Source organism: Hyperolius riggenbachi, chromosome 4 (genome assembly GCF_040937935.1).
Source record: "Hyperolius riggenbachi isolate aHypRig1 chromosome 4, aHypRig1.pri, whole genome shotgun sequence".
NCBI classification, from domain to species: Eukaryota; Metazoa; Chordata; class Amphibia; order Anura; family Hyperoliidae; genus Hyperolius; species Hyperolius riggenbachi.
Genome location: NC_090649.1, coordinates 322,786,576 through 322,858,664, shown reverse-complemented (window position 1 = coordinate 322,858,664; position 72,089 = coordinate 322,786,576). Strand labels below are relative to the sequence as shown.

Sequence of the window (72,089 nt, the reverse complement as noted above, 5' to 3'; positions counted from 1 at the left end):
GGGAACACAGCAAACATGTGGAAGAAGGTACTCTGGTCAGATGAGACCAAAATAGAACTTTTTGGCCAAAATGCAAAGCGCTATGTGTGGCGGAAAACTAACACTGCATGTCACTCTGAACACACCATCCCCACTGTCAAATATGGTGGTGGCAGCATCATGTTTTGGGGGTGCTTCTCTTTAGCAGGGACAAGTAAGCTGGTCAGAGTTGATGGGAAGATGGATGGAGCCAAATACAGGGCAATCTTGGAAGAAAACCTCTTGGAGTCTGCAAAAGACTTGAGACTGGTGTGGAGGTTCACCTTCCAGCAGGACAACGACCCTAAACATAAAGCCAGGGCAACAATGGAATGGTTTAAAACAAAACATATTCATGTGTTAGAATGGCCCAGTCAAAGTCCAGATATAAATCCAATCGAGAATCTGTGGCAAGATCTGAAAACTGCTGTTCACAAACGCTGTCCATCTAGTCTGACTGAGCTGGAGCTGTTTTGCAAAGAAGAATGGGCAAGGGTTTCAGTCTCTAGTTGTGCAAAGCTGGTAGAGACATATCCTAAAAGAATGGCAGCTGTAATTGTAGCAAAAGGTGGTTCTACAAAGTGTTGACTCAGGGGGCTGAATAATTACACTCACCCCAATTTGCAGTTATTGATTTGTAAAAAATGTTTGGAATCATGTATGATTCTCATACCACTTCTCACGTGTACACCACTTTGTATTGGTCTTTCACAGGGAATTCCAATAAAATGTATATATATATATATATATATATATATATATATATATATATATATATATATTTTGCTGCTATATGTACTAGTGCTGCCCATATTTTTTTTTATATACTTTTTTAATTTTTATACTATATATATATATATATATTACTCAAAATTTAAAAAAAGTTCTTTATTTTTATTTGTACGCATGCTTGCAGATAGCTTGTAAGATCACAACTTGCAAGCGGTGCGCTAAAATGCTAACATTATAATGAAACCCTTAAGAATAATTGTATCTCTTTTGGTAAAAAAATTTTTTTTTTGCATAAATTGAATACAAAGGAGGTTAAGGAGAAATTTGGACTCCCGAATTTCCCCTCAATGGCGATATATAAATGGTCACCTATAGAAGTGCCCAAACTGACATTACTAGCAGGGTGCCCAAATTTCCAGTTTTCTATCCTCCCGTCCCTTATAGGTAGTCAGACAGCTATGTATGCGTGACTAGAAATCCCATCGCAGCCCCCCCCCCCCCCTCCTTTCCTCCCTACCAAAGCAGTGTACAGCAGTGGGGTGAAAGAACTTGCCTCTCCAGGTTTACAGCCAGCTGTGGGGGAGGAGCTTCATGGTGGCTTGGAGGCGGGGCTCAGCACTGCAATGTGGGGGCGGAGCTTGTGGCGATTTGGGGACAGGGCTCCGAGCGGCCCCCCTGCACACCCTCAGAGCGGAATATTGTGTCTTCTATAAGCTATGGACTATGGATGAATGTCAACAATCTATAATTTCAGAAATCTAATTCTATTGCATCCATTCTAACTCACCACTGCCATTTCTACTTCCAGCCGCTAGGGGGAGCTCCAGTTGCAGTTTTCTTCACTATTAGGACAGCTGCTTGTTTTCTCTTCTTGTTCCTGCAGCTTCTGCCGCTAGGTGACAGTGTAGTGAAAAATTTTGCTACCCATCATATTTTGCAACTTGCCATAGAGAACAGTGTATGACTGTGTAGGCGTGGCTCCTCTCTGTTAACACGCCTGTAATTTTTTGCAACCACAGATCCCATTGAGCTAGAAGGGGGATTGTTCCCTCCAGGGGTGTTATTAGTTGAGCAAGAGGGGGACTGTTCCCTCGGGGGGAGGGGGTTATTAGTTGAGCAAGAGGGGGGATTGTTTCCTCCAGGGGGGGTTATTAGTTGAGCAAGAGGTGGGGTTTGCTCCCTCCAGGGGAGGTTATTAGTTAAGCAAGAGGGGAGGGTTCTGTGTGAGAATAGGATTTGGTTGGGTTGCATTTTCTGATACAGATAGGTTAAAGTCAATGGTTAGGTTGCACTTTCTGATAACTATACCTATAAATAAGTGCAACCGGTTGCAAAATCTGATAAAGTTGCAAAAAATTTCACCACAACGGGCCTGAGAGCTCCGGTCTATCGGGGGATGCAGAGCGAAGAGACACACGTCTGTCTCCGCCGCTGTCGCTCGAGATGTGTGCCAGGAAGGGTGACGTCATGTTAGCTCTTGTGACGTGCCTGTGCTGGTGGCCGCACGCGTGCCGCTGAGGATGGCACATGCAACCCACGTGACCACAGCCCCTCTCTGCTATTGCTGTGCTAGAAGGTAAATACAGCTCTAATACCAGTCTGTCACCAGCAGTAGCCTCTCTGCACTCATTGCTGAAGACAGAGCTATGTGGAGGATGGAGGTGATGCATTATATGTAAACTGGGAAAGATGAGGGAGCGAGTGCTGAGACATCTATGCAAAAAATGCACAAAGGATAAAATCGGGCCGGTAAAACCGAAATTTTTTTGGGAGGGTAATTAGAGCTAAAGATCCTATTCTCACTCTGAACCATTCCTTAACTGATGGCTAACCTTAACACCCTCTCCCATAGATTACCTTAACCACCTTCCCCTTATGGCTAACCTTAACTACCCCACCCCCCTTTCCCCAATCCACTGTAAGAGGGAAAAGACGAAATTAAAAGCTAATTTTTGCAAATTTACCCCTAAAAACGATATTTGAATGAGTGCCTACGTCAGCAGTAAACTCTTTCTCCAGTAGCAGGCACCCATATTTCCTAACCTGTGTGCTGAGCTGCATATGCTGCTGTGCTGTATGTGTATCATGTAGCAATGTATTGAAATTTCCGTGTGTAAAGTTCATGTATATAGAAAGCTATATATATGTACAAGCTAAATATGGGCTATAAGGCCGTCTATCCACAGGCAGCTGAAGGCGGTAAATTCACCGCCTTACAGCTGTTCCCGTTGACCGGCCAGTCGCTTGCTAACACAGGCATTGTATAAGCGCCCCATGGAGCGGACCTTGCATGAGACGGTATTTTGACGCCTGGTCATTTTGCTGCGCATCATGTGACACCTGTGGTTTACTAAACAGTCTGCCACTGTGCTGCATGTAATTGCAGCCAAAAGGCACTTTGTGGCCGAGAACTGCCCGATAAGCGAGTATTTCAGTCACCCGTTGAAAAGAGGGCGAAGGGTCGGTTCACACGGGCTCCTGACAGTGTCTTGTTTAGCTAATGCTGAACACTTTTCTGCAACAGGGAAGAAAAGTGTTTGCTATCAGTTCCCGTCATTCCATCGACACCTTTTGAGCACCCTAGGGGGACATGGACCGAGATACCAGGATCTGTTGTGTTGTTTATACAAATTATGCGAAAAGCCATAACTGACGTTTATTAATCGCTCCCATACACTGCTTGAACAGGAAACAGCGATGCCCGTGTGAACTGGCCCTAAGACATGAAAGAGCACCTGAAGTGTACTCAACAATAAAAGTGATGTCATTTACATGTTGTAACGATAAAGAATTGGAAATGGAAGATGTATCAAGCTAAGTGCCTGAAAACCTACCGTAACCCCTCCTCTTTCCTGGTTGTTCTCCTAAAGCCTTGCTGGACCAGCCCCAGCTCTGTGGTCACCCCCAGTGCAATAGCCTAATCACGTGATTCATTCTTGAGGAGAGGAGGACTCTTGCAAGATTAGGCCGCAGCTGCCAAACAGGCTATTTCAGTCACTTAGCATGTTTTAGGCCAAGTGAGTAATATACAGTTTCAATTGCTGCTTTTTTTTTTTCTTTATTACACAGTGACGTCACTTTTATTGTTGAGCACATTTTAAGGGAACCTAAAATGAATGTAAAAAAAAGTTTTACTTACCTAAGGCTTCTACCAGCCCCCTGCAGCCGCCCTGTGCCTGCACCGTTTGATGAAATCGACACTGCAGGGGATCACTGCAGGGGATCAGAGAATTGTTCCGTGATGACACGGGCACAGGGCGACTGCAGGGGGCTGGTAGAAGCTCCAGGTAAGTGAAACTTTTTTTTTTTTAAATGTTCACTTTAGGTTCCTTTTCAGGTGCTCTTAAATGTATTTATTTATTTATTGTCTGTGGGTTAGGCAGAGCTTCTATAAAGGGAACTTCGCGCGTCCTCATTCACACACCCACCACTGGGAGCGTCCTGTGCATGCGCAATGGATCAGAACAGTAGCGCTGCACATTATGCTCACTTTGGATCCGGTACAGTGAAGTCTTCAGTCAATAAAAAGTATGCTTTACTTTTTCTGGTAAGCGTGCATTTAGTGGTAACTTTTCCATATTCCATTGGCTTTATTGGGCGTCCAAATCTCTAGGTGCCCTTTTTTTTCATGTACGCAGCAATAGAAACTGGTTTGATGTTACAGATAATGTCACTTTTTTTTACTTCTGTCATAAGTAAAGATCTGCTTTATGATCACATTGCTGATTGCTAGACCTACCATGCCAGACATTCGATTTGTTTTTAGTAAGTGGAAATGTTAGAGACCCTGAAGTAAAAAAAAGGGCCAGGGGGGCAGGGGCGTAACAATGGACCATGCAGGGGATGCAGCGCAGGGGTGCCCAGAAGCCGCAGGAGGTCCCATGGCAAAGTTTCTTTTCCCTGTCCTGAGAGACTGACAACTAAGGGCATGGAGAGAAAAAGCTTTCTGATCTCTGCACAATTGTACCTCACATCTGCTCAGCTACTGATAAGGAATCATACAAAGTTTTGTAGACAAAGATTTGTAGACAGTCCCTATTGAGTGTGAATCAGGATTGTGTGTACAGGGCCCTGCCCAAGCCTTTCCACCCCCTTCCCAAGTGATGTGTACTGTAGTGATGCTGGAGGATCTTGCAGAGCCAGTTCTGCTCCATCAGAAGAGGACTGAGTGAGTGTAATAAGCTGAGGCTGGGAGAACACTGGTCTGTCGGTTTTCTGTATGTGTTTTCTGCACACCATGGGCTTGATTCACTAAACCGTGATAACTCAAATATCTCACCTTATCAAAGATATCACACCTTATGAAAAGATATCACACCTTATCAAAGTTAACATGCTTTATCAGAGTAGCATAGCGTGCGCTACAAACTTATGCCTGCTAATTGGCAATGACACTTGTCCTGCCCTGAGCCCCTGCGCGTTCGTAGCTCTCGCTATACTACTCTGATAAGGCGTGTTAACTTTGATAAGATGTGATATCTTTGATAAGGTGTGATATCTTTCCATAAGGTGTGATATCTGAGTTATCACGGTTTAGTGAATCAAGCCCCATGTGTGTCTGTATGTGTGAAAACATGCACGTTTCATCACAGAAACGAATGTAATTGATAGAGAAAATGCATGCAGTGGCTGACTGCTGTCAGTTTTTATCTGCATGGGGAAACACACTAAAGTGTGCACTAGCCAATTTATTAACATTAGTTCTCAGTTTACCTGGGTAGGGGGGCCCAATTCAAAATTTCGCAAGGGTTCCCAGCGATTTCTAGTTACGCCCCTGCCGGGGGGGTACTTACCTAGAAAGGGGTTCAAGCTCGCTGACGAGGATGGAAGAAGCCTTTTCAGGATACAGAGTCTTCTTTCATGCATCCGTAGTGTCTGAATCACACGCCTGAAACAAGCATGCGGCAAATGCAGTGAAACTTAAGTCTTTATCTGCATGCTTCGTTCAGGTTCTGTGGCTTTAAGTAGAAGAGGCAGAGGATCAGCACGACAGTCAAGATATTTGCATTCTTTAAAAGGAAATAAAAATAGCGGCCTCCATATCCCTCTCACTTCAAGTGGCTTTTAAGGTGCAACAATAGTTCAGCCAGGCCACAGAATGGGTCCACCAGGTGGTGAAGCATGTTGCATAGTTACAGGAGGTGTGTAAGAATACAGTGCATGTGCTTACAGTGGATGGTTAAGTGTACAACACAGGTGCTTACAGTGTGTGGATGAGTATACAGAGCATGTGCTTATTTTGGTTTATTTATTGTATTTATAAAGTGCCAACATATTACGCTGTGATTGACATTAGTTAAGGTTACAGACAATATTTAGAGGTGACATACAGCAATAAGACAATACAGGAATATCTACAAACCAGATCACGCAGCACAGTATGAGTATACGGTAATGCTTAGTCAGTCACTTGAGGGGAGCATGGAGATTCGGCAAGTTGAGTTCACTCAGATTCATAGGATGGGTGTACAGTAATGGAGGTGCATGAACAGGTAGGAGACATAAGGAGGGGGACCCAGCCCAAAGGCTTACAATCTAGAGGGTGAGGTAGGGACACGAAAAGTAAGAAAATAGTTCACCTGCGAGTTTAGAGCACTAGTGAGGGGGTGGGGTAGGCGAGAGTGAAAAGGTGAGTTTTGAGGGCCTTCTTAAAGATGTTGAAGGAGGGGGAAACCCCAATGGTGGGGGGAGTTCCATAGTGTTGGAGCAGCTCTTGATAAGTCCTGGACTCCTGCATGGGATTTGGTGTTTTGCGGGGGGGGGGGGGGGGACGCGAAGTTCATTGGAGGAGCAGAGTGAAAGCTGTAGGAGAACAGAGGTGCTACACCTGCTATTGCTGAAATTCTGTCTTGTCCCCATGTTTATTGCCTGATGAAGCGGGCTGGACCTGCGAAACGCGTTGCACTGTTTTGGGGTACTAGTTAATAAATGTGATTGCTACTATTCAGACAGTCTTTCGTGTCTGCTTTATGGAGGTAAGTCCACCACTTCCTCCCAGCAAACTTTAAAGTTTTTATCTGCTTTTATCCTGCTGGCGCCTCTGTTCTCCTACTGCTATACCGTGTCTCCCCCTGGTGGAGGGGTGATCTACCCCCTTTCGCATCTACAGAGAGCGACTTCTTATCCCTGAGTGAGGACAGGTCTAATCTCCTCACCTGCCTATACAGTGGTTGCCTTTGTGGTAACCCACGTTTGTGAGTATAATTTTCTCATGATAACCTTTACTTCATTTATGCTTAACCACTTGCCGACCGCACACTCATAACGTGCGTCGGCAAAGTGGCAGCTGCAGGACCAGCGACGCAGTACTGCGTCGCCAGCTGCAGCCTAATTAATCAGGAAGCAGCCGCTCGTACGAGCGGCTGCTTCCTGTCAAATCACGGCGGGGGGCTCCGTGAATAGCCTGCGGGCCGCCGATGGCGGCTCGCAGGCTAGATGTAAACACAAGCGGAAATAATCCGCTTTGTTTACATTTGTACGGCGCTGCTGCGCAGCAGCGCCGTAAGGCAGATCGGCGATCCCCGGCCAATCAGCGGCCGGGGATCGCCGCCATGTGACAGGGGACGTCCTGTCACTGGCTGCACAGGACGGATAGCGTCCTGTGCAGCCCGGATCTCCAGGGGAGGCAGCAGGTAGGAGAGGGAGGGGGGAATTTCGCCGCGGAGGGGGGCTTTGAGGTGCCCCCCCCGCCACCCACAGCAGGCAGGAGAGATCAGACCCCCCCAGCACATCATCCCCATAGGGGGAAAAAAGGGGGGCAATCTGATCTCCCTGCCTGCACCCTGATCTGTGCTGGGGGCTGCAGAGCCCACCCAGCACAGATCAATCAAACCAGCGCTGGTCCTTAAGGGGGGGTAAAGGGTGGGTCCTCAAGTGGTTAAAATACTACACTATATTGGGCTCTCGGTTTCTCTACACTTTAGAGTGAAAGCTGGTTCACACTTGGCAATTCTTCAGCACTTTGCTGATTAGGTGGCGACAGAGGTCGGGATAAGGCGGATCTTGCAGATGTTACGGAGGCAGAAGTTGCAGGACTTTGTGATGTTTTGGATTGTGGGGGGTGAAGGAGGGTGCAGAGTCCAGTGTAACACCCAGACAGAGGGCTTGAGAGATAGGGTGAATGGTAGTGTGGTTAACAGTTGGTCGGATCAATGTACAACATGTGGTTACAGTATGTGCAGTAATTTGCAGCATGTGCACTGGCAGTAAGGGTACTGTGCAAGTGTTTGCGGGGTGGGGTGGGGGTTATTTGTGAGTATACAGTGCATGTGCATGCAGTGGGTGGATAATTGTACATCACACCTGCTTGTAAGGGGTGGGTAAGCAACATATGTGCTTACAGTGGATGGATAAGTATGTAGCATGTCTGCTTACAGCACATGGATAAGTGTGCTGGGTGTGTGCTTACATTGAATAGGTAAATGTATTGTGGTGGCTGGATAGTGTAATGGTTAAGGGCTCAGCCTCTGACACAGGAGACCTGGGTTCGAATCTCGGCTCTGCTTGTTCAGTAAGCAAGCACCTATTTCAGTAGGAGACCTTTGGCAAGTCTCCCTAACACTGCTACTGCCTATAGAGCGCGTCCTAGTGGCTGCTGCTCTGGCGCTTTGAGTCCGCCAGGAGAAAAGCGCGATATAAATGTTCTGTGTTTGTTTGTATTGTATATGTTACAGCTGTTGATCCCTATGTGATTGGGATTCCATTTGATAGTAATTGAATCCTTCCATATGTGGCAATCTACATTTTAATAGATTTTAGCATAGGTCAAACTGAAAATGTTGTGCAATACAGTGCAAGTCTATGGGATCATTGATCTCCCGCCATTCCCTGACATTTTCTAACATATCCGATTATCAGACTTTCATTTCATAAAGTGGCCAAAATGCATGGCAAGCAAATTGATCAGATTTGTGGGAGCAATGGATGTTTGGAAGAATAGATCTGTGTAATGGAATTGACGGGGAATTCATAAAAAATGAACACATCTATAGGCAGCTTTGGGAAAACAGAGATGTTGTACAGTAACATATTTAGTATATTAGTATGAAATGTCTGTTTTTGCAGGGACAGTTTTGCAAACAGAGACTATGGTGCTATTAGAAAATATCTAAAGTTACATATACACGCTAGATTAAACACAGCTAGGGCGGCTGATAAAGACAGTCTCGGGCGAGAATCTAATGTGAAAATGTGTGTGTATGTGAGCTCCCCAAATGTGGCCTTAAATGAATAATAATAACAACCTTAGATGAATAATAAAAAAAAAAAAATCATACATACCTGGGGCTTCCTCCAGCCCCATTCGGGCCTGATCCGGCCGTCGCCGCTATCCTCTGCATCCTGCATCCTTCATTATGGCTTCCGCTAACTTTGGGAGTTGGAGCTTACTGCACATGCCTGGCCGCATGCCGTTCCACACTAACACCACCAGGAGCATTCTGCATCTGCGCTGTACTACTGGCCCCAGGACAATCTACTAGGGCTAATCCTGTGACACCGGAATATTCACATTCTAATCTAAAAAATAAGTCTTTGTTTAACCCTCCTGACATGTATAAAGATAGCACTATTGGAAATTTTAAAAAGGTGTTTCTTATGGAGCTGGATAATCTGGAAATGAAAAAACCTAAAGGTATGCAGATGATTAATGAGCAGACTAAAGAACTAGTGGACAGTAAAGATTTGATCCTGAAGCCCACCAACAAAGGGGGAGGACTAATCATTCTAAGTCAAACACAATATAATGATGAGATGTTAAGAATATTGAGTGACAATGAGACATATAAGCCCCTCCCGGATAACCCCTTGGTTGAATACAAATGGTGTTTGAAGGAAATCTTATTGAAGGGGGTGAAGGAAACAATTATCTCAACAGTGGAATTCACACATTTATTGGCTAATACCCCAAGAATATTGGAATTCCACGTGAAAGACCAATACAAAGTGGTGTACACATGAGAAGTGGAGCGAAAATCATACATGATTCCAAACATTTTTTACAAATCAATAACTGCAAAGTGGGGTGTGCGTAATTATTCAGCCCCATTTGGTCTGAGTGCAGTCAATTGCCCATAGACATTGCCTGATGAGTGCTAATGACTAAATAGAGTGCACCTGTGTGTAATCTAATGTCAGTACAAATACAGCTGCTCTGTGACGGCCTCAGAGGTTGTCTAAGAGAATATTGGGAGCAACAACACCATGAAGTCCAAAGAACACACCAGACAGGTCAGGGATAAAGTTATTGAGAAATTTAAAGCAGGCTTAGACTGCAAAAAGATTTCCAAAGCCTTGAACATCCCACGGAGCACTGTTCAAGCGATCATTCATAAATGGAAAGAGTATGGCACAACTGTAAACCTACCAAGACAAGGCCATCCACCTAAACTCACAGTCCGAACAAGGAGAGCGCTGATCAGAAATGCAGTCAAGAGGCCCATGGTGACTCTGGACGAGCTGCAGAGATCTTCAGCTCAGGTGGGGGAATCTGTCGATAGGACAACTATTAGTCGTGCACTGCACAAAGTTGGCCTTTATGGAAGAGTGGCGAGAAGAAAGCCATTGTTAACAGAAAAGCATAAGAAGTCCCATTTGCAGTTTGCCACAAGCCATGTGGGGAACACAGCAAACATGTGGAAGAAGGTACTCTGGTCAGATGAGACCAAAATAGAACTTTTTGGCCAAAATGCAAAGCGCTATGTGTGGCGGAAAACTAACACTGCATGTCACTCTGAACACACCATCCCCACTGTCAAATATGGTGGTGGCAGCATCATGTTTTGGGGGTGCTTCTCTTCAGCAGGGACAGGTAAGCTGGTCAGAGTTGATGGGAAGATGGATGTAGCCAAATACAGGGCAATCTTGGAAGAAAACCTCTTGGAGTCTGCAAAAGACTTGAGACTGGTGTGGAGGTTCACCTTCCAGCAGGACAACGACCCTAAACATAAAGCCAGGGCAACAATGGAATGGTTTAAAACAAAACATATTCATGTGTTAGAATGGCCCAGTCAAAGTCCAGATATAAATCCAATCGAGAATCTGTGGCAAGATCTGAAAACTGCTGTTCACAAACGCTGTCCATCTAGTCTGACTGAGCTGGAGCTGTTTTGCAAAGAAGAATGGGCAAGGGTTTCAGTCTCTAGTTGTGCAAAGCTGGTAGAGACATATCCTAAAAGACTGGCAGCTGTAATTGTAGCAAAAGGTGGTTCTACAAAGTGTTGACTCAGGGGGCTGAATAATTACACTCACCCCAATTTGCAGTTATTGATTTGTAAAAAATGTTTGGAATCATGTATGATTTTCATTCCACTTCTCACGTGTACACCACTTTGTATTGGTCTTTCACAGGGAATTCCAATAAAATGTATATATATATTGCTGCTATATGTACTAGTGCTGCCCATATTTTTTTTTATATACTTTTTTAATTTTTATACTATATATATATATATATTACTCAAAATTTAAAAAAAGTTCTTTTTTTTTATTTGTACGCATGCTTGCAGATAGCTTGTAAGATCACAACTTGCAAGCGGTGCGCTAAAATGCTAACATTATAATGAAACCCTTAAGAATAATTGTATCTCTTTTGGTAAAAAATTTTTTTTTTTGCATAAATTGAATACAAAGGAGGTTAAGGAGAAATTTGGACTCCCGAATTTCCCCTCAATGGCGATATATAAATGGTCACCTATAGAAGTGCCCAAACTGACATTACTAGCAGGGTGCCCAAATTTCCAGTTTTCTATCCTCCCGTCCCTTATAGGTAGTCAGACAGCTATGTATGCGTGACTAGAAATCCCATCGCAGCCCCCCCCCCCCCCCTCCTTTCCTCCCTACCAAAGCAGTGTACAGCAGTGGGGTGAAAGAACTTGCCTCTCCAGGTTTACAGCCAGCTGTGGGGGAGGAGCTTCATGGTGGCTTGGAGGCGGGGCTCAGCACTGCAATGTGGGGGCGGAGCTTGTGGCAATTTGGGGACAGGGCCCCGAGCGGCCCCCCTGCACACCCTCAGAGCGGAATATTGTGTCTTCTATAAGCTATGGACTATGGATGAATGTCAACAATCTATAATTTCAGAAATCTAATTCTATTGCATCCATTCTAACTCACCACTGCCATTTCTTCTTCCAGCCGCTAGGGGGAGCTCCAGTTGCAGTTTTCTTCACTATTAGGACAGCTGCTTGTTTTCTCTTCTTGTTCCTGCAGCTTCTGCCGCTAGGTGACAGTGTAGTGAAAAATTTTGCTACCCATCATATTTTGCAACTTGCCATAGAGAACAGTGTATGACTGTGTAGGCGTGGCTCCTCTCTGTTAACACGCCTGTAATTTTTTGCAACCACAGATCCCATTGAGCTAGAAGGGGGATTGTTCCCTCCAGGGGTGTTATTAGTTGAGCAAGAGGGGGACTGTTCCCTCGGCGGGAGGGGGTTATTAGTTGAGCAAGAGGGGGGATTGTTTCCTCCAGGGGGGGTTATTAGTTGAGCAAGAGGTGGGGTTTGTTCCCTCCAGGGGAGGTTATTAGTTAAGCAAGAGGGGAGGGTTCTGTGTGAGAATAGGATTTGGTTGGGTTGCATTTTCTGATACAGATAGGTTAAAGTCAATGGTTAGGTTGCACTTTCTGATAACTATACCTATAAATAAGTGCAACCGGTTGCAAAATCTGATAAAGTTGCAAAAAATTTCACCACAACGGGCCTGAGAGCTCCGGTCTATCGGGGGATGCAGAGCGAAGAGACACACGTCTGTCTCCGCCGCTGTCGCTCGAGATGTGTGCCAGGAAGGGTGACGTCATGTTAGCTCTTGTGACGTGCCTGTGCTGGTGGCCGCACGCGTGCCGCTGAGGATGGCACATGCAACCCACGTGACCACAGCCCCTCTGCTATTGCTGTGCTAGAAGGTAAATACAGCTCTAATAAATGCATTCTGTCACGAGCAATAGCCGCTCTGCACGCCCTGTATTATTGCTGAATACAGAGCTATGTGGAGGTGATGCATGTAAACCGGGACAGATGGGGAAGTGTGTGCTGTGCCAGGGAGGTTACGGGGAAATTTAGACACCCGAATTTCCCCTCAATGGTGATATCTAACTGGACATCTATGTCAGAGCCCAAACTTCCATCGCTAGCAGGCTGCGCACATTTCCAGGTTTCTAACCTCCCATATCGGTGGCCAGAGAGACATTTATCTGTGACCAGCGAGGCGCCATGTATATGTGACTGACTGAACTCGCCTCTCAGGGTTTTCAGGCCGATGTGGGGGCGGGGCTCAGTGGCGCGATTCAGTGTCAACAATCTGTAAACTAATTTCTGCCCCCAGAAATGTAATTCTATTGCATCCATTCTAACTCACCACTGCCATTTCTAGCTCCGGCCGCTAGGGGGAGCTCTTGTTACAGTTTTCTTCACTGTTAGGACACAGCCGCTTGTTTTCTCCGGTCTATTGGGGATGCAGAGTGAAGGGACACGTCTGTCTCCGCCGCTGTCGCTCGAGATGTGTGCCAGGAAGGACGATGTCATGTCAGCTCTCGTGACGTGCCTGTGCTGGTGGTGCCGCTGAGGATGGCACATGCAACCCACGTGACCACAGCCCCTCTGCTATTGCTGTGCTAGAAGGTAAATACAGCTCTAATACCAGTCTGTCACCAGCAGTAGCCTCTCTGCACTCATTGCTGAAGACAGAGCTATGTGGAGGATGGAGGTGATGCATTATATGTAAACTGGAAAAGATGAGGGAGCGTGTGCTGAGACATCTATGCAAAAAATGCACTGAGGATAAAATTGGGACGGTAAAACCGAAATTGTTTTGGGGGGGTAATCAGAGCTAAAAATCCTATTCTCACTCTGAACCATCCCTCAACTGATGGCTGACCTTAACACCCCCTCTTCCATATATAAACTTAACCACCTTCCCCTCATGGCAAATTTCCACCTAAAAACAATATTTTAATGAGTGCCTACATCAGCAGTGAACTCTTTCTCCAATAGCGGGCGCCCTTATTTCCTAACCCATGTGCTGAGCTGTGTATGCGTATCATTTAGCAATGTATTGATATTTCCGTGTGTAAAGTTCATGTATATAGAAAGCTATATATGTGTACAAGCTAAATATGGGCTATAAGGCCATCTATCCACAGGCAGTTAAAGGCGGTAAATTCACCGCCTTACAGCTGTTCCCGTTGACCGGCCTGTCGCTTGCTAACACAGGCATTGTATAAGCGCCCCATGGAGCGGACATGACATGAGACAGTATTTTGTCGCCCGGTCATTCTGCTGCGCATCATGTGACAGTCTGCCATTGTGCTGCATGTAATTGCAGCCAAAAGGCACTTTGTGGCCGAGAGGCGGAACTGCCCGATAAGCGAGTAGTTCAGTCACCCGTTGAAAAGAGGCCGAAGGGTCGGTTCACACGGGCTCCTGACAGTGTCTTGTTTAGCTAATGCTGAACGCTTTTCTGCAACAGAGAAGAAAAGTGTTTGCTATCGGTTCCCGTCATTCCATCGATACCTTTTGAGCACCCTAGGGGGACATGGACCGAGACACCAGGATCTGTTGTGTTGTTTATACAAATGATGCGAAAAGCCATAACTGTCGTTTATTAATCGCACCCATACACTGCTTGAACAGCAAACACAGCAATGCCCATTTGAACTGTCCCTAAGACATGAAAGAGCACCTGAAGTGTACTCAACAATAAAAGTGATATCATTTACATGTAGTAACGATAAAGAATTGGAAATGGAAGATGTATCAAGCGAAGTGTATCAAGCGAAGTGCCTGAAACCCTACCGTAACCCCTCCTCTTTCCTGGTTGTTCTCCTAAAACCTTGCTGGACCAGCCCCAGCTTTGTGGTCACCCCCAGTGCAATAGCCTAATCACGTGATTCATTCTTGAGGAGAGGAGGACTCTTACACGATTAGTCCGCGGCTGCTGAGCAACAGGCTGTTTCGGTCACTTTTAGGCCAAGTAAGTAATGTGCAGTTTCAATTGCTGATTTTTATTTATTTTTTATTACACAGTGATGTCACTTTTATTGTGAGCACACTTCAGGTGTTCTTAATTTTGCTGAGCAACATGCTGTTTCAGTCACTTAGCATGTTTTACAGTTTCAATTGCTGCTTTTTTTTTTTTCTATTACTACACAACGCCACTTTTATTGTTAAGTACACTTCAAGGGAACCTAAAATGAATGTAAAAAAAAGTTTCACTCACCTAAGGCTTCTACCAGCCCCCTGCAGCCACCCTGTTCCTGCACCGTTTGACGAAATCGACACTTAGTCACTGTGGGGGTTCAGAGGATTGTTCCGTGATGACGCAAGCACAGGCGACTGCAGGGGGCTTGTAGAAGCTCCAGGTTATGTTCACTTTAGGTTACTTTTCAGGTGCTCTTAAATGTATTTTTTTTTTTTTTTTGTCTGTGGGTTAGGGAGAACTTCTTTAAAGGGAACTGCGCACGTCCTCATTCACACTCCCACCACTGGGAACGTCCTGTGCATGCGCAATGGATCAGAACAGTAGCGCTGCACATTATGCTCACTTTGTATCCGGTACAGTGAAGTCTTCAGTCATAAAAAGGTATGCTTGACTTTTTCTGGTAAGCGTGCATTTAGTGGTAACTTTTCCATATTCCGTTGGCTTTTGTGGGCGTCCAAATCTCCAGGTGACCTTTTTTTTCATGGACGCAGCAGTAGAAACTGGTTTGATGCTACAGATGTCACTTTTTTTTACTTCTGTCATAAGTAAAGATCTGCTTCAACATGATCACATTTATGATTGCTAGACCTACCATGCCAGACATTCGATTTGTTTTTAGTAAGTGAAAATATTAGAGACCCTGAAGTAAAAAAAAAAAAAGTGCCCAGGGGGCAGGGGCGTAACAATAGATCATGCAGGGGATGCAGCCACAGGGGGCCCCGTGGTGAAGTTTCTTTTCCCTGTCCTGAGAGACTGACAACTAAGGGCATGGAGAGAAAAAGCTTTCTGCTCTCTGCACAATTGTACCTCATGACTGCATCTGCTCAGCTACTAATTAGGAATCATACAAAGTTTTGTAGACAGTCCCTATTTAGTGTGAATCAGGCTCGTGTATACATGGCCCTGCCCAAGCCTTTCAACCCCCTTTCCAAGTGCTGTGTACTGTAGTGATGCTGGAGAAGCCCGCAGAGCCAGTTCTGCTCCATCAGAAGAGGACTGAGTGTAATAAGCTGAGGCTGGGAGAACACTGGTCTGTCGGTTTTCTGTATGTGTTCTCTGCACACCTTGGACTTGATTTACTAAACCGTGATAACTCAAATATCACACCTTATGACAAGATATCACACCTTATGAAAAGATTTCACACCTTATCAAAGTGAACATGTCTTATCAGGGTAGCATAGCGAGCGATACTAACTTATGCCTGCTAATTGGCAATGGCACTTGGTCCTGCCCTGAGCCCCTGCGGGTTCGTAGTGCTCGCTATACTACTCTGATAAGGCATGTTTACATTGATAAGGTGTGATATCTTTCCATAAGATATGATATCTTTCCATAAGGTGTGATATCTGAGTTATCACGGTTTAATGAATCAAGCCCCATGTGTGTCTGTATGTGTGAAAATATGCACGTTTTATCACAGAAGCTAATGTAATTGATAGAGAAAATGCATGCAGTGGCTGACTGCTGTCAGTTTTTATCTGCATGGGGAAACACATTTAAGGGACATAGCCAATTTATTAACATTGGTTCTCAGTTTACCTGTGCTGAAACCGACAGGGTGGGGGGAGGGTAGGGGGGCCCCAATTCAAAATTTCTCAGGGGTTCCCAGCAATTTCTAGTAACGCCCCTGCTAAGGGGGTACTTACCTAGAAAGGGGAAAGCATCTGGATCCTTAAGAGGCTTCCCCTGTCCTCAGCAGAGGCGATCCAGTGGTGGGACCCTGAAAGTCCTCTTGTCAGCGCTGCACACATGTGCAATAGCATCTTTCTGCTTGGGCTCCGTCAGAAATAGCTGAGCCCGATCCGGTCTACAGAGCGGATCCAGCCGGGCTATTTCCGTTCCGCCAGAGCTGTAACGTAAAGCTGCTACTGATCGGGGATTCCAGTGCTGGATCAAGCTCGCTGACGAGGATGGGAGAAGCCTTTTCAGGATACAGAGTCTTTCTCCTCCTGAGGTAAGTTTTTTTTTTCCTATCAGTTGCTTGGCATCCTGCTGATCTTTCATGCATCCGTAGTGTCTGAATCACACGCCTGAAACAAGCATGCGGCAAATGCAGTGAAACTTAAAGGGAACCTAAACTGAGAGGGATATGGATGTTTCCTTTTAAACAATACCATTTGCTTGGCAGTCCTGCTGATCTATTTGCCTGCAGTACTGGTAATTACACAGCTGAAACAAGCATGTAGCTAATCCAGTCTGACTTCAGTCAGAGCATCTGATCTGCATGCTTGTTGAGGGGTTGTGGCTAAAAGTATTAGAAACACAGGATCAGCAGGAGAGTCAGGCAACTGGTATTATTTTAAAAGGAAAAATTCATATCCTTCTCAGTTTGGGTTCCCTTTAAGTCTTTAACATCTTATCTGCATGCTTCGTTCAGGTTCTATGGCTTTAAGTAGTAGAGGCAGAGGATCAGCACGACAGTCATGATATTTGCATTCTTTAAAAGGAAATAAAAATAGCAGCCTCCATATCCCTCTCACTTCAAGTGGCTTTTAAGGTGCAACAATAGTTCAGCCAGGCCACAGAATGGGTCCACCAGGTGGTGAAGCATGTTGCATAGTTACAGGAGGTGTGTAAGAATACAGTGCATGTGCTTACAGTGGATGGTTAAGTGTACAACACAGGTGCTTACAGTGTGTGGATGAGTATACAGAGCAAGTGCTTTTATTGGTTTGTTTATTTATTTATTTATTGTATTTATAAAGTGCCAACATATTACTCAGTGATTGACATTAGTTAAGGTTACAGACAATATTTAGGGGTGACATACAACAATAAGACAATACAGGAATATCTACAAACCAGATCACGCAGCACAGTATGAGTATAAAGTAATGCTTAGTCAGTCACTGGATGGGAGCATGGAGATTAGGCAAGTTAAGTTCACTCAGATTCATAGGATGGGTGTACTGTAATGGAGGTGCATGAACAGGTAGGAGACGTAAGGAGGAGGACCCTGCCCGAAGGCTTACATTCTACAGCGAGAGGTAGGGACACAAAAGGTAGGGGACCAAATTTCAGCTGCGGGTTTAGAGCACTAGTGGGCGGGGGGGAGGGGGGTTGGCCAGAGTGAAAAGTTGATTTTTGAGGGCCTTCTTAAGGATGTTGAATGAAGGGGAAACCTAATTCAAGGAGGACCCTGCCCAAGGGCTTACATTCTACAGCGAGAGGTAGGGACACAAAAGGTAGGGGACCAGAGTTCAGCTGCGGGTTTAGAGCACTAGGGGGGGGGGGGATGTAGGCCAGAGTGAAAAGGTGATTTTTGAGGGCCTTCTTAAAGATGTTGAATGAGGGGGAAACCCTAATGGTGTGTGTGTGTGTGTGTGTGGGGGGGGGGGGGGGAGTTCCATAGTGTTGGAGCAGCTCTTGATAAGCCTGATCCAGCCGTCGCCGCTATCCTCCGCATCCTGCATCCTTCATTATGGCTTCCGCTAACTTCTGGAGTTGGTGCTTACTGCGCAAGCCTGGCCGCATGCCCTGCCGCACTAACGCCACCAGGAGCATTCTGCGTCTGAGGTGTACTACCGGCCCCGACTGGCTTAAGTTACTGGGTTATCCATATTCATATCTGGGATATCCATAACGGATCATCAGGAAGGCGAAAAAGGATGGGGAGGGAGCAATCATGACGAAGGTGGCTGAGGGAGCCCCAGGTTTGTATGGGTTTTTTTTTGTTATTATTGATGTACATTTTAAGAGCCAGCATGCTGGATCTTTAGTGCTCCTGGACAACCCCCAAATGCATTGTTCTCCCACTAGCCCCGCACCCAAAACTACTTTATCTTGCACCCTGCATATTCTCAGTTGAACATATATGCAGATTTACTGCCCTGGGGTTTCTTTCAGCCCATAGAAGTCTGTGAGTCCCTCTCTGCAGGTCCGCTTGGGCTTCACGCTCCCGCTCTCAGCTCCGTAGTGGGTTGGGGTCTTCGTCACAAGTGCGCTTCCACCGCCGGGAGCATTCTGTGCAGGCGCAGTAGCACTCTACCTGCAAAAGTGTGCTGGATGTATTCATTGCAGGCTTTCTTGTATGTGCTACCGACCAGTCTCCCTGTTTTAGTATTTACGCTTGTGTAGGACATAAAGAGTACTTGAGTCTTGACAGGCTCTGACTTGATGATGAGTATTAATTGGGGAGAAGGGGTGTCGTGCGGTTAAATACTTAACCTGTTCTAGCGTCATCCCTCCAAAGAGCAACTGCTTTGCCTCCCTTAGGAAAAAGGGCCCTTGCCATTTTCTTTTTTTCTTCAAAGTGGCTTCCGAGGCTCTGGCCACCCCCATCTGCATTGCCACTGCCTGCCCATAGCTCAGCAGCCACTGCTTAAAGGACAACTGTAGTCATAAGAATATAAAAGCTGCCATATTTATTTCTTTTTAAATAATGCCAGTAGCCTGGCAGCCCTGCTGGTCTATTTGGCTGCTGTGGTGTCTAGATCTGACAATTTTGTCAGAAGCACCTCATCTGCTGCATGCTTGTTCGGGGTTTATGGCTAAAAGTATTAGAGGCAAAGGATCAGCCGGATAGCAATGTAACTAGTATTACTTAAAAGGAAATAAATATGGAAGCCTCCATATTCTTCTCATTACAGTTGTCCTTTAATAGGTGGGGTCGTGCCGCGGCAGGGCAGGTGGAGGTTTCCAAAGAGCTTCAACAGTCTTCATCAGAAACATAGCCATGACTGTGTTGCTAAGGAGGGGATGGAGCATCACCTGTGACCTGGAGATGTCACTATAGGTAAGTATATATAGCAATAGAGTCAGCACCGTCCAGTATTCTTAAGCTCTTTTATTAGTTAAAATAGCATGATGTATGCTGGCAGCATACATCATGCTATTTTAACTAATAAAAGAGCTTAAGAATACTGGACGGTGCTGACTCTATTGCTATAGATACATTGGGGTATCCTGTGCAGAGATACTGAGGGTCACAGCACGTCATCTATCCTCTCCTGGGTGCATGCTTCAGATTGGAGAAAACTATAGGTAAGTATATTCAGTACTGTGCCTCCCCCCCCCCCCCCCAATCATGTAATAGGCAACTGTGTATCACTCTCAACAGGACACTAGAGTTTTTTCTTTGTGACTTGAGGCTAATTTATGTTAGTATCTTTATATGATGGGCATAGCACCATGTATTGTCCTTAAAAGATACCTCAGGATAAATATTTTTCAAAAAGGACGCCTAATGTGTGTGTACTGTTCTGTACTTCCTGGTCGGCGCAGTGAGTGCCCTCCGATCTGGAGATACTGCGCTGCTCCACTTGGGCGCCTTGTGACCACACAACTGCACTTAAGTCTTATGGGGTCACTGGGGAGCGTGGTCGAAGGTGCCCAAGTAGACATACTGCACATGTGCAGCATAGTATCTCTGGGTTAGAGGGCGCTGACCAGGAAGTACAGATATTTGATAATTACCCGAGAACGGAGGGAGACGCTGGGGCACAGAAGGTACGGTAAGTATGTGCACATTTCCTCCGACACACATTAGGCATTGTTTTTTGAAAAATATTTATCTATAAGGTATCCTTTAAAGCAGAGGTCCCCCCGGTGGTCCGTGGGCGGATTTCTGGGGGGCCGCGGCGGATCTGGCCTTTCTCCCTCTCCCCTAACCCCCCCCCCCAATCCCCCCCGACCCCCCCCCCCCCCCACCCGCGGCTCCTGTTACCTTATGAGCGGGCGGCCGCTTCCTTCCTTATATTCCCCATAGCCCCTCTCCGCTTTGCAGCATTTCTTATCACAGCAGCGCTTCCTGTGCGGCTGCTGTAAGAAGGGAAGGAGGCGGGGCAGCAGATCCCATGGTGATGGTGATCACCGCTACAGGAAGCCACTGCCCTGCTTCCTTCCCTTACAGCAGCCGTGCGGGAAGCGCTGCTGTAATACGAGATGCTGCAAGAGGACAGGAGCTATGGGGAATATAAGGAAGGAAGCGACCGCCCGCTCATAAGGTAACAGGAGCGGCGGCCGCAGGGGGGTTGGGGGAAGGAAGAGGGCACCTCTCCTAGCTACACTGGGGCAGCTATACTGGGGTGACTACTGGCTACACTGGGCTAACTACTAGCTTACTCTTCCTACTACCGCTTCCACGCTCTCCTATCCCAGGCTCTCACCCACGGTCTCCTCTGAGGATACCAGCACGTCTGGACCTATGATGAGTCACTTGAACATCCAGACTTCTGTGCCTCAATGCATGGGGGCCATTCCTAAACATTCTTATGACACTATCGCTTTTAGGGATACGAATGACTACAGTCATAATGTAGTTTATGAATGGGGGAGGTGGGAATCTTTTTACAGGTCCCTTAAGTCCACCCTCAAAAAGTTCACTCCCAAGAAAAATGTGAGTTTCAGCTCTCTGGATACTTCAGGGTTCTTATCAGATGTTTCTGAGGCCCCTGATTCAAGCCGCAGAGCTTTACAATCCATTTTTCCTAATGTCACTCATCAAACAGGGGACCCTCCATTGCTTCAGACATCAGACATCATTCCTCAACCCTCTTACTACAGGACACAAAGGAAACCAAACAAAACAAAGAAACGAAAACAAAAAAGAAACGTGTTAGACGAGGAGGGTACAAACATAGAAAGTCGAATAACCAGGTAGCTTCTAGTGCAGAGTCCACTACCTGTAATGTGGTGAATCTCTCCAGTTACACCCTTTCCCCAGATCAGGTCAAATTATTGTCTAGAGGCTTATCCTTTGCTCCTTCAAATCATTTTGATTTATTTCGGACAATCCTGGACCTCAATAAATTTGTGCGAAATTTAGTAGTGAGGAAACATTTTTTTGAGGATCCTTCTGAAATGACTGAATCTTGTGTGCCAATGTCCTTGTCACGGAAACAAATTGAGGATGTTCCCTCTTTCTGTGACATTAGGAATTTTTTGGCGCTCCAGGCCTTGGATGACAGGGGTATGGCTGAAGTAGATATCGATCAGGTGGTACCTATCAAGATTTCTAACCCTTCTTTTTATCCAGTCAATGCAAGGTCTCCTTAGATTGACGTTTTCCAGGACCATATAGAGAGGGAGCTTACCGATCTGTCGAGGTTGTCCAGGGCACCGTCTGACCTCTCGCCCTCCGAGCGGCAGGCTCTGATTTCTCTTCAGAGTAATACGGACATTGTTATCCGCTCGGGGGGGCAGTTGTTGTCCTGGACGCCGCAGACTATCGGTCGGAGGCCTTGAGGCAGTTGGGGGATGCTGATGTGTATCGACCCCTACTCCGAAATCCTACTTTGGACTTTCTTGGTGATCTTCGGGAGCTCTTGGAATTGGGACAAAATATGGGCGTCATTACTAAAAGTATGTCAGAATTTCTATGCCCATTACATCCTATTGTCCCTGTTTTCCATCACCTCCCGAAGATACACAAGCCGGGCGCTCCCCCGCGGGGCCGACCCATTGTGGCGGGTATTGGCTCCATAGGCGAGCGCCTGGGTGAGTGGGTCGATTCACATCTACAGCCCCTTGTTTTGAGATTGCCAGGGTACTTACAGGACACTCGCCACGTTTTGTCCAGTTTTGCAGATGTGGGAAGAACATTTTCATTGGGTGACCTTGGATGTCACCTCTTTATATTCCTCCATTCCGCAAGGACTTGCCTTGAAGGCTCTATGTTTCCATCTTGGGAAATATTCAGCCTTTGATGCCTATTTGCAATCCTACCGTGTGAGGGCTGTGGAGTACCTCCTCACGCACAACTATTTTATGTTTGATTTGGGGTTCTATCTCCAGAGATGCGGAGCTTCCATGGGGGCAACGTTTTCCCCCTCCTTGGCCAACCTATACATGGGCTGGTGGGAGGAGCTCCGCATCTTTGGAGATGAGAACCCCTTTGCCTCCCATATCGTTTGGTATGGCAGGTTTATAGACGATTTGCTTTTGGTGTGTGTGTGTGTGGGGGGGGGGGGCTCCCAGCCTTTTGGAGGATTTTTTGGCTTATGTCAATTGTAATGAACTCAATCTGAATTTTACTATGAGCCATCATAATATACATATTGACTATCTGGACCTGACCCTGACTGGAGACACTTTACTTCACTGAGTTTCCACCAGGACTTATCGTAAGCCCACAGCAGGAAATTCTATACTCTTTGCCAGTTCTTGTCATCCTAGACATACCATAAATGCCATCCCCACAGGGGAATTCACTCGGGCAGGCCGCAACTGCTCCAACCCAGTGGTATTGGAACAGGAATGCAATTTGGTTGAGGAAAGATTAAGACAAAGAGGGTACACTAGGAAACAGTTAGCTTGGGGACGACTCAGGGGCACAAGGAAACCACGGAGTGAACTTTTACAAACTAGGAGCCGGACTGGGGACCGAGACGACACGGTAACTTTTATAACTGAGTACAGCCTTGAGTTTAATAAAATCACAAACATTGTGAAGAAATATCTTCCAGTGCTGGATTCCGATTTTAAGTTCAGGGCAATTTTAAAGAAGGGGTGTCGCTTCTCCGCCAGAAGGGCACGCACCTTGGGATCTATCCTTTCGCCCAGTTGTTTTCAGTCCGCCCTTCCGTCTCGTACCCCTACCTGGCTTGCAACAGTGGGATCTTATCCCTGTGGGTTTTCTACCTGTAAATATTGCCACTGTCATAAAAAGGGATCGTCCATCCTCTCTTTTGCGACTGGTAGCACTTTCCCCATTAAACAGTATGTAAATTGCAACACGAGGTGCGTTATTTATGTTATTTCTTGCACCTCGTGCCGCTTGCAATATGTGGGGTGCACCACTCGCAACTTGAGAGCTCGCATTGCTGATCATTATTGTGGTACAAACTGGAAAACTTTTAAGAAGTTGGCAGTTTCTAAACATTTTGAAAACATCCATAAGGGTGATCTCTCTTCTTTTGCTTTTCAAGGGGTAGAACAAATAGTGAGTCCTAAGAGAGGCGGTGACACTCACAAATTACTTTTGAGGCGAGAAGCATATTGGATCCACAAGATGGACACTCGCACTCCAAGGGGTCTCAACACACGTTGGGATCTAAATCTAGTTTATGATTGCTAATTTTGCCTCCTCTATTTTTGCTCCTGTCATACAGAATTCAAGTATGTTTTTTACTCTTTTTCTTTTCTATATAGTTTGCTATTTGTTACTTGAAGCTTTAATGTTTCTTCCAGAAGTGACTTTTTATACATTATATCTTTTAATACCATTTGACTATTGTTATTAATGATAATATTTTTCTATGTATTCATACATTGTGTGTATTTGTAATGTCTCCTTTAAGGTGATGGCTGACTGAGGTATAGGGTGGAGTTTGTTGCTCTCCCACCTACTTAAAGCCCTCCCCTTGCAGGTTTACTTTTAGCTATGACTAAGGGCAGATTGTAAGCCTGACACGCGTCAGTTGAACCTTGTGGTTTTATGCATTTGTCATGTGGAATTCCTGAATAAAGAATACCAGCTTTTTTCAACCAATGGTCGGTTTGCGGATCCCTCTGTGTACATTTGTGGACTGGCTTGGCTTACCTGATCCTGCACCCACTGGTTTGTTATATAGGGGGTAGAGCGTTTTGAACTTTCAACTTTCTTCTAACTACTAGCTAGTAGTTAGCCCAGTGTAGCCAGTAGTTACCCCAGTATAGCTGCCCCAGTGTAGCTAGGAGAGGTGCCCTCTTCCTTCCCCCAACCCCCCCGTGGCCGTCGCTCCTGTTACCTTGCTATACTGGGCAAACTATACTTGCTATACTGTGGTAACTGTACTAGCTATACTGGGCTAACTGTACTAGCTATACTGGGATAACTATACTTGCTATACTGTGGTAACTGTACTTGCTATATTGGGCTAACTGTACTTGCTATATTGGGCTAACTGTACTTGCTATACTGGGCTAACTGTACTTGCTATACTGGGCTAACTGTACTTGCTATACTGGGGTAACTGTACTTGCTATACTGGGCTAACTGTACTAGCTATACTGGGCTAACAGTACTTGCTATACTGGGCTAACTGTACTAGCTATACTGGGCTAACTGTACTTGCTATACTGGGCTAAATGTACTAGCTCTACTGGGCTAACTGTACTAGCTATACTGGGCTAACTGTACTTGCTATACTGGGCTAACTGTACTTGCTATACTGTGGTAACTGTACTTGCTATACTGGGCTAACTGTACTTGCTATACTGGGATAACTGTACTTGCTATACTGGGCTAACTGTACTAGCTATACTGGGCTAACTGTACTAGCTATACTGTGCTAACTGTACTTGCTATACTGTGGCAACTGTACTTGCTATACTGGGCTAACTGTACTTGCTATACTGGGCTAACTGTACTAGCTCTACTGGGCTAACTGTACTAGCTATACTGGGCTAACTGTACTTGCTATACTGTGGTAACTGTACTTGCTATACTGGGCTAACTGTACTTGCTATACTGGGATAACTGTACTTGCTATACTGGGCTAACTGTACTAGCTATACTGGGCTAACTGTACTAGCTATACTGTGCTAACTGTACTTGCTATACTGTGGCAACTGTACTTGCTATACTGGGCTAACTGTACTTGCTATACTGGACTAACTGTACTGGCTATACTGTGGTAACTGTACTAGCTATACTAGGGTAACTCTACTAGCTATACTGGGCTAACTGTACTTGCTATACTGGGCTAACTGTACTTGCTATACTGGGCTAACTATACTTGCTATACTGTGGTAGCTGTACTTGCTATACTGGGCTAACTGTACTAGCTATACTGGGGTAACTATACTAACTATATTGGGGTAACTATACTACCTAACTAACTATACTGGGGCAACTATAGTCCTTATACAGGGGCAACTGTGTTAGCTAACTATACTGGGGGCAACTATACCTAGATACCTACTTACCTATATATTACACTCAAAATCGGGGGAAAAAGGGGGAGCAGCCGCCGCCACTAACCACGCCCCCCAAACCCCCCTCCCTCCCAGGGGGGCCCCGGAGAAAATTTTGGTCGGGATAGTGGGCCCCGGGCTCAAAAAGGTTGGGGACCTCTGCTTTAAAGGCTATCCAAGCTGAAAAGTAAAAGTTCCAGCACCTAGCAGTCTGTGTGGTCCGTTACTGCAGTTCAGCTGCCCTGCAGTGCGCCGCTAGCCCCTTTGTAAGATCACCAACTCCAGCTGTGGTCACGGTCTTCTGCACATACGAGGGCATCTCTGCGTGCCTTTCACAATCTCACGAGAATGCGAGAGGTGCTTGGATACGCCCATACATCCGCAGAAGGCCGCAACCACAGCTGGAGTTGGCAAGCTTATGGAGGGGAAAAGTTGTGCATTGGAGGGCAGCTGAACTGCAGCAACAAACCAAACAGTCTGCAAGGGGCTGGAAGAAGCCCCAAGTAAGTAAAACTTAACTTTTACTTTTCAGCTCAGATATCCTTTAAGAGCAATGTACAAAATACATTTTGTTAAAGATGGATAATGTTTACCAAATTTGATATTGTAAGAGTCTTGTGCTCATCATTTTGTAAAGACAGCTGAATAGTGATGTATGTACTGTGTTTATAGAGTGTTCAACATTACATGTAGCCTGTTTGTCTATGGATGTTTAGGGGGTGCTTTGTGGTACAATGGTACAAGCAGTGTTCTTCCCAGAGCCTATTGGCCAGGCATTCCGCCTAGGTAAAATTGGCAGAAGCCCAGCTGACTTAATTAGCCCCTGCCCGGCAAGAAGAAGAGGGGGGGCAGGGGCACAGGCAGAAGGATGTAGCCGCTTACCGCTAGGGAGCCAGTGATGCATGCAGGGCCGGATTTGTACTTTCCAGCGCCCTAGGCCAGCTGTCACCAACCACCCCCCCCCCATTCTGTCCAACTCTGACTAGTTTGAACGCCCCCCCCTCTGTTTTGCTGCTTTGCCCTGTTCACAGAGGCGGGACAAGGTCCTCCAGCACCCAAGGCTGAGACACCAAAGTGCGCCCCTCCATCCCTCCACCCCAGCCCTCACACACTGATTGCTATTAGACTAAGAGGTGCCCCAGGGCCCCCAACACCTTAATCTCTAGTTATCTGGCTTGTTGTCACTTCCATGTATCTCCTTTTCTTATTTCTTTCTGCTTCATACACAATTAGGAATGACAGCTGAATGAATTGTGCGCCCCCTCCTACACTGCGCCCTGAGGTTGGAGCCTCTCCAGCCTGTGCCTCGGCTCGGCCCTGCCCGTTCAACAAAGAAGCAGTGCATGCTCTGTCCACTCCATGTAATTTTGCGCTCCTGTCTGCATGCACAGCAGGCGATAGTGTTCTGGGCTTGCATACTTCAGAAATGATGCTCATGTGTGAGCACTCAGCAGCACTTGTCAAGTACACATACCCATAACACTCCCTCGGCTCCTGTGCACATGCATACAGGAGCGCAAAATCACAAGGAGCCCCAGTGGACAGCGCTGCTTCTTTGTGCTCTGTGCGACTAGCTGTAGTCAGAGCCACAAACGGGACAAAGCAGTGCAATGGAGAGAAGCCCATCCAAAACAGAGTCCAGGTAAGTAGAAGGTTCTGACACTACACACACTGGCATAGATGTAGTGTAATGCTAGGTACACATGATGCAATTTTCGGACAGATTTAATGTCAGGTCGATTATTTCCATCATGTCTGATCTAATTTCAATTTTTCGATCAATTTTCTGTTCACTTCTATGAAAAAACATTCAGAAAATTGATTGGAAAGCATATCGGACATGTTGGAAATAGTCGATGTGACAGTAAATCTGTCAGAAAATTGCATTGTGTTTACCCAGCATAAGCTCAGGTGTACTTTACACAGTGACAATTTAGCACTTGAGACAGATCTTAAAATCAGTCAGCAGGAAGTTTTGTAACAGAATAACACTTTTTATTGGCTAACCAAAAGAAAAACAGTGAGAGCCGTCTTCAGACTTGTGTACAAGATGTTAGGGACACAGCTATATATACAGTCAGCAGGAGATCCATTGATTGTTTTGTAAATGTAAATAAATGTAACACAGTTGTCATTCTGTTTCAAATCATCCTGTTTTCACTGACGGCTAACACATTACTTTGCAGGCAAAAAATGCCAGGAAAGAGTTAAACTGTAGGACAAAGAATGTTGTTGTCATTCTCTAATAGGAAAAAAAAAGCCATAAATTTGACAGGTCTGAGGTCTTTAACAGCATTGACCTACTAATAATAAACTAACATCAGTCAGCGAGAGGGAGAGCTGCTAATTCCTTCCCGTGAGTGAATGCGTGCTGCATGAAAAAAACTTATCGGAACTCAAGAGTTCTGCTACTTGAGCCGATATATTTTTCTTCTCACAGCAGATTGTTTGTCCCCTCTTATCATACAGGTAACAGCAGATTCTGACTGCCATAACACACACTTTGCACAAGTAAGAGAGATGCAGGGATCTCTGGAATTCAGGCAGACCAGAGCAAAGCAGGAGAGGTGATTTACTTTGACATGTGACCTCTTATCTCTCCAAGTCCTGCGCCCTGCTAATTTTTATCGCCCTAGGCCTTGGCCTCTGTGACCTTCCCAGAAATCCGGCCCTGGATGCATGGGGGGGGGGGGGGGCTATCTCTGCCCTGACTGATCTGACTCCTTGGACCCTGAGTAATGCACTGTACAGGGGATCTGGATGAGGGGACAGGGTTGCCAGGGTGACATTGTACTGGCTGTGGCATTGCCACATGTACTTAGGGGGGGGCTCTCCGTCTGAAAGCGGTGTTTGAGGATCTCGCAAATGCCATTGGGGGGGGGGGGGAGTGGGGGTCTTTGGCACACACACACACACTCTTCGGTGTGACCCTCCCTTTCCACCCAGCTTGACCTTAGGGCCTTTTTCCACTAGCTGTGATCTGCTTCAGAAAGCAGCAGTCTTGATGATCGCAATGGGCCATGTGATAACGTGTAAATTGCAGTGCTCATTTCCCAGTAGCGTACGTCATGTTTTTCCAAATCTAAACCGTCGGGTGATTGTGCTCCGTTTCCGGCAGCTAAACAGCACAATCACAGGTAGTGGAAATTGTAGCTTACGCGATCTCAGCGTGATTGCGCTTCCTAGTGGAAAGGGGCCCTTACTTCCCTACCTGGCTACTTTTTTATGCCACCCGGCTGGAAAAAAATTCTGGGGAGAACACTGCTAAAAAAGAGAATGAAGCGAGAGATAAAGAGCAAAGAAAGGTGAAGGATGAGGAAAAAATGTATGTCTCAATGGGTCACGTGACCAGCTCTGCTTCAAAATGAAAAGTACTTGTTGAATGCGATTTGTAGGAAAGCAAAAGAGAGACAACATCGAAAAGGAGGAATTATTCTACATGCATAAATACATACAATGACAGCAATAAAATAATTGTTTGTGGAGTATGTGAATAAATTGTCTTTCTATCAAGCGACAATTTCATGTCCTTTTTGGAGTGACCGGTCCACCACCGACACCCGAATGTTTTAAACTTTTTAGCGTACTTTTATCTTTTTGGCGCCTCTGTACATCTTATGATCAAAATTTTCCACCCTGGTGGAAGGGTGATACACCCCTCTTTCTTCTTCAGAGAGCGACATCTTAATCCTGAGTGGGGACAGGTCTAATCTCCCCACCTGCCTATACAGTGGTTGCCTATGCGGTAACCCTTGTTTGTGAGTATAATACATACTTGTCATTTTTCTCCTGGTTCCAGTACATACTACACTATATTGGGCTCTCGGTTTTTCTCTGTTTATAGCAATAAAATACCACACATGGCATGCCTGTAATGTGATCTGTAAAAGAGAGAGAGTGGCCTACTGGGGATGCTGGGAGTGGAAGGGGAGAGAGATAGCGGCTTTTTAATGGTCTAGAGGAGAGAGTTATGCTGGGCATACATGGCTCGATGCCCCCTTATCAATCAAGCCGCTGATGGCTTGATTGATAAAATCCGACGTGTCCGATCGCCGCGGGGATCGATTCCGCGCTTGATCCCCGCAGGCGGACAATAGCGGCGAATCAATTGGGAGATAAAAAGCGCCGGCGGGTACGAGCGGGAATCGATTCAGGTGCACAAGCGGGGACGCGGCAGGAGTCGATCCGATTAGCCGCCGGATCGACCTGTGTATGCCCAGCATTAGGCTAGTGAGGAGATGGGAGAGAAGGTCAGGGCAGATTCTAAGTTGAATAGCTCTCAGAGCACAGCTGTAAAATAATTCCCCCCCCCCCCCCCCCCCCACAGAAACCCTGTGAATCCGTAGCAAGAGGAGCCCCCAGTGTTAGGTAGTCACCTGTACATGTAACTAGATGTGGAGCCCCCATTATTGTTAGCCAAAGAGGGCCCCCAGGATAAGGTGGCAAGAGAGAGCCCCCTAGTATAAGGTGGCAAGAGAGTGTGCCACTAGTATAGGTAGCCAGAGTGCACCCCCATATATGTAGCTAGACCCCCCAGTATAGGTAGACAGAGGAACCCCCCAATGTTCAGGTAGCTAGAGAGTCCCCCAGGATAGGTAGCCAGTTAATCAGGTCATGTCAGCACAATAGCCAGACCCCAATTACGTGTCCGAAAGGGACAAGCCATGCAATCAGTAGGGGAATATATTTGTTACATTCCCCTACTTTGCCTAGCGTGGGAAGAGACGTCTCTCAGCTTCTGAGGTAGATAGGTAGCCAGAGAGCCAACGCTACATCGAAAAAGGAGTGCCTGGGAAATTTGGGCACCCAGAAAAGCAGAGAGTAGAATATTGGTAAATTTATCGATATTCTTCTATCATAGTGGAAATGACGATAGTAAAATATCAGTCATACATACCAATATTTTACTACAGCTAAACAGAACCCTATTCCCACACTGAACATTATGGATGCTTAACCTTAACCACTTCCACGTACCGGCTAACCTTAACCACCACCTCCCACACGGCTAACCTTAAACCTTCCCCAGCCACCAATCATCCCCCCAAAAATTTTCCCGGTGCTGCCAGAGGTGCCCATTCAAATATCGGCGTTAACCTTCCTTGCGTCAAGGACAAGCCTGGCTCATCCATGAAAAACTAGCTAGGATTGGTATGGATGAGTCAGGCTTTTCCAACAATTACAATTACTCACCTGCGGCATTGCTGGTATGTGGGATCCCTCGTTAGCACATCGCGGCTTCTCTGAGAGCACATTTCCGACGTCTTCTCGGCAATCCCTGTTGGCAATCTCCATTCTTTCTTGTTCATCACTTCCTGTTCCTTGGCAATCACATGTCCCCCAGCAGCCTCTGCTGTCGGGCGTATACAGCGGCATCACATTGGGCAGAAAATTCAAATTTTTTTGTATTGGATGCAATGCAATCTGTATTAGATCCAATATTTAACTATCATCTGTATGCAGATGACACCTAAATCTACCTCCACACCCCTGATATATCCACCACTACCATGGACAAGGTCTCCTCCTGCCTATCAGCCATCTCCTCCTGGATGTCCTCTAGGTTCCTGAAACTAAATCTAGACAAAACGGAATTTATGATCTTCCCACCCCAGCCATCCATGAACCTCCCAGATGTGCATGTCACTGTTAACCACACTACCATTCGCCCTACCTCTCAAGCCCGTTGTCTGGGTGTCACCCTGGACTCCTCACTTTCCTTCACTCCCCAAAACCTCACAAAGACCTGCAACTTCCACCTCCGTAACATCTGTAAGATTCGCCCTTTCCTGACCTTTGCCACCACCAAACTCCTCAACCATACCCTCATAATTTCCCGCCTTGACTACTGCAATGCCCTTCTGTCTGGTCTCCCTATGACCCGAATAGCCCCACTGCAGTCCATCATGAATGCGGCAGCCAGAATTATCCACTGCTCCCATCGCTCCACCACGGCGGATCCCCTCCTTGAATCCCTCCACTGGCTTCCTATCCAGTCTAGAATCAGATTCAATATACTTTGTCTGACCTACAAATCTGTCCACAAAACCTGTCCAACCTACATTTCTGATCTTACTCAGAGGTACACATCTAGCCGCTCGCTCCGCTCTTCCAATGAACTTCACCTGACCGCCCCCCCACATCACCCAGTCCCATGCACGCCTCCAGGACTTCTCAAGAGCTGCTCCAACACTATGGAAGTCCCTACCTCCACCCATTAGGGCAGCCCCCTCTTTCAACATTTTCAAGAAGGCCTTCAAAACTCACCTTTTCACTCTGGCCTACTACCGCTCACAAGTGCTCTAAACCCACAGCTGAACTCTGGTCCCCTACCTTTCGTGTCCCTTCCTCTCTCTAGATTGTAAGCCTTTGGGCAGGGTCCTCCTCCTTTTGTGTCCTACCTGATCATGCACCTCCATTACTGTGAACCCATGCTATGCATTTGAGTGAACCTAACTTGCCTAATCTCTATGCTCCCATCCAGTGACTGACTAAGCAGTCCAGGACGGAGCCTGGACACGCACGCTTTACCAACCTGACACGGAGGACGGAACTACCAGCGCTGCGGCGTGGAAACGTGGAGGACATCAATGCCGGTTAGCCGGACATGTGAGATGAGCCTTTGTTTTTATTGTACATGGTACGCATATGCTTTTATTAGGGGCTAGACCCATATTAAATAAGGATTTTACGCAATGAGAAGCGGATGTCTTATGTTTTCTTCTAGCCACCTGTTGTAGTGATTATATATTTGCCTGAATACAAAGCAGAGATTTGGTGAGCAGGGGATTGAGGGGGGAGTGTGACCCCCGTTCCTGCATGCGGTGTCTTTTCCCAGAGCATGGTGTGTTGTGTTGACACAGGGTGTACGAGTGTTTAAGGATTACCCGCTATGTGCCTGCTCTCTTTTTGACACAGGTTTCTAATACAGCACAGGAGTTAACTCCAGAAGCGCTGCTGTGAACGATATACTTTTGCTGTGAGGAGAACTGATTGGTTTTGCTCTTTTTGGCAGTTAGCTGCATATTGGAAGGACTTTACAAGAGGTGGTGAGTGCTGTGTCGCTTTTTGAATTTTGACTAAGCATTACCTTGTACTCATACTGTGCTGCATGATCTGGTTTTTCATGTATTCATGTATTGTCATATTGCTGTATGTTACCCCTAAATATTGTCTGTAACCTAAACTAATGTCCAGCGGTGCGTAATATGTTGGCGCTTTATAAATACAATAAATAAATATGAAAAATTCAAAGTGTAAAAAAAAGAAAATATGGGCAACACTACTGCTCATAAGAGCAAACAATAAAGAAAAAAAATAAAAAAGGTGCTTTCTTTATATTGCTTACTTGCAGTCAGCTTGCAAGGCTGCGACTTCACAGTGGTCCGTCAAAAAAGCGTACAGTATAAAGAAGCGCTTAAAAACAATTGTATATCTTTTGCTACAAAAATCCTGCATAAATTGAACAACAGGGAGGTTATGGGGAAATTCTAGCGCCGAATTTCACCTCCATGTCAATATCTAAATGGGCGCCTACAGTATGTCAGTGCCCAAACTTCCACTGCTAGCAGGGTGCGCAAATTTCCTGTTTTTTAGTCTCCCATATAGGTAGCCAGAGAGCCATGTATATGTGACTAGAGGAAGCTCCAGGAATGTATCTTTTATGGCGGAGGCCCTATTTCTGGTACACTTTAAGGTTTCCCCTCAATGACAATATCTAAATGGGTGGTATCGCAGCGCCCAAACATCCGTCGCTAGCTGGGTGCCCAAATTTCCAGTTTTATACATTTTCATATAGGTAGTATAGGTAGCTAAAGAGCCAAGCTTCTAAGGGCAACAATGGTTAATTTGCATATATTCAGCAATGATGCACTGGGAGACATCTCAAGCTCACTCCAACCTGAATTATCACAAATTCTTTCTATTTTAAGAAAGCAAACTCTTGTTTTCCTTAGTATTTTAGTAAGGGGGCTTTTAGGACCATTGTAGCTCCTCACACACTCCAATGAGTTCTGGTTCACCATGAGCTTGCTGGTTAATCTGTACCTCACTGTGCTAGAAGGTAAATACAGCTCCAGTTCCAGTCTGTCACCAGCAATAGCCTCTCTGCACGTCCTGTATTATTGCTGAAGACAGAGCTATGTGGAGGCGAGGCATTACATGTAAACTGGGAAATATGAGGGAGCATGTGCTGAGGCATCTATGCAAAAAGCGTGCCCGGTAATACCGAGAACTTGACCACCTACCCCCCATGGCTAACCTTAACTATCCCCCCCCCCCTTTCCCTCAACCCACTGTAAAAGGGAAAAAACCCCAAATAGAACCGATTTTTTGCAAATTTCTTTAAAAAACCTATATTTGAATGAGTGCCTATGTCAGCGGTGAAATCTTCCTCCGATAGCGGGCACCCATATTTCCTGAGCTGTGTATACTGCTGTGCTGTATGTGTATCGTGTAGCAATGTATGCGTAAAGTTCATGTACTGTATATAGAAAGCTATATATATATACGTACAAGCTAAGCATTGTCTATGAGGCCCCTTATCCACAGGCAGCTGAAGGCGGTGAATTCAGCACCTCACAGCTACGCCCATTTACCGGTCAGCCGCTTGCTAGCGCTCGGCACAGGCATTGTATAAGCGTCCCCATGGAGTGGACCCGACATGAGATGGTATTTTGTCGCCCGGTCATTCTGCTGTGTGTCATGTGACCAGTGGTTTACTAAACAGTCTGCCATTTTGCTGCATGTAATTGCAGCCAAAAGGCGCTTTGTGGCTGGGGGGCTTAACTGCCCAACAAGCGAGTAGTTCAGTCACGCGTGGAAAAGAGGCCGAAGGGTCGGTTCACATGGGCTCTTGCCAGCGTCTTGTTTAGCTAATGCTGAACGCTTTTCTGCAACAGAGCAGAAAAGTGTTTTCTATTAGTTCCCGTCATTCCACTGTCACCTTTTGAGCCCCCTAGGGGGACATGGAAGTACGAATGTAGCCAATTATGTCGCGTCCAAGACGAGACACCAGGATCTATCGTGTAATTTATGCGAACGATGCGAAAAGCCGTAACTGTCATATATTAATCGCCCCCATACATTGCTTGACCATCAAATGCAGCATTTAGATGCCCGTGTGAACTGGCCTAAGACATGAAAGAGCACCTGAAGTGTACTCCACAATAAAAGTGATGTCATTTACATGTAGTAACGATAAAGAATTGGAAATGGGAGATGTATCAAGCTAAGTGCCTGAAACCCTGCCGTAACCCCTCCTCTTTCCTGGTTGTTCTCCTAAAGCCTTGCTTGACCAGCCCCAGCTCTGTGGTCACCCCCACTGCAATAGCCTAATCACGTGATTTATTCTTGAGGAGAGGAGGACTCTTGCACGATAAGGCCACGGCTGCTGAGCAACAGGCTGTTTCAGGCACTTAGCATGTATTAGGCCAAGTGAGTAATATACAGTATCAATTGCTGATTTCTTTTTTTTTTTTTTTTATTACACAACGATGCCACTTTTATTGTTGAGCATACTTTAATGGAACCTAAAATGAACTTAAAAAATGTTTCACTTATCTGAGGCTTCTACCAGCCCCCTGCAGCCGCCCTGTGCCTGCACCGTTTGACAAAACCGACACTTAGTCACTGCGGTGGATCGGCGGATTGTTCCATGATAACGCTGGCACAGGGCGGCTGCAGGGGGCTGGAAGAAGCTCCAGGTAAGTGAAACTTTTTTTTTTATGTTCACTTTAGGTTTCTTTTCAGGTGCTCTTAAATGTATTTATTAATTTATTTTTGTCTGTGGGTTAGAGAGAGCTTCTTTAAAGGGAACTTTGCGCGTCCTCATTCACACTCCCACCACTGGGAGCATCCTGCACAATGGATCGGAACAGTGGCGCTGCGCGTTATGCTCAATTTGGATATGGTACAATGAAGCCTTCAGTCAATAAAAAGTATGCTTCACTTTCTCTGATAAAGCGTGCATTTAGTGGTAACTTTTCCATATTCCATTGGCTTTTTTGGGCATCCAAATCTCCAGGTCCCCTTTTATTTCAGGTATGCAGCAGTAGAAACTGGTCACACGACTGAAGTAGAAGTGGATGTATACTGTGGTACAGTACTATTTTTTATTTGACGCTACAGATAATGTCAATTTTTTTTTACTTGTGTCATAAGTAAAGATCTGCTTTAACATGATCACATTTCTGATTGCTAGATCTACCTTGCCAGACATTCGATTTGTTTTTAGTAAATGGAAATGTTAGAGACCCTGCGAAGTGAAAAAAGTGCCGGGGGGGGGGGGGGGGGGGGGGGGGGGTATATGGATACCAGTATATGATGCCCTTTGTGCTACCGGTATCTACTTAAATTGTCTGTGAAAGTTCCGTCACCTTGTGTGAGGCTGAGCATACCAGGCATTCCTATGAGCCATATGTTCACTGATTGTGTTATTCTGCACCCTGTTGTAAATCTGAATACCGTACATTTTTTTTGAAAAGTAAAACCAGATACTTTAATCCCTCTGATCAAATGACACATTGATATCCTCCAGGGCCTTTTTACATTGGGGCGGTTTTACCATACCCCACTGCAGGGCAATGAAAGCCGATGGAGACTTCCACACTGACGCAGTACAGCGTGATGCGACAGAAGTGATGTTTTCGCTGCATCACTGATGCTTGGACAGATCTACGTTACTGTGTGGTTCTGCGTTGACGTGTAGAGGACCGGAAGTCATGTAAGTCAATGGCGACGTGTGTCAATGTGAAAACCCGCAAAAGGTTTTACGCATCGCGCACGTGCACAAGCATATTTTTTGCAATCGTGATCGCATCAGCCACAGGAAGTGAGCGTCACTACCTGCTTGGCTGACTGCCAGACAGGGATTACCGCGTACCAACAAGGTAGGCCAACAAAGGCCTGTTTTTGGCAGTGCGGCCCCCACCAATCTGCAGTGTGCAGCCAGCCTCAATATTATAATTCAAAATAATTTTTATTAATATACACAACTTAACCACTTGCCAACCGCCCACTACCTATGGGCGGCAGCAAAATGGACCCCGCAAGGACCGCAATACGCCCATCGTCGGCGGCTCCTGGGGGCGTGTTTGGCCGGCGATCGTGTCACTGGTGACGCACGCTTCCGCCGGCCATAGTTACCGCCCACCTGACGCACTAACCCGCCGGCCAATTAGCAGCGCCAGCGGGTTTAAAAATACACGATCTGGCCAATTAAAGTGTATAATACACTTTGTTTACTTAACAAAGTGTATTATACAGGCTGCCTTCTCCCCTAGCGGTCTCTTTGTTCGAGCGACCACCAGAGAGGATGGAAACCCTGTAAGTACAAGCACACATACATTCACACACACAGACCCCCGATCGCCCCCCCCCACCCCTCAGCCCCCCCCCCCCCCCTGATCACCCCATCAGACCACAGTTTGCACCCAAGCACCCCCCTAAAAACCCATCAATCACTAACTGTCACTAACTGTCGACGCTATACCCTAGATTAGGTCCCTAACTGCCCCCTAAGGGCCCCTGATCACCCTCCCTTCCCTCAGATCCCCCCAGACTACCCCCATATACTGTATACATTTGTGTACCTATCTATCTTACTCACTGACCACCCACTGATCACCTGTCTATCACCCCTTGTCACCACCACCCATCAGAGCAGACCCTAAACTGTCCCTTGGGGGCGCCAGATCACCCGCCCAGACCCTCAGATCGTCCTCAGAACCCCTTCCTGATAACCTCCCCAGTGCATTGTTTACATCTATTCTCTCCTGCAATCACCCACTTATCTCCCATCGGTCACCCCCTGTGTCTGCCACCCATCAGATCAGGACTCAATCTGCCCCTTGTGGGCACCTAAACAACCCCCCACACCCTCAGATCGCCCTCAGACCCCCCCCCCCCCATCACCTTCCCAGTGCATTGGATTTGATTGTGCTGTAATTGGATTTGATTGTGCTGTAATTGGATTTGATTGTCCCGTGATCGGCTTTGATTGTCCCGTGATCAGCTTTGATTGTCCCGCGATTGGCTTTGGTTGTCCCGCGATTGGCTTTGATTGTCCCGTGATTTGAGTGCCCCGTGATTGGCCTGTGGTTGGCCTGTGATTGGCTTTGTTTTCTCGTGATTGGCTTTGATTGTCCCATAGTTTTTAGTGCCCCGCGATTGGCTGTGATTGGCCTGCGATTGTCCTGTGATTGACTTTGATTACCTTGTGATTTGGCTTTGATTTCTCGTGATTGGCTTTGGTTGTCCCGTGATTGTTTCTGATTGCCTCTGATTCCCCACTCGCCACCACCCCCCACCCATACTCCCCCCCCCCCCTTTTCCTGGTGATCTAAAAACAGTGATCAGTGAAAACTGTCACTTTTTAGTATTACTAGTGTTAGCAGTTAGTATAGTATCTGTAAGTGATCATTACTGATCGCAGTCAGATCTATATTAGGGTCACTAGGATCAACTAAAAACGCAGTGTTTTCCCGATCAGGCCTGATCATTCGCCTGCACTTGCGTTCAGCCCGCCCCACCGCGGTGACAGAATTTTTTTTCTGATCACTGCAAAAAACACCGTACAATAGCTGTGGCACTGTAAAGATCAGTTTTGATTTTTTTTTAATCAAAACTCAGTGACTATAGCTTTCTGTTCCGCAAGTACTCCCTTTTGCTAGGTAGGTGCTCTTTTACCTGGTTAGTCTCAGAGGAATACCCCCTAAATTTAGCAGTCCACCATGGCAAGAAAGGGGTATTCCGATGATGAGTTGTACAGGTACATGGCCTAGTCGGATGAGGACGATTGGGACGACTAATTCGACGAATCTTCTGGGTCAGAGTTCGTACCTGTAGAGAGCAGTGGCTCGCTGACCGATAGCGACGACGAGGTTGAGGTCCTGGCTAGAGCCAGGCGTACCACACCCCATGTCGTTGGACCGCAGGTAGCGCAAGATCTTCCTCAAGGGCAGCAGAGTGGTGCTAGTGCTGTTCTGATATTTCATGGTAAGGCAGGCGCCAGCAGCACAGCATCTCCTGAACTTAGCACCAGTGCTTCCTTATACCCTGGTGAAGTGGCGAGCGCCAGCATGGAAGTTGAAACTGGTTCGGTGGCACATGCATTAAGACCCCGGTCGCAGCCACCAAGAAGACGGGCCCGTACTACCTCTAGTTTACCAGAGGTGCTGGCAAATCCCCTGTTTCTGCCGCACCCATACTGCCCCCTTTCACCGCCCCCTTTCACCGCCCAGTCTGGAATCCAGGTGGAGACAACTCATCTAGGATCGGCCCCAGACTTTTTTCATCTGTTCATCACTGAGGATCTCTACGACTTAATTGTGTCTGAGACCAACCGTTACGCCACACAATTTATAACTGCCAATCCGAATAGCTTCCTTGCCCAGTGTTTTTGGTGGAAACCAGTCCAAGTTTCCGAACTTAACCACTTCGTCCACACGTCAGTAGATATACGTCCTCTGAGACTTCATCTAAGCCACAGGTCAGTAGATCTACGGACCTGTCCAGAAGCAGTGCTGTGCAGGATTGGGCTTGCTCCTGTGCACATTTCTGGCGCTATCTGATGCAGGACTAATTGATGAATGAAAATATAAGTTTCCTGAGCTAAGGAGATTGATTTTTACTATTAAAAATACTTTTATTTTCTCATTCATAGTGAAAAACACACTCTGTAGCATTATTTCAGAATCAAATATCTTCACCATAAATTGTGACCGGAACATGATCTAAGTTTTATGATAAGCAGTAAGAATAGCCAAACAAAATTTGTGTTTTTTATCTACAGTAGCACTTTTTATTTTTAAACTGGAATTGGTAAAACTGAGAAATACATGTTTTTTTTAATTTTTTCTTTGTTTTCCCATTAAAATTCATAGAAAACCAAATTGTTTGAGGGAAAAAATGGAATACAATGAAAGCCTAGCCATATTTCATTTCTGTGTCATAAGTAGGGATAAAGTTATTTCTGATTAAATAGGGACATAGCTAAACTCAAAACTGCTCTGGTCAATAAGTTGAAAACAAGGTCTGGATGCAAAGTGGTTCAAAATTTTTTGGGCCTTCTCCTTCACATGGGTCTAGTCAAACAGAATGTATTGGTCTACGGACCAAATACATCACGTTCCCTTGTACTCTGCTGCCATGTCCAGGACACAATTTGAGAACATCCTGCGCTTCCTGCACTTCAATGACAACACAACCTGTCATCAAAGTGACCACCCTGCTTATGACCGGCTCCACAAAATTCGGCCCCTCGTAGACCACCTGTCATCCAAATTTGCAGGTGCTTATACCCCTGAACAGAACATCGGGGTAGACGAGTCCCTCATATGTTTTACCGGGCGTCTTGGCATCAAACAGTACATCCCAAGCAAGCGCACCCGGTATGGGGTGAAACTGTATAAGCTCTGTGAAAGGGCCACAGGCTATACTTATGGTTTTAGGGTCTATGAGGGAAAAGACTCAAAATTGGAGCCGGTCGGATGCCCTGACTACCTGGGGAGCAGTGGAAAGGTTGTGTGGGACTTGGTGTCACCCTTGTTCCAGAAGGGGTATCATCTTTATGTGGACAACTATTACACAAGTGTGGCCCTCTATCAGCACTTAAAGATAGAAGGAATCCGATGCTGTGACACCGTGAGGCCTAGTCGCCGGGGCTTCCCCCAATGGCTCGTTAACACCAGACTTCAACGGGGGCAGAGGGCCGCCTTGTGTACTGACGACCTGCTCACAGTGAAATGGAAGGACAAAGGGGACATTTACTTTCTGTCCACCATTCACACAGACACAACAGTCCAAATTCAACGGGCAACTGAGGTAATTGAAAAACCCCTTGTCATCCACGACTATAATACTAACGTGGGAGGGGTGGACTTCAATGACCAGAGGTTAGCGCCCTATTTAGTTTCCCAGAAAACAAGACGCTGGTATAAAAAAGTGTCTTTTTATCTGATTCAATTGGCAGTTTACAACAGCTTTGTTCTCTACAGTAAGGCTGGGAGAACTGGATCTTTCCTTAAATTTCAGGAACAGATCGTTACGGAACTCCTGTATCCAGGAGGTGCTGTGGCCCAACCCCCAAATGCAACTAGCCGGCTGCATGTTAGGCATTACGCCTATCCGATTCAGAGTACCCCAGGTCAACGCATCCGAAGAAAACGTTGTCGTGTCTGCAGCAGTGCTGGATTAGGGCGTGACACCACTGTTCACTGTCCCACCTGTCCTGGCCAGCCTGGCCTATGCCTAGCGGAGTGTTTTGAGAGGTACCACGAGCAGGTACACTATTAGAGAGTAGGGAACTCCAGACACAGCAGTAGGCACACAAGGGTCTCTCAGTGCTATTTCACACTGGTGCGATGCGTTAGGGCAAATTGCCTAGCGAAAGTCACACTTTGCAGTGACCCCCCTACGCCGGAAGTGCTTGACTTAACGCTATTGCATGCCTACGTTACTGCGTGGCTTCTGCGCCAATTTAGTGGTATCGTCGTACTCAGTAGAAGTAGTATAATGTGCTATGGGGTGTATTTTTACACATACCCATGCTGGGTGGGAGAAATATCTCTGTAAATGGACAATTGTGTGTAAAAAAAACAAAAAATTGTCATTTACAGAGATATTACAGAGGTACCACAAATGACCCCATTTTGGAAAGAATACACGCCAAGGTATTCCATAAGGGGCATGGTGAGTTCCTAGAAAATTTTATTTTTTGTCACAAGTTAGCGGAAAATGACACTTTGTGAAAAAAAAACAATAAAAATCAATTTCCGCTAACTTGTGACAAATGAATCAAATCTTCTATGAACTCACCATGCTTCTAACGGAATACCTTGGGGTGTCTTCTTTCTAAAATGGGGTCATTTGTGGTACCTCTGTAAGAAATTGTCATTTACAGAGATATTTCTCCCACCCAGCCTCTGTATGTGTAAAAATACACCCCAAAACACATTTCAATTCAATTCAATTCACTTTATTGTCATTGTGTAACACAACGAAATTACTTTTCAAGACTCGCCTCTGATATAGGAGTGAAGCTCTGGTCAGATCATGCACCAGTATATTGTTCCCTGGATATCCTGCAGTCCACAAAAGGGGAATTTATTTGGAGACTTAATAACAATCTACTCAAAGACCCTGAGTGTCTGCAGGATATACGAGGGACCATTGCAGATTTCATGGCAAACCATGCAAACGACGAGACGTCTGAGGCAGTGAAATGGGAGGCTCTTAAGTGCACTATAAGAGGCCAATTCATTTCCCATGGTACAAGGCTAAAAAGAACTAAAAATATAAAGTTGGCTGAACTCCTATCCAAGCTTACCTTGCTAGAAGCCAAACACAAAACGGAAAACAGTAGAATTCCGTCCACTACGGTGGAGCTTTCTAAGATCCGCCACCAAATCCTCTCCCTGCTTGATGAGCAATCTCTTAGACACCGAGAGAGAATTCAATCATGCGCTATGCACAAGCAAACAAATGTGGCACTGCTCTGGCACGCTATCTACACCCCAGGACCAATACTACTTTTGTTCCCTCTATCTCCTCCCAGTCAGGAACAATAAAACACAAACCTACAGATATAGCAGAGTCTTTTCGAATTTTCTATCAATCACTATACAATCTCCCAGGCAAATTCAAAGACTTTGATCGCCCTGCTCTATCAGCAAAGATCAAATACCAGATTGCCTGCACTCTCCCCTGACACGATTACGGAACTTGAAAAAGAGTTCTCTGAGGTGGAGGTTCTTTCAGGAATCAGTTGTATGAAATCTAACAAGAGCCCAGGCCCTGATGGGTTCACTGGTGCCTTTTATAAAACATTCTCAAAAGAACTGGTGCCTCTACTTACTTCTGCCTTTAATTCTATCACACAGGACTCCCCTTTCCCAAAACAGACACTACAGGCCCACATAGTGGTCATCCCGAAACCGGGAAAAGACCCTAACTCCTGTGGGAGTTATCGCCCTATCTCGCTCATCAACCTGGATGTCAAACTCTATTCCAAAATTATAGCAGACAGACTCAAAGACTCCTTGCCCCAGATTATCCACACAGACCAGGTGGGCCTTGCGCCCCTTAGAGAGGCCAGGGACAACACCCTGAAAACAGTATCCTTGATCCACAGAGCTCAACATCACAAGATCCCTATGTGTGTGTTGTCAGTTGACGCAGAGAAGGCGTTCGACAGGATCCACTGGGAGTTTATGAGGGAATCCCTAATACAGATTGGCATTGGCCCTGGCCTGCTGCAAAAAATTATGGGCCTATACAGCTCCCCCTCGGCTCGGGTTAGAGTAAACGGGATCCTGTCGGATGCCTTCCACATCAACAATGGCACGAGGCAAGGATGCCCCCTGTCTCCCCTCCTCTATATCCTGTGCATGGAACATTTTGCCAATGCACTGAGAGCCAATCCTGATATACGAGGAATCCAGGTTGATGGATCACTCTATGCTGATGATCTTTTATTATACATAACATCTCCACACATCTCCTTTCCTAATTTCCTCAAGGAAGCCGAAACATTTGGCAACCTCAGTAACTTCAAAATTAATTTGTCCAAGACAGAGGTCTTAAATATCTCTTTACCACCTGCTTCAGTCCCCAGTCTTAAAAAGGCACTCCCCTTTAAATGGCAGGCAGATGCCTTAAAGTATTTGGGAATATTGATCCCGGCGGACCTTTCTAAGCTCTACACCCTAAACTTCCCACCACTTCTCAATAAAATTCACAAAGATCTTCAATCCTGGGATAAACTACATTTGTCTTGGATAGGAAGAGTGAACATCATAAAAATGGATATCCTCCCGCGACTTCTATATGTACTGCAGGCTATACCCATTTCTCTGCCTCACACGTTTTTAAAATTGATAAGACGTAGAATAAGTAACTTTATCTGGAACGGTAGGAAACCAAGGGTCAGACTTAAACTCCTTCATAGACCTAAGGATGAAGGTGGATTGGGCCTCCCTGATATACAGAAATACCATGTTGCTGCTCAATCCTGATCTTAGACTGGTTCCATGATAGGCAACAGAAACAGTGGGTCTCTTTAGAAAAAGGATCTCATGATCTGGACCAAAGGGCCTTACCCTGGACCCCAAAATCTAAACGTCCTCCACTCAACTCACTTCCCTATTGGTCCTCGGTATTATTAGCAAAATGGGACCTTTACTGCTCCAGACACCACCTGTCCACCATTCCCAGCCCGCTCACCCCCCTGCTTGACAACTGTGATTTTGGTATAGGTATGGCTAGGAAAACATTCTTAGGCCACGATAGATCCAAGTGGCCACAGATAAGACACTTTACTGATAACTCCTCTTTGCTCCCCCCGAATAGGTGGTCTTATAATACCCAATCACCCAAACCAGACTGGCTTACTGCCTCTCAATTGAGAAAGTTCTATGCTTCCCTTCTCCCATGATCTAAACTACATAGAGCCCTCTACCCCTTTGAACAACTATGCTGTATGCAAGACAGGCCCTCTCATATGCTAGCCCAAGTTTACTCTATTTTAAATGCATCCAATGGCTCTGAAGGCCTACAGAAATTACAGGACACCTGGCATAAAGACCTAGGTAGAGAAATCGACAATGAGGAATGGGACAAAATATTTACACTAGCCCACAAACTATCCCCGTCTGTGGATGCTCAAGAGAGAAACTTCAAAATCATATGTAGGTGGTATAAAGACCCAGCCCGGCTAGCTAAGTTCCAGCCCTCTTCTTCAAATCTTTGCTGGAGATGCGAAAAAGAAATAGGAGACTATTACCATATATGGTGGAAATGCAAACATATTCGCCCATTCTGGTCAGATGTTTTTGAACTGCACAATCTTCTATACCTAATTCCTATGCCCTGCACCCCTGAAATAGCTCTCCTGTCTGCCTTACCTGGCTCCATTTCCAAAGCTAAAAAATCCATTTTCAGATATATCCTTATTGGGGCTCGCCTATTACTCACTAGAAAATGGAAACAACAAACCTTCCCCTCTAAGGCTGAATTAATTGTGCAGATCAATCATCTCAAAAGAATGGACGAACTATTACTATCCGCCCAGGATAAAAACGATATCTTTGTAACACGCTGGGCCATCTGGGTGGAGTTTTGTGATTCTGATAAACTCACTACTTATCTACATAACAGCTAGGAGCCTGCAAGCCATAAGTGTCCCCCCTTATCTACCTACCGGCTATAGTTAACCTCAGCCACTAACCTGATATATTTACGCTTGCCAAGAAGATAAGGGTTCCCCATATCCCTCCTCCTTCCCTCCCCCCTCTTCCCCTCCCCCCTCTTCCACCTGCGCACCTACCTGCTCTCCGTATGGGAGATGCCTCCCTCGCCCCCTCCCCCTCCCTAACTACCCTGTCCCCCCCCCCCCAATCCTTCTCCTCCCCATAATGATACTGGTCCAATTAGTTTCTCCAGTTCTCTGAGATTTGTTATGGTACGACTTGCCTATACCTCAGTATTGCTTTAGGTGCCTTCTTGTTCAACTCTTCTTTAGGCTTTACAGGCTTATGGTTGTACAATTTGCATGGTATTTCCTTTACTGTTACTTGTATGTAACCACTGTACCTTTGTTGTCATTTGCAAACCTTTTATAAAATCAATAAAACTTGATTTTTGAAAAAAAAAAAAAGCTAATGTGACCCCATATTTAAATAAAAAAAAAGTCAGATACTCACCTAAGGAGAGGGAAGGCTGACTAGAAGTATCTAGTCAGATACTCACCTAAGGAGAGGGAAGGCTCGGTCCTAATGAGCCTTACCTCTCCTCTCCCGGTGCCCTCGGTGCTGCGCTGGCTCCCCCGTTCGCATCCGTCGCCATGGGGACTTTGGAAGTCTTCGGGAGCCGAGTCCCCCCGAAGACAGGCAGCGCACACGCGAGTGCGTCATAGAGGGCGCTTGCACGTGCGCAGTGTAGAGCGGCCGGTCTTCGGGAGCACTCGGGCTCCCAAAGCATTTCCGAAGCCTCCCTTCGGCGGGGGAACAGCGGTATTTGACCGAAACGGTCGAATACCACTACGGGGGAGCCAGCGCAACGACGAGGACACCACTGTTCACTGTCCCACCTGTCCTGGCCAGCCTGGCCTATGCCTAGCGGAGTCTTTTGAGAGGTATCACGAGCAGGTACACTATTAGAGAGTAGGGAACTCCAGACACAGCAGTAGGCACACAAGGGTCTCTAAGTGCTATTTCACACTGGTGCGATGCGTTAGGGCAAATTGCCTAGCGAAAGTCACACTTTGCAGTGCCCCCCTCCCCCCTACGCCGGAAGTGCTTGACTTAACGCTAGTGCGTGCCTACGTTACTGCGTGGCTTCTGCGCCAATTTAGTGGTATCGTCGTACTCAGAAGAAATAGTATAATGTGCTATGGGGTGTATTTTTACACATACCCATGCTGGGTGGGAGAAATATCTCTGTAAATGGACAAATGTGTGTAAAAAAAACAAAAAATTGTCATTTACAGAAATATTACAGAGGCACCACAAATTACCCCCTTTTGGAAAGAATACACGCCAAGGTATTCCATAAGGGGCATGGTGAGTTCATAGAAAATTTTATTTTTTGTCACATGTTAGCGGAAAACGACACTTTGTCAAAAAAACAACAACAATAAAAATCAATTTCCGCTAACTTGTGACAAGAAAATAAAATCTTCTATGAACTCACCATACTTCTAACGGAATACCTTGGGGTGTCTTCTTTCTAAAATGGGGTCATTTGTGGTACCTCTGTAATAAATTGTCATTTACAGAGATATTTCTCCCACCCAGCCTCTGTATGTGTAAAAATACACCCCAAAACACATTATACTACTTCTCCTGAGTACGTCAATACCACATGTGTGGCACTTTTTTGCAGCCTAACTGCGCTAAGGGGCCCAAAGTCCTATGAGCACCTTTAGGCTTTACAGGGGTGCTTACAATTTAGCACCCCCAAAATGCCAGGCCAGTAAACACACCCCACAAATGACCCCATTTTGGAAAGTAGACACTCCAAGGTATTCAGAGAGGGGCATGGTGAGTCTGTGGCAGATTTCATTTTTTTTTTTTTTGGTCACACGTTAGCAGAAACGAAAACATTTTTTTTCTTTCACAAAGTGTCATTTTCCACTAATGTGTGACAAAAAATAAAATCTTCTATGAACTCACCATGCCTCTCAGTGAATACTTTAGGATGTCTTCTTTCCAAAATAGTGTCATTTAGTATTTATGCTATCCTGGAATTCTAGCACCTCATGAAACATGACAGGTGCTCAAAAAAGTCAGAAATGCTTCAAAATGGGAAAATTCACTTTTTGCACCATAGTTTGTAAATGCTATAAAGGTAGCCATACACTGGTTGATTTGCCATTAGATCGACCAACTGACAGATCCCTATCTGATCGAAGCTGATCAGAGGGATCGTATGGCTGCCTTTACTGCAAACAGATTGTGAATCGATTTCAGCCTGAAACCGATCACAATCTGTTGAGCTGCTCCTGCCGCCTGTCCCCCCCCCCCCCCGTTTACATTACCTGAAGCTGGCTCCTGGTCCTCTTCTCCGCGCTGCTCCACATCCCAGCATCCCGCACCGCATCCCGGCGTACACTGTGTCACTCCAAGACCAGGAAGTTCAAATAGTGCGCCCTCTATTTAAACTTCCTGGTCACTGGAGTGACACAGGAAGTTAATGTACGCTGGGATGGAGCAGGAACAGAGCGGTGCAGCGCGGAGAAGATGCCCAAGAGTCGGCGTCAGGTAATGTATACCTGTATCAGATCGGCCGCCGCTAGCGACGTGCTCCCTACCCGCGGGCAATCGACGGTAATTTCCTGCATGGCGCGATCGATGGATCGATCCGATTTCGGGAGGAAATCGGATCGGCGGGTGCGTTTAGCGCGAACGATTGGCAGCACATTAGATCCCAGTGATCAAATCTGCTGTTGAACGGCGGCAATTCAGGCCAGTGTATGGCCAGCTTAACTTTTACCTAAACCAATAAATATACACTGAATGTTTTTTTGTTTTTTATCAAAGACATGTAGCACAAAACATTTGGACAAAAATGTATACAGAAATTTTTCTTTATTTGAAAAATGTCAGCACAGAAAATGTCAGACACAAAATGCATGCCTTTTTTGATGAATATAATAAAAACTAAAAAACCCAGCAGCAATCAAATAGTAACAAAAGAAATCTGTATTAGTGACAAGAAAAGGAGGTAAAAATCATTTAGATGGTAGGTTGTATGACCGAGCAATAAAACATTAAAGCTAATGTGACCCCATATTTAAATAAAACAAAGTCAGATACTCACCTAAGGAGAGGGAAGGCTCGGTCCTAATGAGCCTTACCTCTCCTCTCCCGGTGCCCTTGGTGCTGCGCTGGCTCCCCCGTTCGCATCCGCCACCACGGGGACTTCAGAAGTCTTCGGGAGCCGAGTCCTCCCGAAGACAGGCGGCGCACACGCGAGTGCGTCATAGAGGGCGCTCCGCGCGTGCGCAGTGTAGAGCAGCCGGTCTTCGGGAGCACTCGGGCTCCCAAAGCATTTCCGAAGCCTCCCTTCGGCGGGGGAAAAGCGGTATTTGACCGAAACGGTCAAATACCACCAAGGGGGGGGGGGGGGGGGTATGGGGCCAGCGCAACGACGAGGACCGGGAGAGAGGAGAGGGGATGCTCTATGGGACCCAGAGCCTCCCTCTCCTTAGGTGAGTATCTGACTTTTTTATTTAAATATGAGTTCCCATTAGCTTTAAAGCTGCAGTGGTCTGAATGGAAAAAAAGGCTCTGGTCCTTAAGGGGTGTAAAGACTGTAGTCCTCAAGTGGTTAAGCACTGTGCAAAAAAAAATTATTTTTTTTTAATCAGTGTCCGCATACATAGAAAACCCCTGCCAATGCAGCCCCCTTCTCTTAGTGCTGACTTAGTTGAACAAGTGTCCACAAGTATATGCAGGTGTAAAGGTGCGTACACACATGCGACTATAGTCGTTTGTAACGATCGTTCCCCGATCTTTACCAATGACGATCGTTACAAAAAACGAACCACCGACTATTAAGGCAAACGACGAACGAGCCAAATCGCTACAAAAGAAAGTTCTGTCTCGGCGGATTTTAACCAACGACGATCGTTTGCAAAAGTAGTACATCGTTGGAAACGATCGTTCGTACTAGGCTTGACATGCGCATTTCACTATTTCTCCGTGAAACTTCTCATTTTTATGCGCAGGCGCAATAGTTGCTTTTTGTGATGTAACGTTCGTTCTAACGATCAGATCGTTACACACCTTTTAAAACTATCTTTACTTAGGTCGTTCTTTCATCAATTAAAAGTTCGTTCGTCGCTCTCAACGAACGATCGTTGTCGCATGTGTGTACGTAGCATAAGAGTTCCACAACTGCAGAGATCTTCTGATGGCCACTCAGTATGTAATCCATACAACAGCATTTGTAAAATCAGAATCAACTTTATTCATAAAATACGACAGGTATCGCAAATGGAATTGTTTGTGGTGCGCATGTGGCATTGGTCATAGTAACAACATACATCAAGGTGCAAAGAACATTGTAAAGCGAACATTGAAGACACCCATTTATCAATTAAGGCACAGGTTCAGTAATGCAAGGATTTCAGGGAGGCTAAAGAGGGTGTCTGAGGGAGTACATTTGAAATCGGCACCGGTAGACTTGGGCGCAGAATACAGCCGGTATATGGCTGATCCTGCTTCTGCACAAGTCCGGGCCGATTTAATTACTATTCCCCCTCCAGGCCGCCATGGATAGTGGGGGAATGAAATAATTCGGCTTCCAGCGATTGCTGGAGGCCGAATTATTATGTTTTTAAGCAACCTCGGCTCCGTCTGCTGACGGCTCCGACGTTACTCACTGAGCGCTGCAATAGGAGTGATTCCTGTTGTAGTTTATGGAGGCACTGGCTGCGCCCAAATCTAGCAGCGCTGAAAAGCACTGCTCCAGTCTGAGGGGTTTTGGTGTGTGTGTGTGTGTGTGTGGGGGGGGCTTGAGCAACACTTGGAGGAAGAAGGTGTTCCTGTGTCTGGAGGTTCCAGGGACTATCTTGTAGCAGTGGCCTGTTGAGGAACCTACTCAGTCTGGATGTGTGGAGGAGAGAGGTACAGCGATGGCGGGAGTGACCCAATGATCCTCTCAGCAGCACTGATCACTCTGTGAAGTTTGTGCCTGTCCCTTGCAGTTGTTCGTGAGAAGCAGACGATGATGGAGGAGCAGAGGATAGATTTGATAGCGGCAGCGGCTGTCCAGCTTCATACCAAACTCTCTCGGTTGTCTCAGGAAGCACAACCTTTGCGGAGCCTTCTTCTGGGTTTGGTGGTGTTCTCGCCCCATATCAAATTGTTGATGATGGTAGTGCCTAGGAATTGGTGACATTGAATGTACCCTGCAGACCTCAGTGCTTTCAATGAAGACTTGAGTAAGGGTGGGTGTCTTCTAAAATCCAGTCAGTTTAACAGTTGTTGCCACATTAAAGGACAACTGAAGTGAGAGGGATATGGAGTCTGCCATATTTATTTCCATCTAAGTTGCCTGGCAGCCCTGCTGAACCTTTGCCTCTAATACTATTAGCCATAGCCCCTGAACAAGCATGCAGCAGATCAGGTGTTTCTGACATTAATGCCAGATCTGACAAGACTAGCTTCATGCTTGTTTCTGGTGTTCTTCAGATACTACTGCAGAGAAATAGACCAACAGGGCTGCCAGGCAACTGGTATTAATTAAAAGGAAATAAATATGGCAGCCTCCGTATACCTCTTACTTCAGTTCCCCTTTAATGGCCAATTCACACTGGGAATTGCAAAAGACTTGCAACATCGCTAGCATTTTGCAACAGGGATTTTTTTTGTGCATTATGCGTTTTTTTTTACTGGACAATTTTGCAATTGTTGAGCGATCACTTTTTTTAACATTTCAATCTCTACCTCTCTGAAAATGCAAAAAAGTGCTGCATACACTACATTTTTGTTTACTGCAAATCACGAATCAATGGAGATTGCTGCAGTGAGATCACTGGCATATAAACTAGCACTTTTCAAAGCATTAGCGATCGCCGATGATTTGTCAATAAATGCCTGCAAATCGTCCCAGTCTGAATGGGCCCTTATGCTGGGAATACACGGTTCGTTTTTGAGGTGATTAGATAGTTCGATAGATAATTTCCGACATGTCCGATCTCCCTTTCAATTCTTTTGCCGCTTGATTACTGATAGAAGTGAATGGAAAAAGATAAGAAAAACGAGCGGAAGATAAGAGAATCAACTGCAGAATCGAGCGGCAAAAACGATCGAGAGCAGAAATGCACGACAGAAACAAACTGTGTATTCCCAGCATAAGGACGGGTTTGTTGACTTTGCACAAATTGCAGATGTTATATCAATGACTCACAGATGGTGATCCTGATGGTGATGATAACATCTGTTTGTTGTCACCAGTGAAGCCAAAGGTAATAAATTATAAACTGCCCACTTGCAGCCCAGACCAACAACACTTGTGAACTGGCACAGGCATAATCACAGCCGCTCCCGTCCAACAACACTTGTGAACCGGCACAGGCCCAATCACAGCCGTTCCCGTCCAACAACACTTGTGAACAGGCACAGGTCCAATCACAGCCGCTCCCATAGAATCAGAGTCCTGTCCATGATAATTATAGCCCTGTTTGTAATCATATGGTGTACTGTGCCATTACACTCACCTAAAGAATTATTAGGAACACCATACTACCGTAATACGGTGTTTGACCCCCGTCAGAACTGTCTTAATTCAACAAGGTGCTGAAAGCATTCTTTAGAAATGTTGGCCCATATTGATAGGATAGCATCTCACAGTTGAGCAGGGCATGAAGCTCCCATTCCATCACATCACAACGATGCTCTATTGTGTTCAGATCTGGTGACTGTGGGGGCCATTTTAGTACAGTGAACTCATTGTCATGTTCAAGAAACCATTTTGAAATGATTCAAGCTATGTGACATGGTGCATTATCCTGCTGGAAGTAGCGATCAGAGGATGGGTACATGGTGGTCATGAAGGGATGGACATGGTCAGAAACAATGCTCAGGTAGCCCGTGGCATTTAAACAATGCAGAATTGGCACTAAGGGGCCTAAAGTGTGCCAAGAAAACATCCCCCACACCATTACACCACCACCAGCCTGCACAGTGGTAACAAGGCATGATGGATTCATGTTCTCATTCTGTCTACGCCAAATTCTGACTATCGAGACTCAGCAGACCAAGCAACGTTTTTCCAGTCTTCAACTGTCCCAATTTTGGTGAGCTCGTGCAAATTGTAGCCTCTTTTTCCTATTTGTAGTGGAGATGAGTGGTACCCGGTGGGGTCTTCTGCTGTTGTAGCTCATCCGCCTCAAATGCTTTGCTGCATACCTCGGTTGTAACTAGTGGTTATTTCAGTCAACGTTGCTCTTCTATCAGCTTGAATCAGTCGGCCCATTGTCCTTTGTCCTCTAGCATCAACAAGGCATTTTCGCCCACAGGACTGCTGCATACTGGATGTTTTTCCCTTTTCATACCATTATTTGTAAACCATAGGAATTGTTGTGCGTAAAAATCCCAGTAACTGAGCAGATTGTGAAATACTCAGACCGCCCCGTCTGGCACCAACAACCATTCCACACTTAAAATTGCTTTAATCACCTTTCTTTCCCATTCTGACATTCAGTTTGAAGTTCAGGAGATTGTCTTGACCAGGACCACTCTCCTAAATGCATTGAAGCAACTGCCATGTGATTGGTTGATTAGATAACTGCATTATTTGAACAGGTGTTCCTAATAATCCTTTAGGTGTGTGTATATATTCCCACAGGACATGAGCCTGGAAATGGTGGCCAAATGACTGTCACACGGTATCACTGATAATTATAATGGGGAGAACTCACCCAATCCATCGTCCATGTGTGGAGATGTGGTCTGTACAGGCTACTCTGATGGCTAAAGATGTATGTGGACTCAATACATTCAGTGAGGTAGAGCTGTGAGTGGCTGTAAATGGCAGGGGATTAGAACTGGCTACTCATTTCACAGTTTCCTGCTGGCGTCATCAGGGTGTGTTTGTCAAACGCGTGCTATTGCAAAGAGGAGGGGAACGACACGGCCATACTGTGCCTGGGCAAGTACTGCCCCCCTTGTGCAGTAAGCCAAAGCCACTCCTACATGAGCGTCTCTGTGCTACTGCGGGTACAGCACAGCCCTGCACCTGCATGTGTGGCTCCCTTCTACTGCAGGTACAGCACAGCCCTGCTCCTGCATGAGCAGCTCCGTGCTACTGTAGGTACAGCACAGCCCTGCTCCTGCATGCGTGGCTCCGTGCTACTGCGGGTACAGCATGGAACAGATTTTCAACACATTCAATAATAATGATCGAATTGGTTGGTTGATTGGCCGCAAAACTTGCCTAATGTATGAGCACCTTAAAGGGACACTTAAGTCAAACAAAAAAAAATGAGTTTTACTCACCTAGGGCTTCCAATAGCCCCTGCAGCTCTCCGGTGCCCTCGCCGTCTCCCTCCGATCCTCCTGGCCCCGCCGGCAGCCACTTCCTGTTTCGGTGACAGGAGCTGACAGGCTGGGGACGTGAGTGATTCTTCGCGTTCCCAGACACATTAGCACCCTCTATGCTGCTATATGGTATATGATATATGCTATAGCAGCATAGATGGCGCTATTGTGGCCAGGAACGCGAGGAATCACTCGCGTCCCCAGCCTGTCAGCTCCTGTCACCGAAACAGGAAGTGGCTGCCGGCGGGTCCAGGAGGATCGGAGGGAGATGGCGAGGGCACCGGACAGCTGCAGGGGGCTATTGGAAGCCCCAGGTGAGTAAAACACATTTTTTTTTTACTTAAGTGTCCCTTTAAGGCTCCAGGAGCCATATGCAATTAACTTTCTCTACTTAGTTTTCTCCAAAGTGTCAATACCATGCTTTTTAAACTACCAGAAAGTAGGTAAATACTGAAATCTTGTTATTACTTTTTCACCTACTTGTTAGTACTTTTTCAGTTGTAAAGTGCTGAAGTTATTTTAAATATAACATGAAAAATGATCTGCTAGGAGAAAAAGTGAATTGCATATGGGCCCTGGTCTCTTTTGCCTATAGGCTGTAGAGATGTACTTCCTGCTTCACCTGTTAGTGGCATAACAATAGGGGCTGCCGCGAGGGGGAGGGGAGCCCTGCATTAAAAAGGTGGCAGCAGCGGCGGCAATAACATGGGCATACCTCTGTGTTCCACTGCTGAGGTCTGATCTCTAAGTGCCACACGCTTCTTCCTGATAAACAGGAAGTAGCGTGTGGCACTTAAAAAGATCGGATCTCAGCGGTAGTAACTGTGTTACTGCTGCCACCTATTTAAAGCAGGAGGGGAGCACTGAGGGGAGAGCCCGAGGGAGGGAGGGAGTAGCCCCCCTCCCCGCCAATGTGGGGGCCAATGCTCTCCCCTCATGCTGCGACCCCTCCTGCCCTCCAAAACGGCCCTGAGCGGGCTCCCAGGTGGGCATCCAAATTTTTGCAGGGGAGCCCAGTGATTTCTAGTTAGGCCCCTACCTATTAGAGGACTGCTAGAAGTGTGTGAGGATCACGGCCCTGCAAGGTGTAAAGGTGCGCATACATCAGGCAACTTGGAAGCCAATCCACCATCTGATTCGATAATAAATGTCGAATCGGATGAAAATTGGCGCCGTCAAGAGCATGCCCATATAGCACATGGCGCATGAGTGACATCACACACGTGCCACACGCTAATCGCTGACTGTGTGTATAGTGCTAATGGAGCAGTGTGATTCTGAAGATGGGTGGGCACCGCAGTGGCGTCCCTACCATAGGGCGCAGGGGGGCGTGGCGCACCGGGTGTCAGACACCCAGGGGGGTGTCGCCACGACCCCCCACAGCAGCACAGCAGGAGGGGGAAGCAGGGCTGGAAGGAGGGGCTGTGGAGGCAGCGGTGGGGAGGGGGGACATATCACCTGGGACCCCTCCTTCTGTCTCTCTCCCCCTCCAGAAATTAGCGGCAACAAGTGCGGGGCGGCCGGAGGCGTATGGACAATTACTCACCTGATTTCCGCGTTCCAAGCGTTACAGGTCTCCGTCTTCAATGCCGCCCACTGTGCTTCCTGATTAGCGGAAGCACAGTGGGCGGCATTGGAGGCGGAGACCTGTAATGTCATGACGCTGCGCCCCACGCTTGGAACGCGGAAATCGGGTGAATAATTCTCTGTACGCCTTTGGCCGCCCCGCACTTGTCGCCGCTATCTGGAGGGGGAGAGAGACAGAAGGAGGGGTCCTAGGTGAGGGACCCCTCCACAGTCCCTCCATCTAGCCCTGCTTACCAATCCTGGGGCACCTACACTGGGGGCAACTATACATATTGGGGGCAACTATACCAGCTTACTGGGGGCAACTATACTAGCTTACTGGGGGCAACTATACTAGCTATACTGGGGCAACTATACTAGCCATATTGGGGGCAACTATACGAGCCATACTGGGGGCAACTATACTAGCTTACTGGGGGCAACTATACTAGCTTACTGGGGGCAACTATACTAGCTTACTGGGGGCAACTATACTAGCTTACTGGGGGCTACCATACATATTGGGGGCAACTATACTAGCTTACTGGAGGCAACTATACTGGGGGCAACTATACTAGCCATACTGGGGGCAACTATACTAGCTTACTGGGTGCAACTATACTAGCCATACTGGGGGCAACTATACTTGCTTACTGGGGGAAACTATACTAGCTTACTGGGGGCAACTATACTAGCTTACTGGGGGCAACTATACTAGCCATACTGGGGGCAACTACACTAGCTTACTGGGGGCAACTATACTAGCTTACTGGGGGCAACTATACTAGCCATATTGGGGGCAACTATACTAGCCATACTGGGGGCAACTATACTAGCTTACCGGGGGCAACTATACTAGCTTACTGGGGGCAATTATACTAGCCATATTGGGGGCAACTATACTAGCCATACTGGGGGCAACTATACTAGCCATACTGGGGGCAACTATACTAGCCATACTGGGGGCAACTATACTAGCTTACTGGGGGCAACTATACTAGCTATACTGGGGACAACTATACTAGCTATACTGGGGACAACTATACTTACTGGGGGCAACTATATTAGCTATACTGGGGGCAACTAAACTATACTAGCTATACTGGGGGCAACTAAACTGTACTGGGGGCAACTATACTAGCTGGGGCAACTATACTGGCTGGGGGGCAACTATACTAGCTATACTGGGGGCAGCTATCCTGGCTGGGGGCAACGATACTAGCTATACTGGCTGGGGGCAACTATACTAACTGTACTGACTGGGGGCAACTATACTAGCTATACTGTCTGGGGGCAACTATATTAGCTATACTGGCTGGGTGCAACTATACTAGCTATACTGGCTGGGGGCGACCATACTAGCTATACTGGGGCAACTATACTAACTTCATTGGGGGCAACTATACTAGCTATACTGTGGGCAACTGTACTAGCTATACTGGGGGCAACTACACTAGCTATACTTGGGCAACTATATTACCTACACTAAGGGCAACTATACTAGCTATATTGGGGGCAACTATACTAGCTATACTGGGGCAATGGCAGCGCCATTCTCTAAGCACCCCTAAAGCACCCCCCAGCGTGAACTGACTTTCGGCGTCTAATAGACGCCGTGTCAGTTCACTGACAGCAGCAGCCCACAGCTGCGGCAGAGCAGGGCTACAGTAAAATGGCGTCTGAAGCCCTGCTCTGGAGACTTTGAGTCTGCAGTGCAGGGCTTCGGGCGCCATTTTCCCATAGCCCTGCTCTAAGCGCGTGAGTTTCAGTTGCTGGCTGGCTGCAGAGGATTGTGGGAGCTGCGCCGGACGAAGGCCGGGACAGGAGGTCTGCTGCTGCTTCAGGTGAGTAAATGTTTTTTTTTTTATTTATATTAGCAGGTGTATCGACTGTTCTGGCCAGGTATGCTACATGATTGAAGTGTTTTCTGGCCAGGTCGGCCACATGATTGCAAGTATTTTCTGGTCAAATCTTCCACATAATTGCATGTATTTTCTGGTCAAATCTTTCACATGCTTGCATGTATTTTCTGGCCAGGTCTGCTACATGATTGAAGTGTTTTCTGGCCACGTCTGCCACATGATTGCATGTATTTTCTGGTCAAATCTGCCGACATGATTGCATGTATTTTGGCCAGGTCTGCTACATGATTGAAGTGTTTTCTGGCCAGGTTTGCTACGTGATTGTATGCATTTTCTGGTCAGGTCTGCTACATGATTGAAGTGATTTCTGGCCAGGTCTGCCACGATTGCATGTATTTTCTGGTCAAATCTTCCACATGATTGCATGTATTTTCTGGGAAAATCTGCCGCCATGATTGCATGTATTTTCTGGGCAAATCTACCGCCATGATTGCATTTATTTTCTGGGCAAATCTACTCCCTTTACGTGTATTTTCTTGAGAAAACCTGCACAATTATGTGAATTTTCTGGGAAAAGGCTCACCAAAACTTGGGCCCACTGTCTTTGCATTGCACTTTTAAAGGGAACCCGAGGTGAGAATAATATTGAGGTCGCCATATTTATCTCCTTTTAAGCAATGCCAGTTGCCTGGCTGCCGTGCTGGTCATCTGCCTCTAATTCTTTCAACCATAGATCCTGAACAAGCATGCAGCAGGTCAGGGGTTTCTGACAATATTGTCAGAACTGACGAGATTAGTTGCATGCTTGTTTCTGGTGTAATTCAGTTCACTACTGCAGCCAAATAGATCAGCAGGGATCCCTATTGTTTAAAAGGAAATAAATATGGCAGCCTCCATATCACTCTCATCCCGGGTTCACTTTAAATTAGTTAGCTCCGCCCTCATCTGGTCATGGCCATGCCCATTTTTCACCGCAGTGCGCTTCGTGCGCCGCAGGTTATAGCCACACCCAATTTTTTTTTTTGGGGGGGGGGGGGTGTCTTTTAATACCCAGCACCGGGTGTCAAATGTCCTAGGTACGCCACTAGGGCACCGTGTGGTGGGCGACGTAGGACATGTGCTGCCCCGCACCTCGGTAACCATGGCTGCCTCCACCGACATCAATATGGAAAGAGTGCCATGTATATACATCTGCCTATTCAACAGGCCTCACATTACCTGATAGGCCGGACACTCGCAGCAGTTATCAGATACATGTACAGCTGCCGGGCATTGCAATGTCTGTTCATATAATTAAAAAAAAAAAAAAAACATTGTGCACATATATATGGACAGTTAGTGAAAATTGGGGTTTATAAAACATCTGATCTTCATGCTTGTTCAGGGTGGGTCTATGGCTAAAAAAAATGGAGGCAGAGGATTAGCAGGATAGCCTGGCAATGTGCATTGTTTAAAAGGAAATAAATATGTCAGCCTTTATATCCCTCCAAGTTCAGGTTTATTTTGAACACAATTACCGTATATACTCAAGTATAAGCTGATCCGAGTATAAGCCGACCCCCCCCCCCCCCCCCCCCAATCACACACTTTTACCTAAAAATAGAGGGGGAAATCATTGACTCAAGTATAAGCCGTGGGTATAAACCCCCTACTGCTAATACTAAAAAAATCAGCAATATGTTTGATAGGCTAACATGAAGCAGGCTACAGAACCATACACAGATTGCTTTCTGCTCTGTATTGGGCACATCGCTGCAGATTAATGGCCGTTAGATGGCTGTGTGCCTCCTCTTGCAGTTGGTTACCTTTCAAGGATAAACAGTTACAGTTTTAATCATTTTGTAATTCTGCTCTACTGCAGAGACTGGATGGCCTTTTGATTATCTATACCGTAGAATACTATGGATTCAGGACACAGATAGTTATGAATTGATTATTAAATCATGGGCTGCAGAGTTAGAAAGCAAAGGAAGAGGTTGGGGAAGCCGGTAGCTGCCACAGTCCTATTACAGTGCATCAGTAATTAGCACAGCACTGTGTGGTGTCTTTACTTATCGGCCGTGTGCCGCTGCAAGTCACCTTTGTTGCTGCTCCCCCTCAATGGCTGCATGCCCCCTCGGCACGTAGAGAGCGCTCTCTGCTAGTCACCTTTGTTGCTGTTCCCCCTCGATGGCTGCATGTCCCCTCGGCACGTAGAGAGTGATCTCTGCTCTGGCTGTATAAAAGGAATGGCCATTAGATTACCGCGTGCCGCCCCTCGCCAGAGCAGGATGTGACGCATACACTCTGTGTTCCCTCCGGGTGTCCCCCGGCATATGCACATCGCTATGTGGTTCCCTTACTTACCGATCCTGGCCGTTTTATCTCTAGCTTGTAAGTTGCAGTCTGATGCAATGATGCATCTGCAGTGATCATAGTGACGAGAGACTGGGCCTTACAAGCAAGAGGGAAAACATCGCTGCCGGGACCGGTAACTAAAGGAACCACAAAGCGCTGTGCTTATGCAGGGGACACTCAGGAGGAACACAGAGTGTAATCTAATGCCCATTCTCTGTATACAGCCACGGTACAGTGCAGAGAGGGCTCTGTATGTGCCGAGGGGACATGCAGCCATCAGGGGAGGGGTCAGCAACAAAGGTGACTCGAGTATAAGCCGAGACCCCCACTTTGGGACCACTTTTTTGGTACCAAAAATGTGGCTTATACTCGAGTATATACGGTACTTAGCTTTTGATCAAGAACAAACGATTTCCACCACAGTATACAAATCTTTTTTATGATAAAACCGATGGAGCCCATACGTCGTACAATTTTTTTTTATTAGAGAATTGTGCTCAATTATCCTGTTAGATTGAATATACCGATTTTTCCAACATGTCCGACCGGATTTTTATAAAAAAAAACAAGATAATCATTTGTTTTTCTTGGTTACAAAAAAAAAAAATACTTTTGACTTTCATTCGATTGTTTTGCTTGAATAGATGGGAAAATTAAACGTTTTTATTGTGCCGTTTATGGGCACCACTAGAGTAATACCTCAGTACATGCTGCTAATGCACATGGCCTATCTCTGTTTTATAGATGACATTTGGTCTCCAAGTGAGGGAGGTTTTCTTCAATTCTGATGTAACAGAAACAGCCACATGAATCACCTGAAGGAGACTTTCATCAAAGAAGAATACAGCCCACTAATGGCTGAAGCCCAAATTAAGGAAGCAAGGTGCTTATTCTTAACTGACGCCCAACAATATGAGCAGATCCTGGAGGAGACCTCAGTCATACTGGCTGTCACCTACAACCCACATCTTGAGATCTTCAGAAGGATGGTCAAAGAACTTCAACTCATCTTACATAAGAATGATAGACTGAGAGAAAATCCATCCACATCCATGAAATCTTACTACTTCATTTTTATAATATTAGCCAATAAATGCTATCACCCCAATTCCAAACATCTTGCTTGATCTGGTCATGTGTAAAATAGGAAAATGCATTATTGTAATGTCCCACCACTAGATGGTGATATTTCATTATATATGTGATTATTTATAGAGATGGCCCGAACCGTTCACCGGACGAATCTCTCTGGGCCTTGTACTACTTCCGGGTGATTTTTGGGACTATTTGTCTCAATAAAAGTTATAGGGAAATCACAAAGCGCTTGAAAAAACACTTTGTATAGCGATTTCCCCAGCGCTTTCATGAATAAATACATTGTTCATTTCCGGTTGAAAGAGTTTACTTCCTGACTGACATCAGGAAATGAAAAAAGAGAATACTCTGCAAAAGCGCTTAGAAAAGAGTTTTATAAAGAAATCGCAGCGGGCAGGTAAGCGCCGGGAGGTGGTAAAAAAAAATTCAAAAAATGCTGGCGTCAGCGATTTCCATTTTAGATGTGAACAAAGCCTAAGTATTTGTGTGGGAGGTTTTTGTGCTTTTTGGCCAGTTGCTCAAGCAACCTGCAGGTACATGTATTCGGCATCCGGCGATCCTCGCTGGTGCTGGATACTGGGGACGCTGTATAGTGATAAATAATTAGAGATGTTGCAAACGGTTCCCGAACCGTTCGCCAGCGAACATCTCTGAATCCCTGGGCCTTGTACTACTTCCGGGTCACAATGACCTGGAGTAGTATGCCTGCGCTGGCCCGGCAGTGCGCGTCCTGGATCGCGCTCCTGTTGCCGGGCACTCTCTGCGCATGAGCGTGACGTCACTCATGACATCACGCACATGCGCAGAAAGTGCCCGGCAACAGGAGCGCGATCTAGGACGCGCACTGCCGGGCCAGCGCAGGCATACTACTCCGGGTCATTGCGACCCGGAAGTAGTACAAGGCCCAGGGATTCAGAGATGTTCGCTGGCGAACGGTTCGGGAATCGTTTGCAACATCTCTAATTATTTATCACTATACAGCGTCCCCAGTATCCAGCACCAGCGAGGATCGCCGGATGCCGAATACATGTACTTGCAGGTTGCTTGAGCAACTGGCCAAAAAGCACAAAAACCTCCCACACAAATACTTAGGCTTTGTTCACATCTAAAATGGAAATCGCTGACGCCAGCATTTTTTGAATTTTTTTTTACCACCTCCCGGCGCTTACCTGCCCGCTGCGATTTCTTTATAAAACTCTTTTCTAAGCGCTTTTGCAGAGTATTCTCTTTTTTCATTTCCTGATATCAGTCAGGAAGTGAACTCTTTCAAACGGAAATGAACAATGTATTTATTCATGAAAGCGCTGGGGAAATCGCTATACAAAGTGTTTTTTCAAGCGCTTTGTGATTTCCCTATAACTTTTATTGAGACAAATAGTCCCAAAAATGGTACAGGCAGTGCTTTGCTGAGCGGATCGGAATCGAACCACTCATATTCCCTATTCTCATAGGGAATCATTGCACAGGCGCTTTTTGGCGATTTTGCAAATCGCCAGTGCTTAAAAAAAGTCGAAAATGCCCTAGGTGTGACCAAGCCCTTACTGAGCCTCCAGCCATGTGTGGAAGCCTTGCTGTACTTCCTAGCGGCTTTCTGGCTTCCCCTGTGCAAGCCAGCCGGTGTGTCACCTGACCTGCATGGGGTGCAGCTTGTCACAAAGGCAATGAAAGTCTATGGGGACTTATACACTATTGCGACATAATGCGGTATGAGGGATGTAGTGAAATTGCCATACGTTCGCTGCAACCTCTGCAGTGCGTTGCCGCGTGATGCGTGGCTACCGCATGGACTATGTGTCAATGCAATTCTATGGTGATACATGGTAAGTGTAAAGGAACAATGGCGGCAGCGGCCTAGCGTGCATGTGCAGAGCAACGGGTAAACCAGTGACCTGCTTCCTGTCTCCAGAAGGGAGTACGTCACTGAGCGGGGTGTCATTTACCTCAAATTGATCAATTGACTTCCTGAATTTTTTTTACATAGCCAATTACGTTGAAGTTAGTTCATCTGGTTATAGAGAGAGCAGTGGCGGCTCCAGCTTCAGATTGTTTATGGGGCACAAAGGGAGCATGATGGCTGGCTGGTGGAGCCGATTTGAATGATCAGAATCGTTGTTTGTATGGCGAATTTTAATTATTTTTTGCCCAACTCAGGTGATAAAATGAAGGCTAACTCGTTCAGCAATGATAGGAAGCAAATGTAAACGGAATGTAATAGAATGTAAAAATCACAAACAGACCTCAGAGGCTTTTGAGCAGAGTAGATTGTCCAATGATAGTGCTATTATTGAAGAAAAATTACCTACAGATGTACTTGGATAGTTGGCTAGCATGCTTTAATCCTTAGTTGCTAGCAAGCTGCTCCTGTGTGGACAGATCACAGACAAATCTTTCCAGCCCCCAGCCTATGTCTCACAACTCTACAAACAAAGGGAGTGGGAAGAAGCAGGAGGGAGAGAAACACTGTGTGTGCAATTCCTTATTTTAGTAATTCCTTATCATAGTAGAATCAGGATTATTAGGGCCTGAGTCCACTAACACAGTTGAATGCAGTTGTACGCAGTTGTGGCATCTGTAACATTGATGTGTTTCTGAAAAGCTGAGGCGCCAGGTGTTACCCGGACCTTTTACTGTTGTATGCTCCTATGTTATATTGCCTGAGGAAGCAGGTTTACACCTGTGAAACGCGTTGCGACCCCCTTGGAGTATGCCAATAAAATTTATTTAGATTTGAACTGACAGTTTATAGTGTATGCTTACAGGAGGTAAGTCCACCGCTGCCTCCAAAGCACTTTTAAACATTTTATTACCTGATTTTATCCTGCTGGCGCCTCTGTTCTTTCTACATAATATGAATTATCCACCCTTGGTGGAGGGGGATACCCCTTTTTTCCTGTCTACAGAGAGCGACTTCTTATTCCTGAGTGGGGACAGGATAATCTCCTCACCTGCCTATACAGTGGTTGCCTGGAGGTAACCCTGTCTTGTGAGTATATATATTGTACTCTTTACATATATCCATTTTTGCAGTACTTACTACACTATATTGGGCTCTCGGTTTCCCTCTTCTGTTTCTGAAAAGCGGACACAACTGCGTTAGCAGGCTGAGGCTCTTATTTTTTACAGACGCTATCCTGCAGGAGCCTGGAAACAGTTAACTGTTAGTGTGTGTGTGTGTGTGTGTGTGTGTGTGTGTGTGTCACTTAGAGGGGCACAGTGGTTTATGGTGCATTAAGCAGGCCATACACTTACAAATTGTCATCTAATGTTCCAAAATGATTGATTCATTTCTGAAAAGAAACAATTCAGAAAGGAAACTATTTCTACCACACATTGCACATCAATTTCCAATAGCTTCCAGCAGGGAATCTATTGAAAATCAATCGAACCACAACGTTGCACTGTTCAATGCAGTGCAACTCTCTGGGCCATCAGTCTACTGGAAGCATGGGGGTAGCAGCCAGATAGGAGCTGATAGTGTTACCCTCTGACAAAGGATTTCCTGAAACAGCGCAAGAGTAATATACTCTGCCAAATGGGGTCACATTGTTAAATAGCATCCGATGCCTATGGTGGTACATTTGCTTGCTTGTATCCAGGGCTCTGATGCTTTATGTGATTACTAACATTACATTGCTGTAATGACCTGGATGGATGGATGGACCTCTCAGAGTTTCATTCTGCCCCTATATACTGTGTAGCATTGGATCCTATATTGTGTGTGCTGTTTACTCTTGTGCAGTATAATCTCGTTACAGCAAATGCCAAGGAACCAGGAAAAGTGGTTTACTATATCAGAAGTTTACTATACAGTATAATGTCATTAAAATGAACTCTGGTGTAGTAAACATTCGGGTGTAGAAAACTACCTCTCCAGGTCTTCTGGAGTCAGCGTCACGTAGGGAACAAAAAACGTTTACTATAACAGAAGTTTTATTATATCTGGGATTACTATACCAGGCGTTGCTCCCATAGATTTATAATGGAGATTGGCCGGGACCTGGAGAGGTAGTTTAATATTATTATTGGTGTAATAGTTACCACTCTTGCTTTGCAGCGCTGGGTCCCCGGTTCAAACCTCAGCCAGGGTAGTATCTGCATGGAGTTTGTATGTTCTCACCATGTCTGTGTGACTTTCCTCTGGGTACTCAGGTTTCCCCCACATCACAAAAACATACAGAATTCTCTTCCACATAAATTGGCCCTAGACTATGATTCATACATTACGCAATACATACATAGACGTATGACTATGATAGGGTAGATTGGGAAGGTTCAGTGACAAGATAATATAGGTAAATGGTAGAAAGGATGAAACTCCAGCACACTCAAAACAACAGCAGGGGACTGGACTCGACTCTCAGCATGAAACTGCAGCAGAATAATTCCTTGGGAAAGCGTGCACAGGCTGTCTGATGGCAGATTGATGAATGTGTAGGGGAGAGAGAGGATAAAGCCAGCACTGCAATTCAGGTAATTTATTCAACAAGTAAAAACAGTAGCACTTACAGTTAGCAAGGTCGGATGCAAAGCGGAAAGGTGGGCGCCAGGTCTATATCCCCCTGCGGACGACCGTTTCGCGCCGCTGGCGCTTGTTCACCGCAACGGGGAAAGTTGGGGGCGGACCGCTTAAGCGTGGGTTACATACCCACGTAGCGGCGGCACTTCCGCCTGCGTCAGCTTGTCACGCCCCCAGTTTCTAAGGCAACCAATGGCGCCCACCTCCTCCGTAAAGAAGACGGAGAGCGTCCTTGTAACCAGGCGTTGGAGGACCTGCGCAGCAGCGCCGCCCCCCGCACCAATCAGAGCCCAGCTAAGCGCTAAATGTAAACAAAGCGTAGACGCATAGAAGCAATGCGTCCATGTATACAAAAATATGCTTACTATATTAGAAGCAAGAAGGCAGAATAGCACGGGCCATAACAGGGCGGTTGGGGGCGCCGGCGCACAGGAACCCCCACTCCGATATGGCTGCACATAAAAACTAACTGAAGTAGATTCTAAGGAGGAGGAGGGAGGAAGGGAGAAGCAATGATGGCAGGGAGGGAAACCCCAACACATGAGAGAAGGAAAGGGGAAGCAGGGACGGGACATGAGGAGGAGCCAGGGAGAGAGGAAAAGGGTGTAACACCTGAAGGGGACAGGGTGCATAGTAAGACCCAAAATGGTCCCCAGAAGTAGGATGATGAATAAGGTAACACTGCTCATGCATGTGCGGCCAAAAGGAAGAACACAGGGCCGCACAGGCATGCGCAGTGAGGAGGCAGTAGAAACCCATGGAGACATAGGGCCCAAAGGACCCACAGAACCAGGATCCCAAACAGCCCAAAAGTGCTGATGTGAAGCCTGTAAAGTTCGTGTATTCAGAAAAAGGGAAGGAGAGAAGAGAAGTGGGCAGGGGTACAGGGCGCAGGTGACCTCAAGCAATAATCAATATCATTTCTCCAAGAAGCAGGCTAACTCATTCTTGTCGTTGAATCCGAGTGGTCCAAGAGCATTAGTTCGTATGATCCAACGGGCCTCGTGCTGCAACAGGGTGCGTTCTCTATCGCCGCCTCTAGTTGTAAAAGATATAGTTTCCAAGGCAAAGAATCTTAAGCAATCGGGATCCCTATTGTGGCAATGGGCCATGTGCTCTATCAGCCTCGTATGTTTGTCCTTGGACTTTAGGGAGCGGAAATGTTCTTTGATCCTGGTCTGTAATTCTCTCGTAGTTTGACCGATATAGTATCTGTGGCATGGGCATATAAGACAATAAACTACAAACTTGGATCTGCATGAGAGGACATCTTTGATTTTGACCGGTGTACCTCCCAGGGTCTGTGATCCATGTTTTAGAATCTGATTACAGATTCCACATGTACCACAGCGATAGTTGCCTGGTTTCTTAAGGGTGTTCAGAGGCTACGATCCCTCACTACTTGAGGAAGCTAAGGACAGAGCTTTTAAGAAATCTAGGAGTGAGTTAATCAAAAGAAAATACCAACATGGGACCCCTAAGAACCACTTGGGTACTGGCACCAGACAGGCGTTTGCGTTTGAGTATTCGCCAATGGCGAATGCAATTAAAGGAATCATCCGCAAAAACTGGCATGTTTTACAGGGAGACCCACTCCTTACAGACGTGACCTCAATGCCCCCTCTGGTAACGTTTAGGAGAGCTCCCACCCTAGGCGATATGTTGACCAGTAGCGAATATAAGGGATCGCAATCAGCCAATTGGCTGAACACCCTTAAGAAACCAGGCAACTATCGCTGTGGTACATGTGGAATCTGTAATCAGATTCTAAAACATGGATCACAGACCCTGGGAGGTACACCGGTCAAAATCAAAGATGTCCTCTCATGCAGATCCAAGTTTGTAGTTTATTGTCTTATATGCCCATGCCAGAGATACTATATCGGTCAAACTACGAGAGAATTACAGACCAGGATCAAAGAACATTTCCGCTCCCTAAAGTCCAAGGACAAACATACGAGGCTGATAGAGCACATGGCCCATTGCCACAATAGGGATCCCGATTGCTTAAGATTCTTTGCCTTGGAAACTATATCTTTTACAACTAGAGGCGGCGATAGAGAACGCACCCTGTTGCAGCACGAGGCCCGTTGGATCATACGAACTAATGCTCTTGGACCACTCGGATTCAACGACAAGAATGAGTTAGCCTGCTTCTTGGAGAAATGATATTGATTATTCCTTGAGGTCACCTGCGCCCTGTACCCCTGCCCACTTCTCTTCTCTCCTTCCCTTTTTCTAAATACACGAACTTTACAGGCTTCACATCAGCACTTTTGGGCTGTTTGGGATCCTGGTTCTGTGGGTCCTTTGGGCTCTATGTCTCCATGGGTTTCTACTGCCTCCTCACTGCGCATGCCTGTGCGGCCCTGTGTTCTCCCTTTTGGCCGCACATGCATGAGCAGTGTTACCTTATTCATCATCCTACTTCTGGGGACCATTTTGGGTCTTACTATGCACCCTGTCCCCTTCAGGTGTTACACCCTTTTCCTCTCTCCCTGGCTCCTCCTCATGTCCCGTCCCTGCTTCCCCTTTCCTTCTCTCATGTGTTGGGGTTTCCCTCCCTGCCATCATTGCTTCTCCCTTCCTCCCTCCTCCTCCTTAGAATCTACTTCAGTTAGTTTTTATGTGCAGCCATATCGGAGTGGGGGTTCCTGTGCGCCGGCGCCCCCAACCGCCCTGTTATGGCCCGTGCTATTCTGCCTTCTTGCTTCTAATATAGTAAGCATATTTTTGTATACATGGACGCATTGCTTCTATGCGTCCACGCTTTGTTTACATTTAGCGCTTAGCTGGGCTCTGATTGGTGCGGGGGGCGGCGCTGCTGCGCAGGTCCTCCAACGCCTGGTTACAAGGACGCTCTCCGTCTTCTTTACGGAGGAGGTGGGCGCCATTGGTTGCCTTAGAAACTGGGGGCGTGACAAGCTGACGCAGGCGGAAGTGCCGCCGCTACGTGGGTATGTAACCCACGCTTAAGCGGTCCGCCCCCAACTTTCCCCGTTGCGGTGAACAAGCGCCAGCGGCGCGAAACGGTCGTCCGCAGGGGGATATAGACCTGGCGCCCACCTTTCCGCTTTGCATCCGACCTTGCTAACTGTAAGTGCTACTGTTTTTACTTGTTGAATAAATTACCTGAATTGCAGTGCTGGCTTTATCCTCTCTCTCCCCTACACATTCATCAATCTGCCATCAGACAGCCTGTGCACGCTTTCCCAAGGAATTATTCTGCTGCAGTTTCATGCTGAGAGTCGAGTCCAGTCCCCTGCTGTTGTTTTGAGTGTGCTGGAGTTTCATCCTTTCTACCATTTACTGATACTATATCTCCTATCCGAGCACCTCTGTGATGCAGACAGGTGAGGCAAGTCCAGATACGGCGGCCTTTGGGACTGAAGAAACTGATGCTATAGTGGAGGGGAGAGCGGATCTCCCAGGATTCTTTTCCAATCTGGGAGCCGCTACAACCCCCCACAACAAAACGGTGGGCGCCAGAGTCTTGGAGCTGAAGCTTTGGAGGGAGAGGGAGAGAGAGGTGAAACTTTTCTGGACGGCAGCCACACTGCAGAAGTACGAGGACGATAAGATCGCTGCCCGTGGATTTAGACACTACCGGGAGCCCTCGGAATACAGAGAGGATAGGGAGTTCGTTGAGGAATGGGAAGAGGAACATGTTAATCATGCTAGAAGACTCCAGGCTATTGTCCTAGCTCGGACAGAGAGAGAGCACAAAGTGGTGACAGAGGAAATTGCGAACATTAAAGCACAATTGGGTTCCATTCTGCCACCAGAGGAACTGCAAAAGAGCTTGAAAACGATTGGCGACAAGTTGATACCAATACAAAACGAGATCAAGGAAAGGAAATTGCGCAAGTTACTTCGAGACAAAAGCGACTTTGCTACCGGCAAAATCTTTTCCTGGAATACAGGCATCCGGAACGCGGGACAACCGCGTAGGAACAGGAAGCCAAGAGGCTACTGGACCACAGACACTGGTTCTGATACCAGCGGTGACGAAAAGAAAAAATCCAGAAGGCCCCCATCAAAACCTGTTAAACCTGTTAAATCGCCCACAACGGGACTCTCCCAAACCTTTGGAGAGGACACTCAACAATGTGTATCGGCCCCTTTAGACACAGACTGCGCAGGGGAGGGCGGAAGCACCGCAGGAAGAATGCAGAAACAGGTGACATGGAGGGATGGCCGGTCTTGGAGGGCCAGGCGCAGAGGCAAGAGGCAGAGGACCCAGGAATAACGAGAACTTTGGAGCTAGAGATAGTAAACCTCGCAGGAATAGAGATCACAGACGATTGTAAAAGCTTACTACAGAAGGGTCTTAATTTCTCCATCACTCAAAAATTTGACCCCGTACAATTTGAAATCGACTTCTACAAGGGAGTTAGGCAGCTTAATATTAAGCATTTTTTTGCACGTAAGGAACAATTACAAGATGATTCCCATAAGTCTGTTGGCCCATTAGGCTTCATTGCCCCTAACTTACAGAACGATTCTCAAACTCAACATCCAGAGGATGACACTTTTAGGACCCTATTGGGCTTACTGGAGGAGAACGAGAACATCTCAAGAAAACCCACATCTTTGGCAGTTAGCCAGGAACCCTTCAAGCCATGCAAGTCTATCTCCCCCTTTCCTACTACTCCCGGCTCAAGTATAGACAGCTTCCATAGAATCGTTCTGAGGGAAATGCAGGCACTAATCTATAGGGAGGAATCTTCAAACCTCTCTCAAGGTGAGCTATCCGCCCTTAACTGGCTAAGAACAAAGGACAATTTAATCCTGAAACAGGCAGACAAGGGAGGGAACCTTGTCTTAATGACCAAAACTCAATACGAAGAAGAAGCAATGAGCCAATTACTGGATACCTCAACCTACCAACCTTTGACCAACAATCCTACTTGGAGATATCGATCTGCATTACGATCCCTGCTACGCAAGGGAGTGGAGCGAGGCTTTCTTACAAAGAATATGGGGGAACAGCTGTTACCGGAACATCCCAGATTCCCTGTGTGGTACATGTTGCCCAAGATCCATAAGTCCAGGACCAGACCACCAGGACGTCCAATAGTCTCCGGTATCGGTTCGATTACCGAGAGGCTGTCAAAGTACCTCGACCACCTCCTGAGGCCCCTTCTCACCTTGGTGCCATCGCACCTTGCTGACACCATCGATGTGCTTGACGGCGTCGAGAGCATCCATTGGTGTATAGGGGACAGGCTGGCCACTATTGATGTGGTCAGCCTGTACAGTCGGATACCACATGAAGACGGCATTGCGGCCGTCGAATCGTATCTCAAACGCGGTACACGTACAGATGATCACTGTGATTACATCTGTGAATGTTTACGGTTTGTGCTTACCCACAACTCCTTTCTGTTTAAGGGGAAGTGGTATCAGCAGATATCAGGCACTGCCATGGGAACGGCAGTGGCCTGCACGTATGCAAACCTCTTCCTGGCTCGCTGGGAGGAGATTTGCGTGCATGGCAGTGCCAATCCGTTCCGTGGGTGCCTACGGAGGTGGTCGAGGTACGTGGACGACGTCCTGGTGTTCTGGTCAGGTACTGAACAAGAGTTCTCCTCTTTCATGGACTACCTGAATCTCAACCAGGTTAATATGAAATTTACATCAGAGCTAAATACAAGCCATATCAACTTTCTTGACCTTGAGATTGTGATCCAGGATGAGCACTTGGTGACAAGAGGCTATCGAAAGAACACGGCCACTAATTCAATTTTACATAGAGGAAGCTTCCACCCGCCTTGGGTGACAAAATCTATCCCTTACGGACAATTCCTGCGGCTCCGCAGAAACAACAGTGAAGATTCGAAATATCTCGAGCAGGCAGGGGAATTACAATTACGACTACAGTTTAGAGGCTACGATCCCTCACTACTTGAGGAAGCTAAGGACAGAGCTTTTAAGAGATCTAGGAGTGAGTTAATCAAAAGAAAATACCAACATGGGACCCCTAAGAACCACTTGGGTACTGGCACCAGACAGGCGTTTGCGTTTGAGTATTCGCCAATGGCGAATGCAATTAAAGGAATCATCCGCAAAAACTGGCATGTCTTACAGGGAGACCCACTCCTTACAGACGTGACCTCAATGCCCCCTCTGGTAACGTTTAGGAGAGCTCCCACCCTAGGCGATATGTTGACCAGTAGCGAATATAAGGGATCGCAATCAGCCAATTGGCTGAACACCCTTAAGAAACCAGGCAACTATCGCTGTGGTACATGTGGAATCTGTAATCAGATTCTAAAACATGGATCACAGACCCTGGGAGGTACACCGGTCAAAATCAAAGATGTCCTCTCATGCAGATCCAAGTTTGTAGTTTATTGTCTTATATGCCCATGCCAGAGATACTATATCGGTCAAACTACGAGAGAATTACAGACCAGGATCAAAGAACATTTCCGCTCCCTAAAGTCCAAGGACAAACATACGAGGCTGATAGAGCACATGGCCCATTGCCACAATAGGGATCCCGATTAAGATTCTTTGCCTTGGAAACTATATCTTTTACAACTAGAGGCGGCGATAGAGAACGCACCCTGTTGCAGCACGAGGCCCGTTGGATCATACGAACTAATGCTCTTGGACCACTCGGATTCAACGACAAGAAGAGTTAGCCTGCTTCTTGGAGAAATGATATTGATTATTCCTTGAGGTCACCTGCGCCCTGTACCCCTGCCCACTTCTCTTCTCTCCTTCCCTTTTTCTGAATACACGAACTTTACAGGCTTCACATCAGCACTTTTGGGCTGTTTGGGATCCTGGTTCTGTGGGTCCTTTGGGCTCTATGTCTCCATGGGTTTCTACTGCCTCCTCACTGCGCATGCCTGTGCGGCCCTGTGTTCTTCCTTTTGGCCGCACATGCATGAGCAGTGTTACCTTATTCATCATCCTACTTCTGGGGACCATTTTGGGTCTTACTATGCACCCTGTCCCCTTTAGGTGTTACACCCTTTTCCTCTCTCCCTGGCTCCTCCTCATGTCCCGTCCCTGCTTCCCCTTTCCTTCTCTCATGTGTTGGGGTTTCCCTCCCTGCCATCATTGCTTCTCCCTTCCTCCCTCCTCCTCCTTAGAATCTACTTCAGTTAGTTTTTATGTGCAGCCATATCGGAGTGGGGGTTCCTGTGCGCCGGCGCCCCCAACCGCCCTGTTATGGCCCGTGCTATTCTGCCTTCTTGCTTCTAATATAGTAAGCATATTTTTGTATACATGGACGCATTGCTTCTATGCGTCCACGCTTTGTTTACATTTAGCGCTTAGCTGGGCTCTGATTGGTGCGGGGGGCGGCGCTGCTGCGCAGGTCCTCCAACGCCTGGTTACAAGGACGCTCTCCGTCTTCTTTACGGAGGAGGTGGG

The 72,089-nt window shown here is 46.4% G+C and overlaps 1 long non-coding RNA gene across 1 annotated transcript; it reads left to right on the top strand.

Moving 5' to 3' along the window:
- The first annotated feature begins 13,180 nt into the window (after positions 1 to 13,180).
- LOC137570806 (uncharacterized) lies at positions 13,181 to 60,204 on the top strand. The gene is made up of 2 exons (XR_011031192.1): positions 13,181 to 13,361; positions 59,834 to 60,204. It is a non-coding gene; the product is annotated as an uncharacterized lncRNA (long non-coding RNA).
- The last annotated feature ends 11,885 nt before the right edge of the window (positions 60,205 to 72,089 follow it).